The 72,089-nt window shown below is 38.1% G+C and overlaps 1 protein-coding gene across 2 annotated transcripts; it reads left to right on the top strand.

The window, feature by feature from the left end:
• Positions 1-21,203: 21,203 nt before the first annotated feature.
• Positions 21,204-63,392, top strand: LOC111153584 (protein prenyltransferase alpha subunit repeat containing 1). Of its 2 annotated transcripts, XM_022512710.1 has the most exons (8): positions 21,224-21,309; positions 30,602-30,771; positions 40,966-41,032; positions 50,740-50,844; positions 52,653-52,866; positions 59,387-59,685; positions 62,488-62,522; positions 62,604-63,392. In XM_022512710.1, the coding sequence occupies exons 1-8, from the start codon at positions 21,224-21,226 to the stop codon at positions 62,828-62,830; spliced, it is 1,203 nt and encodes a 400-aa protein (XP_022368418.1). In that variant the 3' UTR covers positions 62,831-63,392. The 2 variants fall into 2 exon arrangements, with proteins under 2 accessions (XP_022368417.1, XP_022368418.1); XM_022512709.1 differs by having other exon boundaries at positions 21,204-21,309; positions 62,488-63,392.
• Positions 63,393-72,089: the final 8,697 nt, after the last annotated feature.

Below are 72,089 nucleotides of genomic sequence, written 5' to 3'. Positions count from 1 at the left end.
AGGGGACGATAGTCACATGATGTTATTTTCCAAATTAAAATAATTTAATGGCATTCTACGACTCTTCGAATAAAATCACAACTCCTTATGTGGCTTACAAGCCTTTACTCATGAGTGGGATCCTGTCTACCTCTCCAACACCATTGGTACAATTTTCTCCAATCCCCAACACACTGCACCGACCACACTGGCATTGTTTCTACTTCCAAAGCATGTTGAGTTCTTTTTCACACTAGAACTGTTGTTTTTGCTGATCTACCCCTTGATCACTCTTCTCATTTTTTGGCATGGGCAGCATTTTTCATCCATCATGTCCCACTTCAGAAAGAGCCACCCCGACTACCTTCCTAATGTTGGCTTCAATCATCAAGCCATTTACTGCCCATCACACAATCCTGGTTTTCACCCTTTGTTAGAAAACCAAAACAACTTTGTCTCCTTGATCATTGCCTTCTCTAAAGGTAATCTCTGTGAGTCCAATAACTTATTTTGCACTGACCCACTGTACCTCTAGCACCTAGCAGAATGCCTAGCACATTGTTGACCCTCAAAACACTATTTCATGAATAAATAAATGGAAGATATATTCATAATCAACTAAAATATTTTCTTTGTGGTAACAGATTTTCTCATATGCACATTTACAGTAAGCCAAGGAGTTACTTGATTTTTAAATATTTTTTAATTTGATGAAAAAGGAGTATGGCATTGTTTAGTCTAAAATCTATTTAATTGTTATGTCACTGGAAATTCAGTTTCTACCATTTTTCATTATTATAAACAGTATTACCATATATAAACTTGAAACTGATATATAATCATTTAACTTCTTACTAAAGTGGCTTTTTTAGATCAAAATCTTTTTATATGTTTCATGAAATTTTCCTGTGAAAATATTAAATGAATTGATTCTCCATCAGCAGTGAACTGAAGTTCTTATGTTCATATGGTATATATATCAGATTTCATTCTGTCAAGAGGAAAAGAAAGCCTAATGGAAACTAGTTAATATGGGAAAATATCTCATTTAACAAAGGACCAATGGTAGAGCAGTTTTCAGGATTATTGATGAAATGTCTTAATAATGTCATTCTTCGAATTTGCCCTCAGGCTGACTCCCTTCAGGATTACAAAACATCTGAAGCAGTTCTAGGATAAACATCCCAGCAAGACCATAACCAGAGGCAGAAATGAGTCATATTCCCTGGTGTCCCCCTCCTCAAATGAGGAAATCTCTCCCAGAAGCCTATAGGAGGCTGCCTTCAGGTCTCATTGGCTGGGAAATGGGTGACATGCCCTCTCCTAAACTAGTCACTGATAAGGAGCATGGAACTGCCAGGAAGAGTAATAGTGACAGCTAAGTCTTAAACCAGTCTGGATTTTACCCTAGAGTAAGCATGAGCTTTCTGCCAGTAAGGAAGAAGTTGAAGTGGGGTGGCTCTTCGTAGGCAATCAATAGTATCCGAGAATACTGAATATTAAAATTAAAAAACTCTTTGACAATTTGATGAAAAGCTATTAATTAACAATGCATTTATTTGACTACTAAGCTGCATTAACATTTTCTCTTATGTTCTGCTACCTTTTTAACTCCTTTGGGAAGTCTCAACCCTTCTTGGTGGCAGGGGAAAAAAAGGAAAAGAAGAAGAAAGAAGAAGAAAGGAAAAGGAAAGGCTGATAGGCTGACATCATTACATCTCAAATTAGGTTACAAAACCCACCTCTTTAGGAGAATTCACTCTATGATACCAACTCCATAAGTTTCATCCAAGCACAGTGAATACTCAGCAGGACGGGGGACAATATGAATCCACAAAACACTCATTATTTGCACTAACCACAGCAACATTAGCAGGAGAATCCATAGGGCTGCAGCTCCCAAGAAGATTCTTATATTTTACTGACAACCCAAGACCACCCTGTTGTAATTTCATATTATAATCTGTGCTCCAGATCTCCCAAACTTGTCTCCAGACCTTCCGTTAAGGTAGAACAAGTTGGATTACACCTAGTTTCAGTTCCAGTTACTCTCTGACTTGTTTTCTTATAGGTTTTCTATACCATTAATTTAAGGAATATCTGATGCCACTGAGCATGGTACTTACACAGTTTATTCTGGTTGGGCCATCAGATTCATTAATTTGAACTCCAACAATAAGCGTGCTTCAACCTCTCCCCATCTTTACTCACTTTCCAACATTTCAATTTTAGTTACTAATTAAATATATTTTATTACACTAACGGAGCAATACTTTTCCTTCATTTAAAAAAATATTTCCCTTTGAACAATAACACCTAACATGTTCATTGGACAATTATTGGGTTGTTCAACATCTGTTTATTGATATATGAGCTATTTATATACTAAAAATATTGATTATGTGTCATATAAATTCCCAAGTCTTTTCCTTTGTTTTTCAAACTTAATGTAGTAATTATAGATCTATAATCTAGTCAGTCTTATTTCTTTATGTTTTCTGTTTTGGGTGACATGATTAGAAAGACTTCCCAATCTGAGATCAGGTATGTCCACTCATTTTTTCCGAGGATCTAAGCCTTTTGATTTTATAGTAACTGTCAGACTTCATTTATGTATATAATTATATATTTAGCTAATAAAAATCTTTAAATACCAACAAGACAATTACTGGCGCAGTGCATTAAAGTTGACAAGATAAATGAGGTCTTCCGTGCAGGACATTGTCCTACTGATGGCGTTCTTTTCTCTCACATTTGCTCCCGGTGGATGATATCATGCTCACTCACAGGTACTACATCCAAAGCAATAACCACCAAATCAAGATTTCAGGCCAACATGTAAAGAAATTCTCCCAGCCCATGAGAAGTAGGAGAAAATCAAAATCAGGAAGAAAAAATTGAGGCGTAGGGCAAAAGTACTTACCAGGAAAGGTGAACGTTGTGTTGGTTTGATCATTCAGAAGCAAGGGGTCAGCTCCATTTCACTAATTTTCTGCTTGCTCTCGTCAAGTTCAAAGTGATTCTAGGTATAATCTGTCATGGCAAGAAACATGGATACTATTCAGAACTGAATAAAGAACTGTGGGGGAGACTGAAGAAGGAAAATATTCATGGCTTTTTCTCAAAATGTGTATTGGTACTGAAATCAGGAACCAAGGCTCTCATAACAGCGAAAGAGTATACACTTACTTAACAGTCACAATTACAATTCATAGACTGAAAGGAAGGGAAAGATGTTCAAGAATCATTTCCCTAAGTATGTCTTAAATATCCACTTTTTATATAAAGAGATTGGTACATTGCTGCTATTTAAAGAAAAACTATCCTCTATTTGAAATCAAAACCTGAAAATCAAAAATCAATTAGGCTTAATTTTCCAGAGACAAACCAATGAAGTTCTTAAAATATTCTTACACATTACTCTGAGGGTTTTCTTAGAAATTAATTTAAAAGTGAGAGAATTCAGGACACAGGTGTTTAGGGCTTATTGGTTTTTACTGAATTATTGACTTAGACTGGTTTAATCTTCCATGTGTTCTGTAAGGGGAGGCACACAGGACATTGTCACTGACTACTGAACGTTAACAGATACCTCAAATCAGTTGAAAAGGCTTGACCAAGCAAAGGTAGCTAGAAAGGGGCAGGATTAGAACTGGAAATCAGATTTTCAGATTTTTATTTTGGCATTGTTTCTACTCTGCTGCTCTTTTTACAATAAAGTCATTTCCTAGGATTTTATACTAAAGCTAAATGATAACAGATTTAAAACAATTTCAGTAGATTGCTAATATTTGAGTGCAAAGAATATAAGGTTGAGGAAATGAGGAGAATCACAGAAGAAACAAGTTGTCATCATACTGTTTCATTTAATCAGTATGGCTTTGAGCCAAAAAGAGAAGAGGAGGGCTGCTGTAAAAAACTGACGTGTGACATCCAAAATCCTAGAAATGGCTATCCCAGACTAAAAAAACTGACTTCTAACCATTTTGTTAGACGAAGGCATGCAGTGGGTTGTGAAGCTCAACAGAAGAACATGGGCTCTGTCAAGAAGCTGACCTGGGTTCAGGTTCGGCTCTGCCACTAACTCATTGTGCGGCTTTGGGTTAAGCCACTCAGCTAAGCCATACTTTTCTCATTCAGATAATGGAGAAAAATAAAGCAGCCATTTCATAGGGTTGCCAAGATTAAATGTAGCAATATATGTAAAGCATTTAGCACAGTGTTAGGTACAAGGTAAACACAGTAACAATCCCTTGCTGTGGTTTTGTCATAATAAGGAGCACAGATAGTTCCAAGAGGCTGCTTCATGGTGGCCCAGGAAAGACCCAGTTCTAGAACCTGGAATCTTTCTTTTATCTACTTCCTTGATCTTGGATCAGAGAGTAAAACCTTGAGGTTCTATCCATGGTGATCACAGAATTCGGAGGCAGAGTGAGGTCTGACTCAAATATGCTGTGTAATCTTGAAGCAGCAATTTCATTTCTTTGAGTTTCATTCCTTACATGTGAGTTGAAGATACCAGTAAGATTTGAGCAAGCAGTTTTGAGGGCTAAGTAAAATAGATGGGTAAGAGACGGTATTTTTGCATAAAAGCCTGTGTAGACTCAAAAACCCCACACGATCTGAGTTACAATTATTCATCATACCACCTGCAGATGTAGAAGTGGTATTACTACCAGCAGAGTCTCCTCTTCTTATTTTCCTAACAGTTATCACCTCTTCCCAGGGCAACTGAAGGCTTCCCTATTTTGACCAAATCATGTTTGTTCACTGGACATAATTACTTGGGATTCTGAAATGCCATGGTGGTTCTGGCTTTATGCACTAACCAGACCATTAACAGCCACTAAGCTAAGCACCAGTTCACAATCCATGAACACCTCAAGGTTATAAGATCCACTTCTCAATCCTCTTTGCAATCCTGGCCCAGTCTAACGTTGGGAATTAAGTCCAGAAATGGCAGGTTGCATCAGGCTACAGGAAGCCTTCAGTCATGAGCAAGAATCTGGATTTTTCTTAAGTGGGTGATGAAGTGTGACTGAAAGCTGTTAAGCATAGAATTGCCAGCCGTTTTGGGGTACTAGAAAATCACTTTGGAAGCTCTGTACAGGTTAGCAGGAGGCTTGGCCTGGAGGTATGACCTGTGTAATCAACATCATCGAGAAAAGGGGAAATATGCTAAGAATTCTGCCCAATACGGAAGGCAAGTATTGAAAATAACCTTTCAAATGTTTCCATCAATATCCTTGACATTTCAATGTAATTATGTTTATTATTATTATATAATACCTAAACATTATTGAAATATTAGAGAACACAGAGAAAAGGCAAAAAACTAACTATCTACCCTACAATACCCAGAAATATTTTGGAGTACCTGAATCATTTCAGACCTTTAATGTGTGTTCTATGTATGGAGAGAGAGAAGAGGGAGGAGGAGAAACCTGACATTAAGATATATAAAAACATGGGGTGCCTGTGTGGCTCAGTGGGTTAAGCCTCTGCCTTTGCCTGAGGTCATGATCTCAGGGTCCTGAGATCGAGATCCCCACCAGGCTCTCTGCTCAGCAGGGAGCCTGCTCCCCTGCCCCCGCCTGCCTATCTGCCTACTTGTGATCTCTGTCAAATAAATAAATAAATAATCTTTTTTAAAAAAAAGATGTAAAAACACTATAATATATCAGGAAGAAAAGCCAGAAATAAAGGTGATCTATATGAGGAATCATTCTTGTGGGAGGAGGGTATCAACAGACAGTCTAAAATTGATAATTATAGGGAATAAGCCTGACAATGGAAGTGGAGTATATAGCAGCCTTTGTTTTTGTTTGCTTTGTGTGCTTTTATATATCTTTTTTCTGGTTTTATTGAGACACAATTCACATATAATATTGTGTAAGTTTGAGGTATACAATATAATTATTTGTATATATCATAAAATGATTACCACGATAAAGTTAGTTAACATGTTCATTACCTTATATAGTTACAATTTGTGTGTGTGTGTGTATAATGACTTTTAAAATCTACTCTCAAATTTAACTATAGTCACCATGCATGCTTCATGTTACCTCTCCAGAACTTACGTATCTTAGAACTGAAAGTCTATACCTTTGACTGCCTTCACCCATTTCCCCCACTCCTAGCAACCACCAATCTATTCTGTTTCTAGGATGTTCCATATATATATATATGCCATATTTTATTCATTCATCTGCCAGTGGACATTTAGGTTGTTTCCATGTTTTGACTATTGTAAATAATGCTGCAATAAACATAGGGGTACGGATGTCTCTTTGAGAAAGTGATTTCACTTCCTTTGGATATATACTCAGAAATGGAATTGCTGGGTCATATAGTAGTTTTATTTTTAATTTTTTGAGGAACCTCCATACTGTTTTCATAGTGGCTGTACAAATTTACACTCCTACCAACAGTGTACCCTTTTCTCTATACCCTCTTCACACTTATCGCGTCTTTTTAATAACAGCCATTCTAATAGATGAGAGTGATATCTCATTGTGGTTTTGATTTGCATTTCCCTATTAGTGAAGCTCAGTACCTTTTCATGCACCCATTGAATATCTTCTTTTGGAAAAATATCTATTCAGGTCCTTTGCCCATTTTAAAAATTGTTTTGTTTTGCTATTATATTGTATGAATTCCTTATATTTTTTAGATATTAATCCCTTATCCAATTTGTGGTTTACAAATATTTTCTCCCGTTTTGTAAGTTGTCTTTTCGTTTTGTTCATTGTTTCCTTTTTAGTCCCACTAGTTTATTTTTGCTTTTGTTACTTGTGCTTTGGGTGTCATATTGAGAAAAAGCATTGCCAAGACCAATATCAATGAGCTTTTTTCCTCTATTTTCTTCTAGAAGTTAAAAAAAATAAAGCCCACAGGAAAAAAAAATTAGTAATTCCATAGACTACAAAAGGGCTCATTACAGGTTGTTTTCAGTTCTCCCACAGTATATTTAAGATGTTTCATCATGTAAAAGCTAAGTTAAGTACAACCTTTTCAGAGATACTCTATTACATAAAGCAAGATATTCTAGAATTTGTACACATTTTTTTTTTTTTTTTTAAATGCAATGCTAGGGGCGCCTGGGTGGCTCAGTGGGTTAAGCCTTTGCCTTCGGCTCAGGTCATGATCTCAGGGTCCTGGGATCGAGCCCCGCATCGGGCTCTCTGCTTAGCAGGGAATCTGCTTCCTCCCTCTCTCTCTCTGCCTGCCTCTCTGCCTACTTGTGATCTCTGTCTGTCAAATAAATAAAATCTTTTAAAAAATAAAAAAAATAAATGCAACACTAGAAAGGTAATCTACCTTTTCCTGGCCATAGGGAGAACCATCCTTAGGCACACTATTTCTTAACCCCTCTGAATGGAGGGATATTCACAGATAATAAGAGCTTTATCAGTGTTGCAATATGAAGCCAAAAATGTAAGTCAAAATATTTAGCAGTTATGTGTTTGTGTTCTTTATTAATACATATTGTTCCTATTAAGACTTCCCCTTTGCTAGGACTCTTCCAGACTGAAGACTGAGCTGCTTTTTCATGCATGATTCTCCATATGGCATAAAGAACTATGTTCAAGGGGTAAAATTAAGCCATCTGTGGTGGTGTTCATATTCTTCTTTTAAACTGGTTCTTTTAATGGTAAATCATTAGAATATACAAACATATTTCACCTTCACTGGATTTCTTCACCACAACCAAACTGTGTGTAACCTGCATTGGATGCATAGTCCTTCTTACTTTTTATTTGTTGATGGATTTTGATGACCACATAGTCACTTCTCCTTCAAAAGCAAAATGCAATAATAGTAATTAGTAATATCATCAATTCTACATCTATCTCCTTCAACAGGAAAGCTGAAAATGCCATTGCAGACTTTTACATGTTTTTTCTTCCAAATGGTTTCTGTTAAGTCCTGGAAATGAGCAACGAAAGATGGAATTATTAATTCCCCATTTATCACCAAGGTGATGAAGTTGTCACTGCTGAGAAATACTCAAGGGAACATAATGCATACAAGACCATGACATTAAATAAAGCCACTCAGAGAACTAACATAAAGTAGATAGTCAATAAAAATACATGTTGAATGAATGAAAGAATGAATGGATAAACACAAGAAGTTGAACTGAGGTTCCTGAATCTAGTTTTGATTTCCCTTATTCATGAGAAAAAGTGGTTTTTTTTTTTGACATTTCAAAATGTTGGACTGTTATAGTAGATCTGCAAGACAATTACAAAAGGTATAACATTCACATAATGGGAATATCAGAAAGGGAAGAAAGAGTGAAAGGAACAACAGAAGATAGGTTTGAAGTAATGATGGCCAAAATTTTTTCAAAATTAATGACAGATAGCAAGCCACAGATCCAGGAGGCTCAGAGAACACTAAGCAAGATAAATACCCAAAACAAAACAAACAAACAAACAAACAAACAAAAAAAACTATATCTTGGTATGTCATATTCAAACTGTAGAAAGTCAAAGACAATGACTACGTCCTAAAAGAAGCCAGAGGACAAGGGCACCTGGGTGGCTCAGAGGTTAAGTGTCTGCCTTTGGCTCAGGCCATGATCCCAGCATCCTGGGATTGGGCCCTGCATCAGGCTCCCTGCTCAGCAGGAAGCCTGCTTCTCCCTCTCCCACTCCCCCTGCTTGTGTTCTCTCTCTCTTGCTTTATCTCTCTGTCAAATAAATAAATAAGAATTAAAAAAAAAAAAAAAAAAGGAAGAAGAAGAAGAAGCCAGAGGACAAGACCCACCCTACCTGTAGAGGAGCAAGGATAAGTATTATATCAGACTATTCTTCAGAAACCATACAAGAAAGATAAGAGTAGAGTGAAAGAGGCTCAGTGGGTTAAGCCTCTGCCTTCGGCTCGGGTCATGATCTCAGGGTCCTGGGTTCGAGCCCCGCATCAGGCTCTCTGCTCAGCAGGGAGCCTGCTTTCCCCTCTCCCTCTCTGCCTGCCTCTCTGCCTACTTGTGATCTCTATCTGTCAAATAAATAAATAAAATCTTAAAAAAAAAAAAAGAGTAGAGTGAAATATTTAGTGTTGGCGGGGGTGGGGGAGGACGGGGACAACAATACCAATCTAGAATTCTGTGTTCAGTCAAAGTATCCTTCAAAAGTGAAGGAGAAGTAAAGACTTTCTTAGATAAACATATATTGAGGGGATTTGTCAAGTTAAAAGAAGTTCTTCAGAGAGAAGAAAAATGACACAGGTCAGAAATTCAGATCTACATAAAGTAGCAGACTTGGAAAAGTCATAAATGAGAGTAAAATCTTTTATCTTTCTTATTCCTATTTGATCTAACAGATTAACAGTTTGTTCAATAAAATAATAGCAACAGTATATTAGATGATTATCATGTTTAGGTAAGTGAAATGAATAACAGCAATGGTAAATGGGGCAGGAGGAAAGAATTAGTAATACGCTGTTATGAGGTATTTGAAGCATTATAAAAACAATTTGTCACAAGCAGACCTGCCATACAAGAAATATTAAAGGGAGTCCTTTTAGGTTGAAATGAAAAGACACTAGACAGTAACTCAAATCCACATGAAGAAATAAAGAGCACCAGTAAAGACAACTAAATGTAAAAACAGTATGGGAAAATGTAAAATCAGTATAAATATATTTTAAATTTGGAACTCTTTTTTAAATATCTCCTATCTGATTTTAAAAACAACTGCATAAAGGAATGATTATAATCAGTGTTGATGGGCATACAATATATAGAGATAAAATATGTATGATAGTAACAGCACAAAGAAGGAAGGAGGAGTGAAAATATATAAGAGCAAAGTTTTTGTACCCTACTATAATTGTTTTTACTTTGAATTATATTGTTATAAGGCAAGATTTTAATTGTAATCCCTAAGAAACTCAACAAAAATAAAACTCAAAACACAAATACACTAAAAAAAGATAGCTAATTAAAAGGTAAATCATATGTACTTAATACAAAAGAAGGCAATAATGGAGGAACGGGAATAAAAGGATGTAAGACATAGAAAAAAATAGAAAAATGCAGATACAAATCATTCTTTATCAGTAATTACATTAATGTAAACTGACTATTATCACCAACTAAAAGGTAGAGACTGGAAGAATGGATTTTATTTTAAAAAAACACAACCCAGGGGCTCCTGGATGGCTCAGTGGGTTAAAGCCTCTGCCTTTGGCTCGGGTCATGATCTCAGGGTCCTGGGATCGAGCCCCGCATCGGGCTCTCTGCTTGGTGGGGAGCCTGCTTCCCCCTCTCTTTCTGCCTGCCTCTCTGCCTACTTGTGATGTCTCTCTCTGTCAAATAAATAAATAAAATCTTTTAAAAAAAAAAAACACAACCCAATTCTATACTGTCTATATACAAGAGACACACTCTAGATTCAAAGACATAACTTGAAAGGAAAAGGATGGGAAATGATACATGACACAAATGGTGTGGAAAAGAGAACTAGAGTGGCTATACTAATATCAAGAAAAAACAGACTTTAAGACAAGGTTTGTTACTAGAGACAAAGATGTTTTACAATGATAAAAGGACTGACCCTCAAAAAGATATAACAATTATAAACATATATGCACCTATCAACAAAGCCCCAAAATACACGGGGCAAAAACTGACAGAATTAAAAGAAAATGACAATAATAGTTGAAGAATTCAACATCCCATTTTATTTTTTTTAAAGATTTATTTTATAGAGAGAGTGCATGTGTATGGGGAAGGGGCAGAGGGAAAGGGAGACAGAATCTCAAGCATTCTCTAAGCTAAGCACAGAGTCTGGCACAGGGCTCAATCTCAGGACCCTGAGATCACCAGCTGAGCTGAAACCAAGAGCAGACGCTCAACCGACCGCACCACCCCGGCATCCCCAACATCCCACTTTAAATAATTAAAAGAACAACCAGAGGGGTGCCTGGCTCACTCAGTCGGTGGAGCATGTGATTCATGATCTCAGTGTTATAAGTTTGAGCCCCAGGTTGAGTGTAGAGACTATTTTAAAAAATAAAATCTTTAAAAATTTTAAAAAGAATGACTAGAAAGAGGACCAACAAATAAACAGAACACTTGAATTAACACTACAAATCAACTGGACCCAATAGATACCTATAGAACACTCTACCTAACAGCCACACAATACATATTTTTCTCAAGAGCACAAGGAACATTCTCCATGATAGATCATTATATTACTCCACAAAAGAGGTCTTGATAAAGTTAATAATATGAAAATCATATAAAGCATGTTGTCTGTAACAAGACATCAGTAACAGAATGTTACTGAATGTAATGAGATAAAACATAAGTAGCAGAACATAAGTAGCAGAAACTGGAAAAGTCCACAAATATGAAGAAGTTAAACAACACACTCTTAAATAACCAACAGATCAAAGAAAAGGGAAATTAGAAAATACCCTGAGATGAATGCAAATGAAAACAGAACATGCTGAAAACTTAGGGGATCCAGTTAAAACGGTGCTTAGAGGAAAACATATAGCATAAATACCAATATATATTAAAAAACTCATCAATAACCTAAACTTCCATATTAAAAAATTATAAAAAGTGGAGAAAGTTAAATCAAAATAATCAGAAGGAAGTAAAGATTAGAGCAGAAATAGGTAAAATAACAGCAAAACAATACACAGATTCCCATTCATTTGTCTATTGTCTATGGCTACTTTCAAGCTACAACAGTAATGTTTAATAACTGGAACAAAGACCATACAACCTCACAAAGTCTAAAATACATTCTATTTAGCACTTTAAAAAGAAGTTTGGAAGACTTCTGGTTTCAGTTCCAACAAAAGAGCTTGGAAGTCATCACTCCCATCTTTACAACAAGATGAAAGATGAACAAATTGAAACCAAAAGCCTTTTCTTAGACCCATCAGAGAATTAAGATCACAGGGCAGACTGTCACCCAGAAATCTGATAGACAGTCAAACACAGAGAAGCATAGCTGAGATCAGCTTACCTAGAGCAAAAGATGCTGGAGTCTTAATCTGCTATGAATACTTCAGTGATAAACTTGACAAATGGTTGGAAGCTGAGCGTGACTGAGAAACTCCTTGAGGACCCAATCTTAGGAGAACCCAAATGAATTTTACCTCAAGGAACCCTACCAAATTCTCATGATAATGACCCCCAAAATACCTGCCCATTTTAGTCACAGGGAGGGGTTAAGTAACCATTTTTAAATACATCCAAAGCATTCTCTGTAGTAAAGCCCAGTGCTCCAAGTAAAATGATGTTACTAGACCCCTGTATCACCTAGGGAAGGGCAGTTAGCCAACTCCAGCCCCTCTCCCATTTAACCTAACAGGAAAAAAAGCAAAAAACTAAGGAGTACTTCTGGAAGTCACACCCCAAGGACTTGTATAATTATGAAATAAATAAATACGAAATAATTCCTCTCCCACAACAGCTTAGCACTATATCAACAGGACTCCAGTATGATAACAGTGGGTTATAAATGCAAGAGTGGGAAGACACAGATTCTATTTAAGAAGGAATTCTTAGGGAAACCTAAGACAACAGGGGAGAAGAAAATAAAAGTACACCTGAGGAAACTGAATCCTTGGCAGCTACAGCCGTAACATGACATACAGCCCAGCTCCTAACCATATTAACATGAAACCTCTCATTTAAGGCCTATTTCCCTCTGTTTCAATTATCCCTTGACCATGTCCAGTTTTCAACAAAAGATTACATGGCATGCTAAAAGGAAAGAAAATAAACAAACAAAAACACCCCACAGAATCTGAAGTGAAAACCTAACACCAGAACCTGATTTGGTAGGGGGTGAGGAAAATGTTCTGGATCACACAGTGGTGATGGCTGTATGACCTTGTAACTATATTAACTTTCTGGTATTGGTCAAAAAAAAAAAAAAATCTGGTATCTGTTAAAAATGGGTTTTAGAAAAGCCTTACATATTTATAACTTTTTCCAAAAGTCTTTTCTTTTCAAAAGTCCATCCACACCCACACAATTTGTGAAAATAACATAATAGAATTAAAATAAATCTATTGAAATTACAACAATTGAATGGTAAATTTTAAGAGTTATGATTTTCATCGCATAATTCTTTTGCTACCCATAACATTAACAATAAAAGAGCAAACGTATTTTCTTTTCTCCATTCAATAAATACATACTTAATGCCTACTTCATGTAAGAAACTGCACTATGTTGTTCGGATACAAAAATGAAGTTGACAATCCCATAAAACAAGGCAATATAGAAAAGCAAAGACTACACAGAGTACAATGGAGTTGAGTTTAAGAATAGAGGAGAGCATTTCTGGCTGGGTGATCAAAGAAGGTTTCATAGCAGAAGCAGCACTTTAACTGGGCCTTTAATCATTTAACAAATGTTGAAGGGCTTACTATGGTCAGGTAATATGCCAGGTGCTAGGAAAATAAAATTAAAAATGAAATGGATTCTCTCACTGATGTGTATGTACAAATATGTGTGCTAATTTACATATGTATGGATAAATAAACCAAGTATAAAGTAAGGAAAGCACTCTTGAAGAATGAGTGGATGTCATCAAAGAACCATAAACCCCTTCAATGGCTCCTTGTGGCCTTTCAGAGAAATTTCAACCGCAAAAATATGGCCTCAAGGGGTGCCTGGGTGGCTCAGCGGGTTAAGCCTCTGCCTTTGGCTCAGATCATGATCTCAGGGTCCTGGGATACAGCCCAGCATTAGGCTCTCTGCTCAGCGGGGAGCCTGCTTCCCCCCCCACCCCACCCCCCCCGTCTGCCTCTCTGCCTACTTGTAATCTCTCTCTCTCTGTCAAATAAACAAATAAAATCTTAAAAAAATATATGGCCTCAAATTTTCTCATGAATAAGCCTCTGATTAAATTCCTACATGACTTCCTCCACCACTTTATTGCATCAGTACTCTGTGTTGGCTATTCCATCCTCTCCTATTTTCCCCATCCTTCTATTCATTCATTTAAGTACTGATTTAGAGCCCCACTATATGCAAGGCAACGTACAGGGGTACTGCACCACACAGGATAAACAGTGTTCTAGCCCTTGTGAAGTTGATATTCTGTAGGATAAAGATACTGAACCAATAAGACAGCCGTTAATTACATTTGACATATGCAACAAGAAAAAAAATACAAGAGTCTATGAATATACAATGATAGTCTTAGTCTTTCTTTCCTTTGAGGTATTTGACTTCATGATTAGTGAGTAGTAAATATTCTACAGTCTTTGGTAAAAACATATAAGACAGAGAATGGAAAATAAACCCTTAAAACATTCAGGGGACTGCTATCATAGTGAAGTTGCTAAGATTGCAGCCATCTGGGGCACATCACAAAATTTTTTTCACCAAAGTGAACGCCAAGTTGTTTCACGTTGTATACTCCACCACTGAGAAAGAGACATGGGTCACTTTGGATTCAGGAGGCAACAAATCCTCTATTTGAATGTTCTAGTTTGAGTAATTTATTGAGTAACTCATAGTTTTCAACGGAGCCCAGAGCTTCCAGGCAAGCTGATCTTGGGCCACATGACCAAGAAGACCCAATGGTAGGGGGAAAAATCATGGCAATACCCTTAGAGTTTAGGGAAAAAAGCCTATTCCTCTTCCACTGATGAAGATTACCCTTTTGAGAAATAGTTCTAGGCTTGCCGCTGGGCTCCCAAGACTGAATACCTGAGCCATGGGATCCCAGATAGCCACGAAACAGGAGCTGTCGTGGAACTGCCCAGTGTAGTGCAATAAAAACACAAAGGATATAGAAAGGGAGAAAAACTGGAGCTACGCAATCATACTCATAGTTGACATTCAGGTAACAGCAAGATTGAAATCACTTTACTACCACTGTCAGGTCAATAAAAGTTACTAGCTTGCCTTCCTTCAATTCCTGATACATGCCATGTAGGCTCCTTTCTTAGAACCTTCACACACATTGTTTCCACTGCTGGTGAGGCTCTTTTCCAGCTTTTCATAGGGCTGGTTCCTTCTCATCTTTCATGTCTCAGCTTAAATGTCACCACCCAGAACAGACTTCCTGACCACCCTGTCTAAAGCCCTGCCCTTACCGCCACACTGTTATCATCTATCAAGGTACTTTCCTTTTCCTTTTTGTGCCATGTGTTACAATCTGCTGTTACATATTGTCTGTTTATTTGAATACTGTGTATCTCTTCCATCACACTATAAGTCCCATAAGAAGGCAAGAAATGATATCTGCTTTCTTCACCATTGTATATCCTACAGTTGCACAATGTCTTATACACTGTAACACTAAAGTTCGTGGAATAAATTAGTACAACGCTTGGACTCTCATCTTCTCAAGAGCGGTATTTGGCCTTCTCCTTCTATAAACCCAGTATTCCATCTTTCACATTGTCCTTTTTGCACACCGATGGTGATTTGGGAGACCTACCATAGAAATTAAAGTGCTTAAAGTCAGGACAAATTGGGGAGTTACTGTTGGCATTTTCTTAAAACTTAGACTATGGGAATCTACTTCTCTATAAATGTTGTATTGTAAGTTAGAGCATAGTTCAATATTTAACAAAGAAGGCTCAGCATTTCCTATGGGTGATTTTGACCTAACGTTAATTTTGATGAGTCTCACCACTGCCTTAAAACATGCAAACAGGACAAAAAGGAGAAATAATGTAAATTTTTGTGATAAAATTTCTGAGCTGAAAAATTAACTAAAGTGAGATGAAAGAAAGGGAGGTACAGCTTTGTCTTACTTTTAGGCAATTACTGAAGAAGTCTCAGACTCAACCTCTTCTGTAATCAAAATGAAACTTTTACTAACTTTCTAAATGTTTAGTTATGATTTTTTAACCTAACTCTACGGTTTTTATTGTTGTAATATTTATACTAAAAAATAAATAAAATGTAAAGCAGAAAAGAGCCCTAAGAATGTATTCATAATTGGGAACTTCTTTCATTTCATCATCCAATGGAAGGCATATTACCAAGAAAATTCCTACAACAATTTGACATCTTCAATACATGAGAAACAGTCATCGCAGCATGGAAGCATACCTATCTCCCCAGCTGTTTCCGCATGCAGGTCCTGGACTGGCTCTTTTCTCTGTGTTTCTCTCAGACGTTTTCTTCTGTTCTTTTCTGAAGATTACACCATAGGTCTCTTGGGCCTCTGTGGTAGGAAGGAAGAAGAGGGCAAAGCAAAAGGATGACATTTTCAAACTATCAAATGTCAAGAAAAATATCACTTACTCAGCAACAAAAACCTTATTATTCAACTAGTATCCTCACTTCTGTATCCTCAGGGATTCTAACATCAGCATTAACTGGTCATTTAAAGTCATCTTCATGATTAGCTTCTTGATAACAATTATCAAACTTGTCAGGTTAAAAAAAATTCACGTTTTAACTAGGAGACTACAATTGCAGTATAATAATTTTCTTTAAACTGTTTTAGATTTTAATATTGATAGTATTCAGTTAGTCTTGGTTTACTATTGTTTTACTCATAACGTTTTACTCATTACTCATAATGAGGCTTTCTTTATCCACAGAAATAAGTCATAATTTATATAGTGCTTCATAGTTTAAAGATGAGATCATATGCATCTTCTCCTGTTTATCTCAACAATTAGAATAATGAAGGGCTAGCAATAACAACTAAGTGTAAGAATAGATGGCATTTGTATTCATGGTTTTGTAACTTTTAAAAAAGTAGTATTTGATTGTCTATGAAGTTTTGTTTTGGCGAAAATAAACCCATACACCAAGGCAAAGAGTATACCAAAACTCTCCTAAGTTTAATGCACATGTTATTTAAAATTCATTTATTAATTTCTATTCCATTTTTTGAAGTGGTATTTAATATAATAAAAACTTTAAAAATGATTACTACTTCTGTTAACTTTTAAGAATTCATAAAAACACATTGATAGTGTAGCTTTTTGACAAGCATTATTTCCCTGCTATTTGTTAATAAGTTCTTGGATTTTAAATTTTATGATAGTGATAAAATTGAAGTTTGGCATACTATGACTATATAGTTACAATGGTAATATTACGAAGCATTTAAAATTGAACACTTACTTTTTCTTAGTGGAAAGAAGTTCATTGTTTTTGTAATAATAGCTAGTACTATTTACACTCTATCTTATGTAACATTACCATGGGAAATGGACTTCAAATAAATGGAGTAAATAAACAACACATCATAGTGATCTAAGTAGAATAACAGAGTGAAATTGGAAACATTGTAAGTTTCTCCATGGTTCTTCACAAAAGTAATACTAGGTTTGTCATTAAAATCACCTTGGCAGTGCACCTGGGTGGCTCAGTGGGTTAAAGCCTCTGCCTTCAGTTCAGGTCATGATCCCAGTGTCCTGGGATCGAGCCCGACATCGGGCTCTCTTCTAAGCAGGGAGCCTGCTTCCCCCTCTCTCTCTGCCTGCCTCTCTGCCTACTTGTGATCTCTGTCAAATAAATAAATAAAATCTTTAAAAAAAAAATCATCTTGTCTTCTTTCCTAGCAAGGCCATCAGCATATATATTAGGTTTTTCATTATAGAAAGTTTGGAATACCCAGAAGATAGAGATAATTCTTTATGTAAGAATATACATAGGTCTTAATTATCTCTAGTAATTCTATCATACAGATACAACTATTAACATTTCATTTTATATCCTCCTGGTCTATTATACAGATGTATATGTGATTACATTGATATTACATATAATTTGTTTTATATATATAATTAGGGTTGTCTTGTATGCTGTTTTGGTATTTCTTTTTGTCATTACATATCTACCTTTTCCCCACCATCAAATAGTCTTCTATAATATGAAAAGCATGAGTGGGGAGGAAGGGCAGATTGTCGAAATATTTTCACAGATACATTAGAGGTCACTTAAAGTCACTTAAAAATCAATACATCTCTGGGCGCCTGGGAGGTTCAGACCATTAAGCATCTGCCTTCAGCTCAGTCCATGATCCCAGCGTCCTGGGATTGATTCCCACATCTGGCTCCCTGCTCAACAAGGAGCCTGCTTCTCCTTCTCCCTCTGCCTTCCCCTGCTTGTGCACTCTCTCTGCATAAATTAAATAAATAAAATCTTTTAAAAAATTCAATACATCTCTAAAAAAATATGAGTAAGAAATAGTTAACTAACAAATAGATCTTTGTTTTTATTAACATATACTTAAAAAATTCTTTTTAAATTATGAAAATTGTAATTTGTTCTTTGTGTTAGAAAGTAAAATTCTCCTATAAATAAATCTCCCACTAAGAATTTGGTATATATTCTTCCAGTTTTAATGTGCTTTTAAATGACTAAATAGTATTTCAACTTACAGATTTACTGTAATTTACTAAATTCCCAACATTGGGCACTTAAGCTATTTACAATATTTCATTATTTTGCAGATCCCTGAATGAAAATCTTTGATTCCTTCGACAAATCATGATAAATTTATCATATCCTATTCTTATATACATATCATAAGTAAGTCTCATGAATTTCAATACTGAACTTCTTTGAACCTACTTCCTTATCTGCAAATCTAGGGGGTTAGATCACAGTTCTAATATGCTCCAATTCTAAAAAATTTGAGTTGTAAACATAGTAGCTCCTTAATAATTGAGTAAAAGCATTTGTGAACTCTTAGAAGAAACATGAGATATATAATTCATGTCTTTCAAATGAGCACAAAGAAGGTGTATGTGCATCGAGGTGTGTGTAGGTGGGGAAGGCATAAACAGAACCATACAGAGGAATTATCTTCTTAGATCACCAATTTTATTTCAGGATTGAAGGATAAAGTTTGGGGTTTTTTCCCTGTAAATATATTTTAAGATTTTAAAATCTCACTAATTTTTAAGATTAAGTCTTTGAAAAAAAATTGTATTTTTGAGTATGGTGCCCCCAGAAGTCAGGAATTATTTGCTACCTTTATTAGGAAAGGATGCAAGGCTTTAAATGAAGAGGAAGGCTTATCAGATGTAACCCAAACCATTTAAGAACTGGCATCACATTCTTAAGAGTAACTAGGATATTTGAAGTAATGCTTGACCTTGGACTCTAAAAACACATTCACTCACTTCACTGCCTCATTTGAGAACTTATCAAGAGCTTAAGGTTTGTTCAATTTTACTAATTCAAACCTGTCCCATCTTGCTTTTATACAATTTCGTGAAACTTCTAGCTCATTTCTTTTAAAGCCAGAAGGCTAATGTCCAGACAGCAGGTCTAACTTTTATCAACATACTGATGTTGGAAACAAAGGCAGAAGAAAAATTATTAAATTTTGACAATTCCTTGAAACAGGCAGAGTGACATTCTTTGGGGGACTCAATCGCCTCGATATTAATACTTTGCTAAGGGCAAAGGCAATCCTAGGGGTGCCGGGTGGCTCAGTGGGTTAAGCCTCTGCCTTCGGCTCGGGTCATGGTCTCAGGGTCCTGGGATTGAGCCCCACAGCAGGCGCTCTGCTCAGCGGGGAGCCTGCATCCCCCCCCCCCCGCCTCTCTGCCTGCCTCTCTGCCTACTTGTGATGTCTGTCCCTGTCAAATAAATAAATAAAATCTTAAAAAAAAAAAAAAAAGGCAATCCTAGCCTGACAACCCCCCACCCCCCCACCCCAGGATACTCTACTTTAACATATAAAAATTCCTTTAGAAATTTCCTTTATCTCTAAACCCCCAAAATACGTGTTGGCAATCACCCTCCAAGCATATGACCCACCAACATACATTTGAAGGGTCTCATGACTAAAGTTTTATTAGACAGTAATAAGCGACCATGTCCCAACAATAGCTAGCCCCAACAACATCCTGGAAATCTTGCTTCCAAAATTCCTTAGAGACTTAGGCTATCCCTAACCCCTCTCAACTTGAAAGTATGTAATGGCCACTTCTCCTGACCCCACTGCACCTCTTTCTGTCCATGGGTCCTGTCCCCGTGCTTTAATAGAATCGGCTCAGGAATTCTCCCTTGGCCATTGGCTTCAACCCCTAACGTTCTTTCCTATATCAATACCCACAGGGAGTACTACCCACTAAATGTAGTTCACTTATAGTTTTCATTCAATGCTTTATGAATTTTGCAACAAGTGCATGGTTTTTACATTCACAATCATCTACTGTCCTTCAAACGCTCCACTTTATTTCGCATTAAACAGACCATGAACTTGCTTTTGAAAAGTTTTTAAAAGATGGATCTCAAGGAATAAAGTAAAGATAACTGAACCCAAAGCACCCAGATTTCTCTATCACAGAAGGGTGAAGGGAAATCTGACATAAGGCATTTCAAAATCCAAATGAATTGGAAAGCCAGCTTTTCTTACAAAAAATAGTTGTAGCGAGGTTAACGGCTATCAAGAGCAAACTCTGTCAGGGTCTTGGTTTTCTAACTCCGAAACTGACCCGCAACCTTCAAAGCACATCAAGTGATGGACAAAGTGAAGTACACTCAGAAAATTAATTTTAAAATTTCTGTACGTCTACCATATCCTGGGAAACACCTTTTCTTTCCTTTCTCTTCTTCTTTTAATACATTAAGTTTTTTTTTTTTAATTATTATTTTTTTTAAATGGCCGAGAGGCCGAAACTGGCATGCGGGTACAGAAGGAGGTCGCCGACACGGTCCCACTGGGCTCCCTCGCGACCGGCGTCGGAGGACCGCGCCATCCCTGCACCTGGGCAAAGAGAGCGAAGAGGCTCTCCACACGCCCAGGGACCAACCGCTCAGGGGGACCCGCACGTCAGTTAAACTTTCCTGCAGAAGCCCGGGAAAGTCGGTTCCCACAACACTTGAGAGTGGGCGGCCGGGACGGGGTGGGGGTGGGCTTCACGCCGACTCTGGCTCCTAAGGAGGGACTCTAGGACCCCTCCCTCTTCGGCCCCAAGTGAACCAGAAATTAGAATAAAATGTGTAAAACAGCGACCTCAAGTAACTTTGCAAAGGAATCTGCAGCATCTCCGCGGACGCTTAGAACCTCGGCTACCAGCGAAACGTCGGGGACCAACCAGTCCGCCTCAGCCCGGGTGGGAGGCGGGCGCCACGCCCCAGCCGCCGGCGCGTGACCCGGAAGTGCTCGGCGGCGGCGGCTGCGACGGCCGCGGGGGTGGGGGCGGGGGCGGGGGCGCGGCCAAACCGGCGCACACGCGCGCGCTCCCCCGCGGAACTCCCGCCGGCCGCCCGGCGCTCTCCCGGAGGCGCGCCCGAGCCGCCGCGGCCGCCGCCAACATGGCCGAGACGAGCGAAGAGGTGGCGGTGCTGGTGCAGCGGGTGGTGAAGGACATCACCAACGCCTTCAGGAGGAATCCGCACATGTGAGTCGCGCGCCGGCGGTGTCGCCGCCTCCGCCGCCTGCGGGGGTCGTCGGGGGCGGGCATGGGCGGGGCTGAGCCTCGAGCGGACCTCTGGAGGCATGTCCCGGCCCTCGCGCCCCTCGCCGGAGGGGACCGATCGAGGTCCGGGGCCCGACGGTCTTCGGCCGCCGCAGGGCCCGCTTTCCGCTACCGGAACGCGCCCGCGCGCGAGTCTCCAGAAGTGACCTCGGAAAATCACAACGGAGCGACTTTTTTCGCTCCCCTTCCCTGGGACTTCACGGAACTCGAAGGACTTCACGCGTGTGTCCCCAGCCTACATTCGTGTAAGGTACACGGGCACGCACGTTGTGGTCCTGCAGATGCTTTGTAAACACAACTCTTCTGAGGTTCATCTCGGACCGGTAGTGGGGGGGGGGTCACCGATCATCTTTCCTTCAGTGGGCCAGTGTACTAGCTAGAGCTAGTTTGAGGCTGCTTTTGACTCTCGCCCCACTTGTCCCAAGATCGTGGAGGGACTCCGATGGAACAGTGTGCCTTGAAGGTGAACAGAGCATTCACAGCAGTGTAGCTTCTGTAGGCACAGGATGCGTCTGGTGTAAAGCCCAGGAAACCTTGACACTTTTTAGCATTAGCTGATTCATAGTTACGGGGAACATTTTAACTCTTTTCGTATCCAGATGCTGCCGCCCTCTCTAAGTAGGACACCACAGGACTGACACGCGTCTCGCTCCCTCCTTCCTTTGCATGGTACTAGGAGTACTCCAGGAAGATACCAGAAGAGACTGTATTCTTTTTGACACTTTTGCCTTCATGTAACGGGTGAAAAAGGAAGCTATTAAAAGAAATGTCTACAGTATACAAAAGAGGAGGGAGAAGCAAGAATGTTTAATTTCCCTTCCTTTCTTTTCTCCCTGCTCACCGCAAAAGAAAGATACATGGAATCCAGTTTTACATTATTTTCACTTTCTCTAATTGTTCGTGAGGGTTTTCTTTTTAATATTTTATTTTTTAAACGGGAACACATGAATTATGGTTTTTTATGTATTTTAAACCGTAGGTACCAACCTTACATCTAAATGAAGTGTTCTTTTCCTTCAAAGCGGTGCTTATAAAAATTAAGAAGACCTCAGATGTCTTGCTCCCTGCGGTACACAATTGGAGACCTGTAATAGTGCCTCATTAAAAACAAAACGCTGCTAGCCTCGAAACACACCTGCCTCTGAGAGTGTCCTCTTCTTTTCCCCTTGTCGCTGCTGCCTTTTTTAAAATGAGTGTTTGGAATGTTTTCCTGGCAGTAACTATAGTGGGTACTGGGTCTTGTAAAGAATGCTTTGATGCCTTGTATATCAGGCATCAGTCCCTTTTCGAAAATGAGAGCTTCAGTGTAAGTAAGAGACAACCTCAAAAAAAGAAAAGTTTGTTTAAGGGAATGGCCTATTTTCTCATCACTGATGTTGTTTTTCTTGAAGAAATTGTAGCAGAGATTAGAAGCCTAATAAAAACAGCGATCGCAGTTTCTCTTCTTTAAGGTAGATTGAAAAAGCCCATCAGAGGCGCCTGGGTGGCTCAGTCTGTTAAGTATCTGACTCTTGGTTTCAGCTCAGGTCATGATCTCAGGGACCTGAGATGGAGCCCTGCTCCTGCATCAGGCTCCTTGCTCAGCGGGCAGTCTGCTTACCCCTTCCCCTTATCCCCCCCCTTTCTCTTTCTCAAATAAATAAATCTTTTTTAAAAATCAGTGTTTTATGTTTGAAGAAACAGATTGAGTGTTCACTGGTTTGGTGGGTGAGAGCACAGTTTGGAATACATCTCAGTTTTTCTGGATCATATTTATTCAAACTCATAAAGGACTTTAATGCCCCAATCATATTTTTAATGATGAAAGCTCACATGCTCTCTATCAGTGCATAATTTAATATTATTAATAAACATTTGGGTCATTCAAAGATTTAAAAGTTTGAAATAAGTTGAGCATTTGAAATTTGAAATGATACATAATACAGGTGCAAAGAGTTTAAATAGCTTAACTCATTGTTTAATATTAATTTTCAGCCATTTTGTAGTATATATTTCCTATAATAACGATATCTTCAATAATATTACTACACGGCATCTTTAAAAATGTCTTATGGTTTGGGTTTTTTGGGTTTTTTTTGTTTTTTTTTTTGATTGCCTGTACTTCTTGCCCTAATCTAGCCCTCTTACTTCCAAAATAAATAGGCTGTATTTCTGGTTAAAAGAAAAAAAGAAGACATTATTTATCTCAATAGTTAGTTACCTAATTACACTTTTCAGTATTATAGGAAAAAGTTTTTCATTCTTTTAGTTTTCCTTTTTTCCTCACACACAAGATGGATTGTAATTTTATTAGACATCATCTACTCCATTAAACATATTGACTTTGTTTCTGTAAAAATGCCTACCCAGGAGGAGTCGAACATACATTGGTTAAGATGTGGATTTTATTACTGGTAGATGTGGATAGGTTACCCTCTGTCAACTTCATTCTCCTTTTGAACTAGTGAGGTTGATGAGAATGCAGGAAAATAACCTTGCCCAATGTCTGGCCCTTAGCTGCCACTAGCTAAATATTAGATTTAACCTGAATTTCTGTATTCCTCAGAAAACCATATTAGCCAACTGCATGGTGAATGTGAAATACTTTATAAATTGAAAAATACCATACGAATTTTGTAAGGTTGACTCTTGGAGAATACCACTGGAAAAACAGCTGAAGGCTTGACCCAGGGACTAGCAGTAGCTTTAATGAATAGGCCTATGCTGATGTGGAAGACAGCTGTTTACGGTGTAATTAGGGTCCTATCAAAAGTCTCTTGCCCACCAAGTTATTTTTTTATTACTGTTTAAAATATTTATTGAACTCTCACTGTTGATGAGATGTTATAGGTACTATCCTCACAGTGTGGAATGAGAAGTATAAAACATAGTTCTTATACTCAAGGCACAGAAGTATCTGTGGTGCTGGCATTGTCCTGTCTGTGCTGTTTAGTATGCTTGCGTACTTGAAATGTGGCTAATGTGAATGGGGAACTGAATTTTATATTTTATTTAATGTTAATTCTACATAGTGGCCATATGTGCCTAGTGACTACTGTATTGCACAGTGTAGCTCTGGATGGAGACGTTAGACCCACCTGCACGCACAGTGAATTAACCCTGCAAAGCAGCTGGTGATAAAGGCTGGACTGGAAGCATGGTGAGCAAGTGCTGTGAGAGTGTACGAGGCGTAGGAGGAAGGCTTTTTGTGTCTAGGCCAGGGCCCTTAAGGGAGGCGGGTTTTGAGCTGAACATTGAAGGCTGGATAGGATTTACAGTCTCAGAGACAGAGCCAAGGACCTCCACGCGAAACTGTGAATTAACCCAAAGTAGCAAAATGTGATTGAAAAGATAATAGTAGAGTCAGGTTATGGAAGTCCTTGACTATGTGGCTTAATTTCTTTCATTCCATGTGTGCATTCAGCAAAAGAGCACCTTTTTGTATATGACAGATACAATTCTAGACCCTGGATGTGCAGGTCTCGGAGTGGGGTGCACAGATCACACATCGTCCTTGGCCCCGTAGAACAAACCAACACACAGAATATGAAAGGAGCCTGAAAGAGTTAGAAGGATACTTTGAAGGAATAATAACAGAGGGGCCTAACTTAAACGAGAACCTCAAAATAAATCTTTTAAGGAAATAGCAACTAAATTGGGACATAAGGGATGGATGAGTTGGCTCAGACAAAACAGCCTTCCCAAGCAGTGCATAGGCCCCAGTGATAACTTTGGAGTAAAGGAGTAGTAAGGAAAAGCACATCTTTAAATTGAATTTGAAAAGTAGGAAACCACAAGTCTGAATTGTCTTCTTATACTTCATTTTTTATCTATATATTTAAATAATAGCATAGTTGTAAAAATTTGGATTTGGAATCTGGCAGTCCTGGATTTGAATCTTAGCTTATTGATCAGTAACTGGTAGACTTAGACCAGACTCTTTCTTCATCTATAAAATGCGTTAAAATTCCTACCTTAAATTCCTTGTGTGAAATAAATGAAACACAGAGCCCTGCACACTACACTCAATAGACAGTAGCAGTTTTTGTAGCTGTTTTTAAAATATGTCCAGTCATACCATTCCAGCTATACATGGAGTTGTACTTTTTAGAATTGAGAAAGCCTTTGAGGTTTCTGAAATATCTGGATCACCAGCAAAGTTTTAATTATCAATATGAAAGGGTCAGTTCCTTTAGATATTTTGCTAACTTTACTTTTTAGTCATTTTGGAAAGAATTCCAGTTTGAAGGTGACAAAACCCCCCTTTTTTTTAAAGATTTTATTTATCTGAGAGAGAGAACACGAGGAGGGGGAAGGGTAGAGAGAGAAGGAGAAAGAGAATCTCAAGCAGACCCTGCTCTGAGCACAGAATCAGACTCAGGGTTCTGTTTCACGACCCTGAGATCATGACATGAACTGAAATCAAGAGTGGGACACTTAACTGACTGAGCTACCCAGGTGCCCCCCAAATAACTATTAGACTAAGAAGATTTGGCCATTTCCTGAATCCTTGGGCTGAGTTTTCTGTATGGTCACTCCACATTACTGGGTTCAGTTTAGTATATTTGAGGACCGTTCTTCCCTCCCAAAGGGGAGACTGGGTGATACTACTTTTGAAAATAATATGCAAGCCTACTCTTAATTGATGATGTTTCTGAAAGTGCAGACAAGAAAAGCTGTCTAAATAGGAGGAGTAAAGTCAATGTCTGTGTTACCTGAACTTTGAACTTCTTTTGGAAGTCAGTGGGTCTCCATTGTGAAGTGAAGCACTCAGAAAGCTGTTGGTGCTTTGTATGATCTTTTTAAGTAAAGGTGTTGGTTCATTCCATTGTGCTGTTTTTTTTGGAGCAACCCTTAAAAGTAACCTAGTAAGTAAGGTTCGTGGTATCTGAGGATATTAGAACTTTTCCACCATCCCAAACCTTCAGGTCTTTAACAATCCTATGACATTGGTAATGTAGGTAACTATTTGAGTGTCCTTGTTAAATATAAGGGATCTAATTCTCAGAAACCTAAAAATATAAAAGACTGTAATTTAGTGGTAGCAAAAGAATCAGAAATTTCTCTTTTAACATTATTTCACAAGGAAAAAACTGGAGATATATCTGGTATTTATAGTACATTTCTTACAGCCATTAAAAATACAAAAATTAATTATGGAGGAAGATGTTTAATATAAATTGTTAAATTCTAAAAACGCATTGTAGGATTGTAACAACGTGGACAGAACTACAGTGTATCATGCTAAGCGAAATAAGTCAGAGAAATGCAAATGATTTTCACTCACATTTCAAGAAAGAAAACAGATGAACATAGGGGAAGGGAAGGAAAAATAAGATAAAAACAGAGGGTGGCAAACCATAAGAGACTCAAATGTAGAGAACAAACTGAGGGTTGCTGGAGGGGAGGTCGGTGGGAGGATAGGCTAAATGGGAGATGGCATTAAGGGGATTCTTGATGTAATGAGTCCTGCGTGTTATATATCAGTGATGAGTCACCAAATTCTACTTCTGAAACTGATATGACACTGTATGTTAATTAACTTGAATTTAAATAAAAATGAACAAAAAGAAAAAAAAAACACTGTAGGAGAGCATGTCCACTATAATACCACTTCTATAAAAACACTTAGAAAAAAAGGGTGCATACCCAAACAGTAGTGTAGACAGATAGACAAAGAGACTTTTAGTTTTGTACCCCCCACCTTGAGTTTTCTAACTTTTCTTGCATATAAAATTAAAATTTAAATAGAAATCTAGAAGGAATTTATCTAAATCCTGCTTGCTTTCACTGATGTTTTTTATCTTCAGTGTCTTGGGTTTGGGGCTGACTATTAAGAGATCCAGATTTTTAACTTCGCATTAGCGGTGTGACGGTGTGACCTTGGGTAATCATCTTAACCTCAGTGGACCTCAGTTTTCTTGTCTGACAAAATGAGATACTGGGGGGAATGAGGTCCCTCCCAATTTTAAAATGATTCTAGAATCCTATTCTAAATTGTGTGAAATAAAAGTGGACTACGACCTGAGGGACTGAGCATCGGAGAACTCTGAAGTCAAATACGCTGTGAAGTTGGAAGCTTATTGACCTACCTATCTTTATCAAGTACAGATTATATTTTTAGGAAGCAGCAAAGCACTGTATTTTAGGGTCAAATCACTTGACAAAGGCTTAATGTTTTTGCTTCACCTTGCCGTCTGTTAATCAAATAACTTTTCTGGTTGGCCTCAGGCTCTTGACTGAATTAAAGATAATACACTGCATCTTTGCCTGTTACTTCACAGCTTACCACATGCTTTACCTTGTAGTATTTGTTCTTCCTAAGAGGCATTATTATTCCTCAGATAAGGATCCCGATGACAAGTGGCTTGCCACATTCCCATTTGACTCTCAGTGGTAGAACGGAGGCTAGCTAGAACCCTGGACCTTGGAAGATGGACCACTTTTGTCTACATCCTACTACCTCTCTCTGATGTTTTCCGTAGTGCTTTACATTCCGTGATATGGCCACTTCCATGAAAATAACTGTCAGGTTTCGCAGTCAGAATTTGGAAGCTGGAGGAGACCTAGCAGTCCATTTCCCTTATTTAGAGATGTAATGCAGTTCCACCATTTTACAAATGAGGAAATTAAGGTCTGTAGAAGCCAAATGATAATAAGGCCAATGTAGATGAAATCCTGACGGAGCTAGCTAGCTAGGACTTAGATCCATTGCATTAGAAGGAAGTCAGAGATAATGTTCTTTTGGAGAGTCAAGAAGGGATATTCTTTGAAAACCATTTATTTGAATATTTTCACTGAAGTGCATGATAATTAACCTTTCAGGAGCAGTTACTGAGCATCTGCTGTATTAAGACAGTATTGTTTTTTTAAAAATTAGTTCTTGAAAGAATGGTACCCAACTAAAGAAGTGTGTTTTTTATTTGTGCAGATGGCTCTGTCCTTTTCATTTAGGTACTGAATTAATAACTGGACATTTTATTTTTGGCGTTAATAATGAGCAAGGCAGGTTTTTACGTTGTGAATTTCAGTAACTGCTCCTCCCTCGCAAATGGACTGTACCAAAAGGTAGGATCTTTTATTCTTGTTTATTCTTGTTACTCTAGCATTCATATTGTTGACTTAGGCAGTTCTTTGAAGTGTTTTAAGTGGTTATTAGATCTCAGAGAATAGACTTTCTTAAAATAATTATGCTGTTTTCTTTAATTCTAGCTTAATTTTTTAATGTTCTATTTTATATAGTAAGACCTGAATATCAGAAAATACCAGAGATACAGGCAAATGCTGTGGACATGGCTAGGTGTCCTAATGGTGAATTAGATAGATGTCACATTAACCAAATACAAATGCAAAACATTTTGAAATACCACATGTTGAGCTCAGATGTGCACAACATTGTTTCATGCTTCCTACAAAACTTTGTACTACTGGAATGGCAAAGTGTTAACATTTTATTATAGATATTGATACAGTTTGCATCAATACTATCAGCACTTCAGAGGCTGGAACCACCTTGTTTTATTTTTGTATTTTCGGGACTTAACATAGTACTCAGTACCTTCTGGTACTCAGAGAATGTACTGATGTGATAATTAGAACACCTCTGAATCAGGTGAGCCAGTTGTCGAGACCAAAAGCCTTAGGTCTCAAAATCTACTTCAAGTGAAAGCAGCTTGAACGAATGGTTAGTGATTTAACCCATAGAGTACCCTTGTTTATCGATGAGTCCCTGTATCATTAATGAAGTGATCAGTAGAAAGTAGGTTACGTCTGAGCTATCTAGTGTGGAGTTTCCAGGAGAAATTCTATTGTAGTTCCACAGCTTCCCACCAATTTGTGATGGTGGCCTAACAAAGAGGGCTTTTCTTATAACCTGTAATTGTACCTGTTTTCCCCTCTTGTATCTACCAAACTACTGTGTTCTCGGCTGGAGAATTCCAGGGACGTAATAGAAAATGTCATACATAAGCTCTGAAAACCGGTTTTTTATTTCTTTAATGTAGGCAGTTATAACATCTTTGTAATTGAAAGGCGTGTGCAGTTTTTGCAAAACCATCTTTATGTTTGCTGGTTCATTTACTGTGTACGTCAGCTGCTGTACGTTTATTAAATTTTTGCCTCAAATATAAATTTTCAATTTAAGGGGAGGCAGATTGAAGGACATAGGTGCCACCTTAAATGAAAATGACCTAAATTCTGAAATGTATTTTGTGTTTTAGCAGCATTTATCAGTGTGTTTTTTTAAATTCAATGACTTATGAAAGATTATAAAGAAGAAAAAATGGCCCCCAATCTTATTGAAAAGATAACTTTTATTGATAATTTGTTTCTCCTTTGCATAGATTACTAGGCAAGTGTAAGTACATTTGTTGACATATTTTTAAAATGGAAATAATACATACAAATGATTAGAAAATTTAAACTGTATAAAAATAAAATACTTTGTCTCCCCCCAAATTTCTTGGGCTCCTTCTTCAAAAGAAATACAAAATGCTTTACACTATATACTTAGTATTTTGCTCTTTTTCTGGTTTTATACGTCTTGACAGCCTTTCCATACCAGCATATACGAATCTGTCTCTACCACCTCTACCTTGTACACCTCTACCACATGGATTACCCTATTTATTCTACCCCTCTTATACTGATACATAGTTAGATTGTTTCCAGTTTCGTTGCACGGTTGCAGTAAACATCCTGTTGGCGTATTTTGGCGTTGGATAATTTCTGAGCAGTGGAATCACTGGGGCTCAGAGTATATGCAATTTAAAATTTGGAAGACATTTTCAAAATTCCATCCAAAGACAAGTTTTCGTTTTTATCAGAAAGTCAGCATACTAATTTTTCTGCACTCTTATCTATATTAAAAAACACTTTTTAAATTTCTACTTATCTAGCAGGTAAACTAAATAATATTTTTAAGAAAGGGAAATATGGGGGCGCCTGGGTGGCTCAGTCAGTTAAGTGACTCTTGATTTCAGCTCAAGTCATGATCTCAGAGTCCTGCGATTGAGCCCACAACAGGCTCTCTGCTCAGCAGGGAGTCTGCTTGGAGGGTCTCTCCCTCTTCCTCTGCCTTTCCTCTCTCTCCCTCTTCCCCCACAAAAAATAAATCTTTAAAAAAAAGAGAAAGAGAAATATGTTACTTTTCTTTTTAATAGTCTGTAGGATTTGAAAAATGTTGAAAAAACAAATAGTCTTATCTTTAATTCTTCTTTTTGTTTTACATATTAAGAGATGAAATTGGCCTGATCCCATGCCCTGAAGCTAGGTATAACCGGAGTCCCATAGTCCTGGTTGAAAACAAACTTGGTGTGGAGAGCTGGTGTGTCAAGTTCCTCTTACCATATGTCCACAACAAGCTCCTTTTGTACAGAACAAGAAAGCAATGGCTGAACAAAGATGGTGAGTATGAACTCTGTCCTCCTCCTCTGTTTTTTAGAAACAGCATGGAATACAGGGGGAGGAACCTTCTCTGGGTGTTGGCATTCCTAGATTTGGGTTCTGGCTCTTTCATTCGCTGCCTGGGTGGCAGCTTAACCTCTCTGTCAAATGAGGAGTTTGAATCTGTCAGTAGTTTCTCGTTTTGCCTCCATAGCGATACAGGATTCCAGGCTACCTACTGCACCTGGACAGTACATCAGAGCAGTTCTGATTTTACCTTGTTATGTATCATGGTTATTTATAAAATTTTATTTGAAGAAGACATCCTATGGCTGTAAAAGAAAGTTGGAAAAATACTGAAGAGGACTCCAGTTCCTTCAAGCTCAGATTTCTGGTTTCTAATCCGTTAGGAACTCTAAAAGCTACAGAACTCATTTTGGTGGCAGAGCAAATGGGATAACAGAGGGATGATGGTGTTAGTTACGCTGTGACCCAGCTCAGTGATTTATGGAGGTGCTGTTGTGCTGTGAATCCCCACTGGGCTTTGGGCCCTCTGTGTCTTCTTTCTACGCTGATATAAGCAAAAGAAAACCATCCCAGCTTCCACTTCTTTTCTCCTCTGAGACAGCTCTCGCTGCACGGGACAATCTCTGTTCATCCTACCTGGTCTCTTTTCTTAGCTTCCCCCCCCCCCATATGAGATATTAAGCACCCATGTGCATGAATTACCTTTGCTTTTTAGGTTAAGAAAAAAAAAAGTAGAATATTCATTCATGTTCTTAACTGTTTTTGTAAAGCCGCCTGCTCCCATATACAGCCATACCTTCCAAAGTGCTCAGTATGCCTGGAGACTCATTTTGAATAAGAACTTTGCTTCCTAGAGAATTTTAATTACCAGTTTGGTAGCCATTACTGTGAGCCTACTCCTACAGAAGCTGTTCTAAGTACTGTGGGGATAAAAAGATGAATAATACGTGTTCCTTTTACTCAAGAAGCTTACAGTTGGGTGAAAAACAATCTCTTTGTGGAGTGTTGCCAAAGGCATGACATACTGATTTCCTTGTATTCCTCTTAGCATTGTCCTTAACATACTATCATAATAGCATTTTTCTCTGTTTAGACCAGTAGAAAATGAATCTGACTTGAAGATTTAATGTGACATAGTTTCTGTTTTCTGTGGGTTTCACTTAGTCCTCTGATACATATTTCTTGTAAGACTCTGCCTACGGGGGCACCTGGGTGGCTCAGTGGGTTAAAGCCTATGCTTTTGGCTCAGGTCATGATCGCAGGGTCCTGGGATCAAGTCCCACATCAGGCTCTCTTCTCTGCGGGGAGCCTGCTTCCTCCTCTTTCTCTGCCTGCCTCCCTGCCTACTTGTGATCTCTGTCTGTCAAATAAATAAATAAAATCTTAAAAAAAAAAAAGACTCTGCCTATGTTTATGGCATAGCTTAAGTTAGTGGCATAAACTTAAAGGAATAAGTTTAGCCGTAAATTTAAAAGTAGGGACATTTATGCCTTGTTAGGCCCTCTCTCATTCTCCCTTCCATCACCCTAAAGTGGATAGTTTGTTTATGAAACCTATAGTAAGTTTCAGTAACATTAAGGTATAAAGTAATACCATCCGGATCCATCAAGGTTTTTTTTGTTTTGGAATTTTTTTGTTTGTTTTGTTTTTGTTTTTGTTTTTCCAAATACAGCTGTATTGTGTGTGTTCATGCACACAAAAATGTATAATTGAGCCAATACATAACTAGCTTGGGGAAGTGGGGAGACAGATAATGCTCTTATAGTAGAGAAGAAACAGTATAAATTTTTAAAATGTCAAAGTCTACTGTTAATGTTGTATCAGATCATCATTTTTTGCCCATTCATGTATGCTAGCCTAGCCTGCCCTCTCCCTGCAGCCCTCCGGGTCCTTCTCTCCATTTTCCTATATCTTATCTCTCTGGACACTGCCCTGCAGACTTTGCTGAGTCTCCTCATCGTGAAGTTTTAGTCTTGGTAGGCCCAAGAAGACCCACGCAGAAGATCAAATGGTTAAGCTCACTCACACAAATAACTAGCACCTAAATTTTGAATTCTGGCACAACTGTGTATGAGTACAGAAGCAATTTGATGTTATTTTAACTTATATCTTCATGGAAACAGTTTTTAATTTCCCATTTTTGGTGCATGGCGACAGCGTAGTTTAGTGTAGTATCACATACTACTCAGGTTGTGTATTAACAGTAAAAACATGGAAGTGAATTTCTAATGTGACAGAAAAGATACCTGAAAATGCTGATTAACAGAAGAGAATTCTGCCAAACTTGTTAACTGAAGCAGTTATTACACAGAAGTGAATATTGCTAAGGAAAAAAGGGGAAGGTATTAGAAAAAAGCAGTTATTTTGTGAAAATGCTATACCTTTAAAGCTGTTTTTGTGGAAAACATATATAAGAAGAGTCAAGTGAACAAAGCTCTCAGTTTAAGCATTTCGGAAACATCAGTGTCTGTGTTTGATCATGCCCAAATCCTAGGCATCACCTAGGAATGTATTCTATTACTGAAGGTGACCTTTATTCTTGGGATAGATTTCTTTCTTTTTAACCAGACTGAATTCATGCTCTCATTAATGTGCTGAATTCCTGAGATGTTTGGAAAGCATCTGTACTAGTTAGAGTTCTCCAGAGAAACAATCAGAAGATTTTATATATAGAGAGATTTCTTGTAACAAATAGACTAACATGATTATGGAGGCTGAAAAGTTCCATAGTCTGCTTGCTTCAAGCTGGAGACCCAAGAAAGCCAATGATAAAATTTAGCTTGAGTCTGAAGGCCTCAGACCCCAGGGGAGCCAAAGTTTTGAATCCCAGCCCAAAGGCCAGAGATTAGGTGAGCTGTCCAAACTCAAGCAGACAGACAGGAAACAAAGAGGGGCAAAGACCTCTTGGTTCCTCCTCTTGTTGCAGATGGGCCCTCTACAGGCTAGATGATGCGCACCCCCATTGGGGAGGGCAGCCTGCTTCATGGAGTCTACTCAATGCTAATCTCACAGACACACTCGGAAATAATGTTTACTAATGTTTCATCTGGACACCCTGTAGCCAGTCAAGTTTAACGGTAGAACCAAAGTTAACCATCACAGCATCCCTCTTCATCACTTAGAGACTGATGTTTTTTAAGTCTGCTGCCGTGGTAGCCATATTTGGGTTGAGAGGGGAATGATACTGTAATTCTGATTTTTGAGAAATCCACGACAGAAATGAAACGAGAGAAGTCCACAGCATTGGAGTCCTCCCTGAGTAGAGGAGCCCTGTCCCACACTTGGACTGTCTCCAAGTGTGTCCTCCCATCATTTGCGCTTGCTGCTCCCTCTTTCTCACAGCCTCTGCCAACTATGCTCTCTCTTTAATGGCCATCTTCTGCTCTTTGTGTCTTCTTTCTCACCTGGGCAATTGTGATGACCCCATCGCTGGTCTACCCTGTTTTCATTATCTTCTGTAGCCTGTGTTCATCATGCCACTAGCCAATCATTTCAAATGTCCTTCTCAGCAACACTTCTTAGAAACACAGTTTGAGGGATGCTTTTCTGAAATACGCATCTGTGCATCTTATTTCATGATGCCTACAGGGTCAGGTTGGGGTTCAAACTCCTTGGTATGGTATTCGAGGACCTTCACAGTCTGTCCTCAGCCTTCATTACCAGCTTTTCCTCTGCCTTACATTCAGCATCAGAGCTCATATATTCTCAGCTTCTGGTGGCAGCTCACAGACAGATTTCGTTTTGGCTTATAAAATGTTTCTTAAACTGTTTTTAATATGTTCGGTAAACATTGAAAGACAGGATGAACTTTGAAAGTTCAGATGGAAATCTGGATTTGTCTTCACTTGAAAAATCGAAAAAACTGGATCATAAATTTCTGCACGGCAACAGTTGGCTGGGGCTCCCAGCCTCTGCTTTTCTTGGCGGGGTAAGCCTGTTGCAGTTGGCCACAACCTCCTCATGTCCTTCAGACACTAAGGCAGAGTGTCAGTTGCTACTTACTATCAGGTTTGCTTTGCTACTTTTTTGATGTTCATTTGAATATAGAAGCATTAGAGTCTGCAGCATTTGACATACTTCCCAGCCACAACACACTCTGTGCCATCCTTGGACTTTACTGTGTCCTCCTGCTTTACTTCCATGCCTTCGCTGAGGCTAGGTTCACATCTTATGCTGTCACATTGTTGTGATTGGCAGTGCTGTGCACACACGCAAAGGCTGTTTGACTACTTCGGGAAGCCAGGATTATGTCTCTTCATCCCTACAGGAGTCCTTTATTCAGGCTCCTTGCAAAGTAGCACTTACCACGCGTCATCGTAGTTGATTATTTAAACATTTTCCCCGGGTAGATTGCGAGTTTGTTAGAAAGGGGGATTGTGGCTTGTCTGTCTTTATGTCCTCGGCTCCTTTATGTTTTCAATAGACGTTTGCCAAATAAGTAGTGAGAGTTTGGTAAAGCAAGAGGATTTAGCTTAGTCTGGCTATCGATTCAGTGAATCTATTCTATAATGAAAGGACCTTTCTTGTGTTTCTCACATAGCTTTATCTCAGACCTCTCTTCTTGTGGTCACCAGAATGTATTTTGGAAAAGGAGGTTAACCAATCCACACGATCTTGGACTTATTTCTAGAGGCATAGAAACATATCTCTGTCAGGAACAGTTGGCAAATGCAATGACCATTACCAGGTGACTGCTGGCTTTGGGCCATTTCTGGAATCCCATTGTGGCTAAGAAGAAATTGATTTTTCTTCGACTTTTCCTTAGCATCCTTTTGTCCTCTCCTTGTCACAGTTGGAATTTAGCTACTTTCCTTGATTCATTTTCTCCTTGTGATGTGATAATGAATTAGTCATATATCGGAGTGGTTTAACAAAGGAACATTTGTTTGCTGGTATATGTTCTGGTATTTGTAGAGAGATCTGTTTAATTTCAAGAGACCATAGGTATATCGGTACCTCACATCTTCTGGGTAAAGAATATGGTGTATGGTTGATAAAATGTAAAAGTAAAATAGTTTAAAAAAAGTAAAAAGTAAAAAAAGTTAAAGTAAAATAGTTACCGTCAGCTGTTGATCATACATGTTTATCTTTTGATCTTGGTTCCGCCCTGACTTGAAGAGGACAAAGTAATTGTAGACAGTGTGCTGGAGTGGAAAGAACATCTGCTTTGAAGGAAAACATCTAGTTGTAGATTCGGTTGGTCAGCATGCTGAAGTCACTTAGCAGTAACTTAAGGCAAACTATTTAACCTCTTCCTGTTTCTTCACCAAAAGAAGGAATTGTAAAAGGTTTCAGAGGGTTTTTGAGAGGATCACACGAGTTAGTGTGTATAAAGCACCCAGTGAGGAGTGTCGCACATACTAGGCTCTCAGAAAACACGATTTCCTTTCTCTGATTTAATCGGAACCAGTGGGGAAGAAAAAAAGAAAATAACATGTAATTCAGGAATGATTCTTTAATTATCCAATATTTCTAAACCGGTTGCTTCTCTTTCTTTGGCCCTTTCCTGTCTCTGACATTTCACTTCACCCCCACCTCTTGGATCTGACTGGAATGCTTCCTGAAGGAGGTCCTGTCTGAACTTGAGTCCTGAGTGGGGAGGACTTGGCAGTTTGTCAAACAGGACAGGAAAAAGGCTTGTGGCTGCAGGTGTTTTATACACAACCCGTGAGGCCGTCGATGTCGTAAATCCTGAGATTCTTAGAAGCTGAGGAATAAGGGGCCGAGCAGTCACTGCTTAGCCTGCTCAGGCGATTGTTTTCCGCCCTCTGGTGGCATCCAGTCCTAGTATATGGCAGAGCTGGGCTAGGAGATTCAGGCTCGGAAACTGGAATTATCGTTGCGTGCTTAATGTGTGTCAGGTATTGTCCTAACACTTCGTGAGTGTGAATCATGTAAGACTCATGAGGTAGTGCTATTATTAGCTCCATTTTACATATGAGGAAGACACAGAGGCACAGAGAGGTTAAGTGCCTTGCCCAGGTGCTTCCTGGAAAGTTGGAGCTGGGCTTTGAATCCAGCCGTTGCTGGTATCCTAGAGGTAGGATGAGCCCTGCTGGTAGAAGAAGCCTTCTTTTGATTAGCTTTTCTTTCCACACAGCCACAAAATGAAAAGTGGCAACTTAGGTATTTTCTGTGTTTACTGGTTTCTGCCTTGTCCTGCCTCACAGAAGTATCTCTGTGATGGAGGAGGAACTTGCCTTCACTTCTGAGTGGGGAAGGAGAGTTGTGTTAGAAGTGTAGTTGACTCTTCTGCAATGCAGGGATTACAGCACTGGACTCACCCCACGTAGTGCATTCAAAAATCTGCATATAACTTCTGACTCCCCAAAAACTTAACTAGTAACAGCCTACTGTTGATAGAAGACTTACTGATAACATAGTCAACACAAATTTTGTATGTTACATATATTATTTACTGTATTCTTACAATAAAGTAAGCTAGAGAAAAGAAAATCATAAAGGAGAGAAAATATATTTACAGTACTGTACTGTATTTATTGAAAAAAATTCGCAAATGGACCTATGTGGCACAAACCCATGTTGTTCGAGGGTCAGCCGTACAAACAAATGGCAACTACCTTTAGTTACACACATTTTTTTTTTTAAGATTTTATTTATTTATTTATTTGACAGAGAAAGAGTGAGAGAGAGCATGAGAGGGGTGAGGATCAGAGGGAGAAGCAGACTTCCTGCTGAGCAGGGAGCCCGATGCAGGACGCGATCCCAGGACTCCAGGATCATGATCTGGGCCAAAGTTAGTCGCTTAACCAGCTGAGCTATCCTGGTGCCCCCACACATTTCTTTTTAATGCCAAATAAAGAGAGTCCAGTAAGTACCAGGTTACCTAGGTAGTGTAATGGATTTTGAAAAGTTGTAGACTTGAAAAGAAATTCTAGAAGTCTTCCCATAATACAGAAGGATTTCCATTAGCTACTTAATACATGGGTTTTTCTCATTCCTTATTTTAAAAGTTTAGAAGTTTACATAGTTTCACTGTAAAAACAACGGCCTTATTTCTGATTTCTTTGATTAATGTTGAAAGTATTCATTTTTTGGTTGGTAAGTAGCAATGGTATTTCATTGGACAAATCTTTGGTTTGGTTAAGCATTTACTATATGTCAAATAACTGGAGAATTGGAATGAATCTCACTTGGCTCACAACAGAGATTGACCTTCTCATCATTCTTGTTTCACAGATAAGGAAACTGATGTTCGAAAACGTTAAGTTACATAGGCAATTAAGTGGAGAAGCTGGGATTCAAACCTACGTGCCATGGCTTACAATTCCTCTATGCTGTGGGTACACATGGAACTTTTTGGACAGGGGCCATATTTTTCTCATCTTTGTTGAGTGAATGAGTAATCTGAAGATGTATTAGAGAGGACCTGCCTCCAAAGAGTGTAGTCTCATCAAGAAGAGATTATTTATACAGTATCAGTAATAAAGTAAGATACATACGAACATAGAAATGAAGATTGCTCCAGGTAGGTAGGTCAGGAGAGACTTTATGGAAAAAAGAAAATTTTGTTTAATATTCAAATAAAGGAGGACATTTCTGGCAGAGAGAGGAGCAAACAGGTAAAGCTGGTTATCCAAAGAAGGTAGTCAGATAGGAGTTGTGTTTAGAGAATAGTGGGGTTTGGCTCAGGTGGAGTATAGCACATGAAGGGCAAGTAGTAGAAGGGAGGCTGAGAAGGAGATTGTGGGTTCTTGTTTTTGACCAGGTTCTAGTTTTCTGGTACAGTTCTCCAGTATCCCGTGCTCTAGTCAAGTTCTGATACCCACCGTCTCTTGGAGAGCACCCTGTGTGACCTTCTGTGCCTCTATCCTTGCTCATACTTTTTTCCAGTCTGCAGTGCTCTTTACCACTTTATTCACTTATAGCCTTCCCTTACTCCAGTAAGAATTAATTTCAACTGCTTTGGTGGTTCCCAAAATATGGTACATGTTTCCAGTTCATCATTATTTCATTTTGTCTTATATAATTCTTTGTATGTTTTCTCCAACTAAAGGGTAACCTTCTAGAAGGCAAGATCGGGTCTTATTTATCATTATATCTCTTCTGCCAGTCCTAAGGGCCCAGTTTAATATTTGCACATAATCAGTACTTGGGATATTATGGAATTAAACAAGTTATGGTATAGAAAATTACAGTTATTTTTCTTAGTAAATATTAAATTAGTGCCAAAAGCTTATAAAAGTAAAAGAATGAAGAGGTTAATAATTAGGTTATTCTTTATAGACATATTGTATTTGTGCATATAATGACTTGTAATGAGGAAGATAAAGGTCAAAAATGTATGCTAGGGGCACCTGGGTGGCTCAGTGGGTTAAAGCCTCTGCTCTCGGCTCAGGTCATGGTCCCAGGGTCCTGGGATCGAGCCCCACATCCTGCTCTCTGCTCAGCAGGGAGCCTGCTTCCCCCTCTCTCTGCCTGCCTCTCTGTCTACTTGTGATCTCTGTCAAATAAATAAATAAAATCTTTTAAAAAAAAGGTATGCTAATCTTATTTCTCATTTATTGAATGTTACAGTAATGAAATGATAGGCTGACAATACATGTTAATTTCATAAGATGGTTGAGAATTAAATAATTGATTTTTTCACTTAGAATATTTTAAAAAGAATACAGAGATATATTTATGCATGCTCTTGTGTTTTAAAAAGTTTATTAAACACTGAGATGTCCCAACTATTTATTATAGACAGGTATTTTAATTACCATGTAATTAAATTATTAAAAACAGTCAGATGCTGACTTTGCCATATACATATTGGGTGCCCACGAGCAAATTATTTAAACTTTCTATATGTCAGTTTCCTTTCTGTGAAGCGAAACAAGAATATCTTGAACCATAATCATGAGAACTCAATGAAATAATGTAAATAAAAGACCTCCAGTGGTGCCTGGTATACACTAATGCTAAATAGTTATAATTATTTTTATTATTTTATTTTACTTGGTGTTTGGTTGGTTAATATGAGCTTGGTAGAAGTTACTTTAATTTCATGGTCCTACATTGATCATCTTAATCCTAAAATTCTCTTTTCAGTTTTAGTAAAATGAAGACAATATTCTAATTATATTACTGATTTTGCCCTATTAAACAAGCTTATGGAGCTTATTTGAATGTATGGAATTCCGACAGTACCATGATTGTCAAATAGCTAATGAATACTGAATAGGCTGTTTAAAAACGAAAATAGAAAATACTGAACAAAAATGAAAAAGTATTTATATTAATGATTATAAATTAAAGTTGTAAAATAAAGCAAAGTATAATTTTTTATCTGCTACATTCATTTTTTAAAATACCATTATATAGGTTAGAGTTACAGGGACATAAGTGCACTCCTGTTATCTTGGCAATATGAGTAGATGCTGTTCATTTGAAGGACAGTTTGGAAATGCTTAGTAGGAGCCATACTGGTATTTGTATTGTTTGACATAGTAGTTCAACTCCTGGGAATATGTACTGAGAAAATAATCTATGAGACAAAAAGTGTGTTTACAGTAATATTATCTATAATAGTAAAAACAAACAGGAAAAAACATAAAGAATGATAAAGATAAATGATAGTGTATTACACTAAGGGTTGTTTTGCAGCTGTTAAAAATGCATAACTGTAGCAATACTGGAGAATGCATGTCAAATAATATTGAATGGAAAAGAGAACAAAGTGGTGCATTTATCATTGCTATGACTATGTAAAAATGTGGGTAAGAAAGGGTAATCTTTGCAGGCGAATGTAAATGAATTGTGTTAAATGATTATGAGTGGGTCTTTTTTCCCTTTCTGAAAATTTGCAGATAGTCAGTTATTGAGATATTTGTGGAATTAAAAGAATAATGGTACAGAAATTGTATTTCTTTTCCTTGGTCAATATTAAATTAGAGCCAAAAACTATTAAAAGAATGAATGAATAGTCTTTGTAGCCATAAAGTGTTGTAAAATTATTTCAGTGTCAACTTTTAAGAGTAACTTTTATCATAAAGTAGAAAAAATCTTGAGAGTAATCTTCATATTTCTGACAGCTTAGAACAGGGTATCTGCCATTAAAGTTATTATGACATAGTATATATATTAGTATAACATCAGGTACAGATACACAAGATATAACTTAAAGAAAAGCCAGGCTTCAAAGGGTAGGACTATTTTTAATGTGATTTCTCTTTATTTTAGAACTGATAGATGTCACATGCACCCTGCTGCTTCTAAACCCAGACTTCACCACTGCGTGGAACGTAAGGTACGTCATTCTCATCAGTGATAACATGAAATTTTATCCAAATTTCTGAACACCTATAAATCCCATGAGTTGTTAGCTTTTTGAAAAACGAAATATAAACCATGTATCTATGGCATTTTATGCTTATTTCTTCTACCTGTCTTTATAATATCTCCATGACAATTCTTACACTTCGCTCGTTTGTGCATGTTTCTGTCTTTTCTCCATAAACTTTCCTGTCTGAAGTAGAAATTATCATTGCAAATTACAGTACTCCATTTGCTTTTATTTTTCTTCCTTTTTAAAGGAGCAGGGGCAGCCAGCATAATTGGTTGGTGTGTAAGGCATTGGTTTATGTATTAGTGAAGTGTAGTAGCAAGTGTGTAAGAGGAGGATTCAAGGCCATGACCTTTTAGTCTCAGTTTAGTCACCAACATTGTGATCTCTGTGGGCCAGTCACTTGAAGTCTCTGGCACTCAGTGTTTTGGAAAGGGGGTCACATTTTATTAATATCTTAGTTCCTTAATCTATTTATTTTAGCTTTAAACACAAAATAATTTTATAGGAATACCAAAGTTCAGACTAGGTTCATTTTTTTTTTCATTGAAGTTTTTTCAGTTAAGCAATATGTATGGTTGGGTTTGTTTTGTTTTGTTTTTGTTTTTGTTCATGTTTTTTTTAAAGAAAATGATGATCTCTTAGACTAAAACAAATTCCCTTAGAGGAAAGCAGGATACAAGTTCTGGATGAATAAAAGTGAAGTCCTGTTGAACACTGTGAATCCATTTTAAATTTTCTTAAAGGAGAGAGCCATAGATTATGGTTTTTTATCTTTAAAGATGACTTAAACAGGGCACCTGGGTGGCTCAGTGGGTTAAGCCTCTGCCTTCGGCTCAGGTCGTGATCTCAGGGTCCTGGGATCGAGCCCTGCATCAGGCTCTCTGCTCAGTGGGGAGCCTGCTTCCCCCTCTCTGTGCCTGCCTCTCTGCCTACTTGTGATCTCTCTGTCAAATAAATAAAATTTTTAAAAAAATGATTTAAACAGCACTTTATTTAATTTTCTCCGTATTTTAAGGGAGATTACATTCTGAGTTAGTGTTCTATGATACCTACTGAATTTTATATCTACCTACTGATTTTTAAAAATTAGGTAATTTCTATTATATGTCTTTTTAAATTGTCTCTTGAACAATTAATGATCAGATATTTAGAGTAAGGAGTAAGAAAAGTATAGAATGAGATATAAGGCTTTAGAATTTACGTAATTTTAGAGTTTTGATTTTTCTTTTATGGAAAGCACCACCACAAGTAAGAAAAAGGCAAATGTTCATGAGTGGCTGCTGTATTATAGGGACACACTACAGCTTTATTTATGATCTCATTTAATCCATACAATACTTGACAGCATTTGTTCATTTACCAAATATTTATTGATGGGGCGCCTAGGTGGCTCAGTGGGTTAAGCCTCTGCCTTTGGCTCAGGTCATGATCCTAGGATTCTGGGATCAAGCCCCACATCGGGCTCTCTGCTCAGCAGGGAGCCTGCTTCCCCCTCTCTCTTCCTGCCTCTCTGCCTACTTGTGATCTCTCTTTATGTCAAATATGTAAAATCTTTTAAAAAAAATATATTGATTGCTGTATGCTGAGTTCTAGGCACCGGGAATAGAACTGTGAACAAAACAAACAAAACCCTGTCCTGGTGGAATTTTATTCTCATAGGGGAAGAAAAGAAAGACATTACTAAATGAAATATACATTATCAAGTGGTGGTTAAATCCTCTGGAGAAAAAGTGGGACAAGAAAGGGAAGACGAGACAGAGGATGTGAAGAATAGTATTGCAGTTCTAAATAGGGGACATTTGAGCAAAGACTGGCATGATTTGGGGATCAATCTGTGGGTTCTGGGTAAAAGCATTCCAAGCAGGGGGAACAGTAGCAAGTGGGAAGGCTCTCAGTGGTGCTGAAAGTGCTCTTGGTGCTCTGGGACAGCAAGGCGGCCAGTGTAGCTGGAGTAGCTTGCATGAGGGAGAGAGTGATGGACTAGACCTCACAGGGCTTTGTCGATCTTCACATGCTGCTGGAGGAACTTGGAGTTTTACTTGGGGTGAAATAGGAAGGCATTAAAGCTGAGGAGGGACAGTATCTCACTTGGGTTTAGAAACTGTGGCTCCTGTGGAAAGTGGACTGTAAGAGTGCAGGGAGCCGTGAGAAGTGGAAGGTAGGCAGTTGTTGTGGTGATTTAGGTGAGAGATGCTTGTGACCTGAAGTAGAACTTAGCAGTGGAACAGGTGAGAAGTAGTGATTCTCCCTGTATTTTATGAACTGTATAAGCTTTGACTGTATTTAATAAACAATTTTAAAGACAGATGATGAACTGGATGCAGGAAGGAGAAAGAAGAGGGTCAAGCTTGACTCTGGTTTTTGGCCTGAGCAACTGAAGGGATGGAGTTGCCCTTCACAGAGAGGAAGAGGAAGCAGATTTAGGTGGAGAGAGCCAGGTGGAAGTCAGGAGTTCAGTGTAGCACATGTTAGGTTTGTGTGCAGGGAGTTGTGTAGGAATCTAAAGTTGAGGTGGGAGTCTAAGCCTGATATAAATTGGGAGTCACTAGAAAATGGGTGGTATTTAAGGCCATGAGATTGTTGGAGGGATGTGTGTAATGTGGAAATTACGTAATGTGTGGAAATTACGTAATATTCATGGCTCACTGGTGATTCACATTGTATTTCTGTTGGAGCACTCTTCTAGAGTTTGTGTGATAAGGAAGAATCAGCACGGGAGACATTTAGGAGGGTGCTATGAATTTAAAATTGAGAGCTTTCTTAAGGGTAGGGACCATGTCTTTGTTCTCCAAGCATCCAGCCCTCTAGTGCCTGGCACATACTTAGCTTGTAGACTGGGCACTGAAAAAAATTAAGTTCAGTGAAAATGAATTGAGGGTAATAGAGTAGGAGTACCATTTTTATACTTGTTCTCCAGTTCCTTGTTATTACAGACGGTTTGAAAATCCTTCAACAAGAAAAGAATCTTACTAGCATAATACATACGTATATAGTTGTATATACATAAATATACACACACACATATATATATAATTTATTGTATATTTTATAGGGCAGTACAGTATAGGAGAAAGAACCTAGTCTTAAGATATGTGGCTGTTAGTCCTTTTTCATTAATTAACTAGCAGTGAACTTTAGGCAAAACCTTTAGCTTCACAATACTTTAGTTTCTATAAGAGGTTTGAACTAGGTAATGTTTTTGGTTTTTTTTAGATTTTTATTTTTTATTTATTTGACAGACAGAGATCACAAGTAGGCAGAGAGGTAGGCAGAGAGAGAGGGGGAAGCAGACTCCCTGCTTAGCAGAGAGCCCGATGTGGGGCTCGATCCCAGGACCCCGAGATCATGACCTGAGCCGAAGGCAGAGGCTTTAATCCACTGAGCCACCCAGGTGCCCCAGAACTAGGTAATTTTTTATGATTCCTTTCAAACTGGTTTTTCTTTTTTATTTTTTTTGTGGTTTGGTTGTGGAAAGGGAAAATTGCTCCATAAATCTAACTTCAGTGATATTCACAGCAGTTGATTTTGAAAATTATTCTAATAAGATGATTAATAAAGTTTTGTGCTAGATGAATAAATAGGAAACCTTGATTTTAAAAGGATCCATTGTGGCTAGGTATTCTAGTAAGTTTTAATTTGTATTAGTAAAACTAATTAACATGAAGACATAGAATCAGGAGTACATTTTATGCAAAAACCACCAGCTTTGGAAGTAAATCGGTCTAATCTTATAAGGTCTCTTGCAAATCAAATACTCAACACTTTATGTTTAATTTTTGGTATTTTTCTTCTGCAGTAACTGGGAAACATTCAGTTATCTTGACTGTATTTTTATAAACTGCTAAAGATAGTATTAATACATCAGTTGTTCATTTTATAGGTATTTTGGTCTTAGGGGAAAAAACAGTTGCAAGAATGGGTTTTTGAACTGATTTCCTGTAATTATAGTGAGTGATGGATATACTTTTAAAAATCTACGTGGCTATAGAAAAAAAATCGTCTTTTTTGGGACGCCTGGGTGGCTCCGTGAGTTAAGCCACTGCCTTCGACTTGGGTCATGATCCCAGGGTCCTGGGATTGAGTCCTGCATCGGGCTCCTTGCTCAGCAGGGAACCTGCTTCTCTCTCTGCCTCTGCCTGCCACTCTGCCTGCTTGTGCTCTCTCTCTCTCTCTCACAAATAAATAAATAAAATCTTTAAAAAAAAAAAAAGAAAGAAAAAAATGGTCCTTTTTTTACTTTGAAATTCAATGTATTATTCCATGAAAGGGCTGGACTACATAACAGTGTCCTATTTTTTCCATCAGTCTATGAACATAGAGTAAGCAAAACCTCTTTGAGTAACTAAAATAGCTAACACCAAGCTTCAGTGATCATGTCCTTTACTCATAGCCTGTTAAAATTGGTGACTTTATTTTATGCGGATTTGATGTCTGGTTCTGGCACTTTGAATCCATAGATCTTCAGTATAAGTTACTAATTCTCCTCCAGCTTCAGTTTTCTCATCGGTAAAACTGAGGTAATACTATGTTGTGCCATGTGAAATTGTTTTTTTATAAAACAAAAATAGTTCAACCTAAGCATCCAGATCCCGGTGTCTTACACCATTCTTTAATAAAAGGAAACAGGCTTTGTGAAGAAATGTCTGATTCTAGGACCAAGGCAGGAAATCTCTAAGGTTTGTCTGGAACATCTCGAAGAGCCAGACAGTAAGGAAGTGCTCAAAAAACAAAATGATGGAAATATGTCAAAGGCTTCTAGTGGCCAAAGCTGGAACAATTTGAGCAATAAAATAACATAAAATTGGGTTGTACCCTAAAGTATAAAATGGATGTTCATACTGACATAACTGACAAATAGTAGACAACAGACAAATCTCTCATATAGAAGGATTCCAAATAATTTATCTAGGCAGCCGCCTTCGAGGACCTTCCTCCTTAAGTGTAACTTCTTCCAAAAAGTACAGTGGAGAAACCGGACACGGACCATCTTAGCCAGGTAATCAAGGTCACTGTCAGCCGTGACAAGTCATGCTGGTATTTTGTGCCCCTGACTGTGATGTGATAAAGATGGCACTTACCTTTTGTGATCTCTTCCTCCTCAAAATAGTTATCTAACCATAAGAAAAACATAATAAAATACCTCGTTAGTACTCATAAAAACTGGCTCTGAGGAGTCTATGGAGACATAACCAAATATAATGTGATATTCCAGATAGGATGCTGGACTAGAAGAAAGACATGTGGTAAAAAGTAAGGAATTCTGAATAAAGTATGGACTTCCAATAGTAATTTACAGGTATGATTCATCAGTTGTGACAAATGTACCATAATAATGTATTACTAATAAGGGAAGCTGGGTACAACATATGCAAGAGTTCTCTGTACTATCCTTACAACCTTTGTGTGAATTTAAAACAATTCCCAGATTAAAACTTTAAGATTTTGTTTATTTTCTTAAGTAGTCTCGATACCCAACGTGGAGCTCAAACTTACATGAGATCAAGAGTCTCGTGCTCTATCAACTGAGCCAGCCAGATACCCCAAAAGTTTATTTAAAGAAACAAACAAAAAACAAAAAAAAATCGAGTATTGGCAATTTCCTATATTTCAACTTAATACAGGATTGTTTTGAGGATTAATTTAGATAATGTATGTAGATCACTTAACACAGTGCCTGATTCAGAAGTGTTCAGTAAGTGGTGATTTTTAGGAGTATGACTCTTACTATTATCATTACTGTTATTTCAGACAGAATAACTAAAGATGCATGGGGAAAAGATGGCATTTGTTTATTCCGTTATACTGTGTGCCAAGTACTGAGCTAGCCAGTGGAGATTTTGCCATGGACAGATACACATAACCACTGGTTTCCTATAGGTTTTAAATCAAGTGACAGCAGAGGGAAACCATAATTAATACCTCGAGATAGAGAGAAGACACAAAAACTTTAAAAAATAAGATAAACCAGGGATGCCTGGGTGGTTCAGTTGGTTAAGCATCTACCTTTGGCTCAGGTCATGATCCCATGAGCCCCACGTGGGGCTCCTTGCTCGGCGGGGAGCCTGCTTCTACCTCCTCCTGCCGCTCCCCCTGCTCATGTGCTCTCTCTCTCTGACAAATGAATAAAATCTTTAAAAAAAAAATAGTAAGAAGAACTTTGTAGAGCTAGAAAACCCCTCCCGTAATATCGCACAGGATTGCACATACAGCGTTGCCTGTTCCTTACCAACCCCTCCTCTTTACAACACAACACACGTGGCCTTTTCCTTACCTGTATACTTCTCGCCCACATTTATTTGACCTTTGTTTTATTCCTTCCTCCTGTTTACAGTGGATCACCTAAGGCTTTAAGGATGAATCTCAAAGCCCAGCTTAGTCAATATGCCTGAAAATAAAGCCACCTCAAATTGAAGGCAGTACTCCATTTCCTCAGTAAAGAAAGTCCAAAAAAATTATTTTAGGCTAATATCAATATGTAAACTTAAAGATATGTGCATGAAATAAGCAAATATCTTAATATGTTATTTACTTCTTAAATTTAGTTAGATACCTTTAAAATAACTCGCTAAATGAAGTATTTGAATTTATTAATTTGTCATTTTCCTACTCAAATTTCATTAAACAATTTAATTCCGATGTCTCACATGGCTTATTGACATCAGTGACTTTGTCATCACAAGAGTTATTTTTTTTCCAACTTATCCAGACATTTTCCAGAGCACATAATGTTTACATGTATAGCTTGTTTGAGATACGTAGAGCACTTTTTGAACCCATGTGGGACTGAAATTTTTCTCAAGATAGATCCCTACTGAATGTATTCGAGCACTTGATTTTCTTTTATTATATCTCTTGGTTAAGTGCTGGCTATAATGTAATCATTTACTATATTCCTTTTTTAAGTCATCTTTAAAAATTTTGTTTATGGGACGCCTGGGTGGCTCAATTGGTTAAATGTCTGCCTTCAACTCAGGTCACGATTCCAGAGCCCCTGGGATTGAGCCCAGCATCTGGCTCCCTGCTCAGCAGGAAGTCTGCTTCTCCCTCTGCGCCCTCATTCCTCTTGTGCTTGTTCTCTCTCTCTCTCTCAAAGAAATAGATAAACTCTTTAAAAAAAAAAAAAAGATGGGACGCCTGGGTGGCTCAGTTGGTTAAGCAGCTGCCTTCGGCTCAGGTCATGATCCCAGCGTCCTGGGATCGAGTCCCACATCGGGCTCCTTGCTCATCAGGGAGCCTGCTTCTCCCTCTGCCTCTGCCTGCCATTCTGTCTGCCTGTGCTTGCTCTCTCTCCCTCTCTCTCTCTCTCTGACAAATAAATAAATAAAATCTTTGAAAAAAAAAAAAAGATTATTTTTAAGAATTTTTTGATAATATTCAATGCCTACAGTGTTGAGTCCTGTGGCCAGGAATGTTTATTGAATTGATATTTAAATTCTGCTTCCTTTTTTATTATTCTATCAGGTGATCTTTTTAAGCATCCACATATACCATTGATTGGCGTTCTTTTAGGCTAAGATATCTTCCCAAATATTTTGTGCAAAATAAATTAATAGAGCACCCACAGGGGCATCTGGGTGACTCAGTGGGTTGAGTGTCTGACTCTTCATTTCGGCTCTGGTCATGGGCTCAGGATTCTGAGATGGAGCCCTACGTCAGTCTCCGCGCACAGCATGGAGTCCGGTTGAGATTCTCTCTGTCCCTCTGCTCCTCCCCTGCTGGCTTTCTTTCTGTCTCTCAAAATGAATAAATAAAATCTTCTTTTTATTTTTTTTTTTTAAGGAACCCTAATTTAAGAAACTTTTTAAAGATTCAGGTATAAAGTGACTCGTCTTTACTGAAGAAAATTTGGACTATTTCCCCATACATATAGATGGGAGTATAGATAGTTGTAATAAGGAGAGGTTTTTAATTTAATAAATGGAAATTAGGCTTAATGTGGCAAATTCCACACCATAGCGGTTTTTAAACTTTGGTGTGCATCACCTGGAGTGCTTGTTCAAACACCTTGCTTTGTCACTAGTTTCTGATTCACCGGGTCTGGGCTGCGGCCTGAGATACGTATTTCTTACAAGTCCCAAGTGATGGTGATGTTGCAGTTAAGGACCTACTTTGAGAAACACTGAAGTACAAAGAATTATAAATACAATTATATAGAATAATATTTTCCCCCTTTTTACACTATAGGTATCCTGACTTACTGTATAATGAGACCTTACTGATTTCAGAAGAAAAAGGTTGCAGAACTGCAAAAGTAACTGGCTGCTGCATTAAATACCCTTTCAATGCCACACAGACTTCCTGTACATTGAAAGAAAAATAGTCAATAAACCCATTTGTTAAAGTATCCATAAACCTTCTTAGTATCACTTGAAATTATATCCTGGAGTGAAGTGCCTAACCTAAAATGATTGTAAAATAAAAACATTTGTCATCACTGTTCAGTATTTTCACTAAGAAGGAAGTTATTTTCCTTATCAAATAAATGTTAGAAATAGCACATTGCTGTTGGAAAGAAAATGTATAGTGGTCATTAGGAGCTAAGTTCATCTAAGTAGGTGAGGTATGTGATCTGGGCTCTCGTCTTCTTGGGATTAAAGTTCTCTAAAATAAATGAATTATCAACCCTACCACAGGTAGGACTTTTTAAGATGAACAAATTCTAGTAAATGATCTAATTTCATTATAATAGATACACTGAAAATTAATTAGGAGTATAATCAGTAATATCAGAGCTTATTATCAACTTATTTGAGAAGTTAAATCAAAACTTAAATTGTATTTACTTGAGAAATAACAGGTGGAGAGCTCTTGCATGACATTCTTTATAACTGCATGGGAGCTTTGAACACTTTTAAAATGACAACAAAAACCTCACATTGCTCTTACTTGTATTTGTATTTCAAAAAGGAATGGTCTCGTGTATCAAGGGCCGTGCAGGCAGTTTACCTGGTAATAATATCTTTGGGAACGTACCCTAAGTAGTAGCAGAAATGAAAGACATCTTAAGCACAAATTTCTATTTCAGGAAAGTAAAAACTTAGAAGCAACCTAAATGTCTATAACCAAAGAGGAAAAATAGCATAGCCACTCAATGAAAACTATTTGATTTAAATGTTTGCTTTAAAGATTATGTAGAACCATGGAATAATTCTTTAAGCTATAAAGCAGAATAGAAAATTATATGGTAAAATGTATATGTATATGAGGAAAGACAGAGGGAAAATTAAAAAATAAAAATAGTAATTTTGTTAAGATAGTGATTAATGAATGATTTTTTCCTTACACCTTAATCATGCTGTGTGTTGCTCTTTATGTATTTTTGGTAATGAACTTAGCTTAGGAAGCTAGAACAATTCTTGACCAGTGTTGGATCTGCCTTACAGATACTGATGTCCAGCCTTGTAAGTTTTGGAAATGAAATAGCCAGAAAACCTCTTTGCCCTTTCCCAAATAGGTTAACTAAAGTTCCGCTGTCGATTTAAGAGCTTCTGTTTCTGCTTATGAATCCTGTTACTGTGAGATTACAAAAATATATTCTGATTACTGTGTGTGATACTTAATGAGTTTCTTGTTTTCTTATTTTCTTCCCAGTGAGGTTATGTTAATAGCCATGCAGTATGTTTGGATGGAAAGGTAGAGTAATGGTTCTTTTCATTTTTCTTTTACAGAAAAGAGCTCATCCTCTCTGGCACTTTAAATCCAATTAAGGACTTGCATCTGGGAAAACTGGCCTTAACTAAATTTCCAAAGAGTCCAGAAACATGGATTCACAGGTGTGGTTACTTTACACCGTAGGTCTCGAGGGTTCAGAATTGCTGGAGAAACACGTGTCAAGCAGAGTCACATACGGGTTCAGAGTGTGAATTCTAAACTCAAGTTAACTCCTTTCCAGCTCCAGATGCCATCACGTGCTCCCTGTGTGACTGTCAGAAATGATTTAAGCTCTTCAAGCCTCAGTTTTCTCATTCATAAAGTGGAAATAATAATTACACCTATTTCAGAGTTAATGGTTGGCTTTCCATGAAATAATGTATATTAACACTACCACAGTGCCGGGCACATACTAAATGCTCAGCGAATTTTAGCTGTTACTGTTCATTATGAACTATCTGAGCAGTCATAGAAATGGCATTGAGATGGTCAACTATAATGAGGAACTTGGGTTTTATAATTCATGCAGATATGTTTCTGGTATGGATGGTTGTGGTGATGGCTGTGGTTATTAAAATTAACAAAATAAGGAAAATAAGGGCGGCTGAGGTGAGTGGTGTAGAGGCAGCGCTGAAGTTGCTAAGACTGTAAATGCAGAGAATATTTTTAGCGTAAAGGCCTGAGTCAGCCCCAGTGCACGTGAAAAGTCTCCTCGCCACCCTGGCTCTCTGGAGCGCATTCCTCTTGGACTCTGTGGAACTACTCAGTTTTGACTAAATGAGATGGTGTGGGCTGGCTTCCTGGGGTCAGCGGGGAAATTCTTCAAAGAAATCTGTTTTCGGTTTACTAAGCCGCTTACAACTTTTCTTAAATCCTGAGCATTTTTAGGATTTTAGTCAGTTTGAGGTATCTTCACTATGATCTTGCCTTTGGCTAGCACTGCAGATCAGCTGCTTCCATGCTGGTTGTTTTTTCTTAGTAGGAATTGGGATAGCACTTCAAAGAGGCCTGTGGTTGTGTGTGTGGAGGTCTGGAAAGGAGCGGTGGCTGGGGAGGGCAGTGTTGAATATGCATTCACCAATTTCTAGGCTTGTCTAATATTTTATATAAAGCAAGCTTTTGTTTTATAAGTTAAGTAAAAAAAACTTCTATTTGAAAATGACAAAATGAGTTTTCTTACTCAATTTCTAGTAACTTCCGGGTTGGAAATTTTTAATCTAAAAGAATGCTCGAGAAAATACTTGTAAAAACTAAGCACGTTAAGTGGCCAGAGATGCTTTTTTAATGCTTTTCATTTAAATAAGTGTGCTAATGAAAATCTTAGACAAGGGAATATTTGTGGATAAAGACATTTTAAAACCTCCTCATAGTTGTAACTAATTATATTGTATCTGTGTCCTCCCAGATTCTATGCTGTAACATAGAAATCCTGCTTAATGAAAGCAGTCACAATGCAGCTTCTTGTTTGCGGCAAATACACATAGGGTGAGGCGTGCAAGTGTAATTAAAGATGTGAACTGTGACTCCTCCTCTGGTATTTACCAGCCATTACTTAATATCCCCTCCACCACGCAGTCCCCCTCCACATTCGCACCTTGTCTTTGCATTTTCTGGCCACGTGGAGTTCTATTTGAACTCCAGTTCAACTCAAACTGAGTTGTTATATTGGAGTTGAGGCATTCTCTTTCTGACAAATTTTAATGTTCTAGAAAGGTTTCTCTTTCCTCTTTGTCCTTTCTTCCCCCTCCTCCCCGTCCATGCTGCCGAAGTTAATTACATCTTTAAAAACAAAAACAACAGAATAATCCCACTCCCCCAAAATTGGGCTCATGGACAGGGATTGTTTTGCACTGTTTTGCATTTTGCATTGTTTTGCACCTCTCCGGTTTATGTTCTTTCCTCATTTTCATTCCCACATGTACCTTCACAGGCGATGGGTGCTACAACAGCTCATTCAGGAAACCTCCTTGCCTTCCTTTGTGACGAAAGGAAACTTGGGAACAGTTCCTGCAGAAAGGACACAGAGACTGATCCAAGAAGAGATGGAAGTCTGTGGCGAAGCAGCAGGCAGATACCCGAGCAACTACAATGCCTGGTCCCATCGCATCTGGGTTCTCCAGCACCTGGCCAAGCTAGACGTGAAGGTAAGGCTGTTCTTCATCTCCCGAGCCACATTCCCTGTGTGCCCTTTAAATATTCTGATAGTAGTTCCTCCTCAGAAGAGCTTTTAAGGAGGAAAGTAGAGGAACTAATGACCTAGCAGCGTGGGAAGGATCTAGCAACTGATCCCTCCAAGGAAACCCCGGCAATTTAAAAAGTTTGCATTTCTTACCAGTGCAGTTTCTGGCACTCTTGGGGTTAGTATATTGGTAGAATGAGGACAAGTTTAAGCAGTAAGAAGACTGAGCATAATTCCTTTTGCTCTGAAACAGGAAGGGATTATTAGGCCTTATAGCGCTGGAATTGCTCTTTCTTAGTGGTCTCTGCTTGTGTGACTTAATGTGCTGAATCAGCTGGCTGCCTTCTCACCATCTCCTCTCCTGGGGAGGGAAGAGACCTCACCTGCTGTTCCCAAACTTGCCCAAGTCTATAAATTCCATTAGGATTTCTGAGTCCCACCCCAGGCCTACTAAATTGGGGAGAGGGTAGGATTTAAGATCAGTATTTTTCACGGGGCTCAGGGGGTTATCTGGAGACAGAGCTGAGTTGGAAGCTATCATAGCCTAGACCCTTCAGTTTAGAAATGAGGAGATCAAAGTTTCCAGAGAATGTTAATGGCTTAGACTTAGCCACAGTTGCGTCACTTACTATTCATCAGGACAAGAACCAGGTATCCTTTTCTCCTTCTTACGTACTATAGCTTCTCTATATTTTTCTTCACTTCTTACGTTTCAGTGCCGTAAGAATGTAGGGCCCTGCTCTGAGAGCTTCTCAGGCTTGAGACGACTTAAAGGGGCCAGAATACCTCAAGTGGTACTTTCAGATTAACTAGGAAACATTCTCTCCTTTCGTTCACCAGCCCCTTCCTTCATCCCCCTCTCCCCACTCTGTGTCCTAGCCAGAGATTCCTCCAGTGTAAATAAGAGTTTTCATTTCTGGGGAATTTTAAGCCAACGGTTCTGGAAGAGTAGCCCTTCCCCCCAGTTGTGTGTTTCAGGAGGGGAGGCCCCTTAAAGGAGTGGAAAGAGCAAAGACAGAATCCTACTGACCTGGCTTCACATTTTGGCCTTACTAGCTATGTGTGAAAAGTAAGGCTTTCATGTTTCATCTGTGAAATACCAGCTCCACTGCCTGCCTCAGTGGATTATTCTGACAATTTGAGTTCATGTGTGTAAAGTACTGGGCACCTAATAGAGGCTTACTGTATTTTAGTTCCTTTCTCTGTTCCTCACAGATAGAAGGTTTAGGTGAAACTGACTCCCAGTTTGCTTGATCAACTCAATGTAATTTATTCATGAAAAAGTACTGAAACTCTTTCATTCCCAGACAATGCCTTATATGCTGGGTGTGGCATAATGACAGCGAGATTGCTCTCAACAAATTGAAAATCTAGTTGAGGAAGTGGATACCAGCACTCACAAAGCAGTTTGACCCTCGCAGGAGCTGAGGGAAGCACGGGGGACAGTGGGAGCACAGAAATGGCTTCTCATCTAGGCTGGGCTCATTGGAAACAGCTGCCAGAAGGAAGGCTGCTACATTGTCAGGAGTCCGGAGGAACAAGTTCAAGTCATCTGGCGGGATGTGGGAGATAGGGGAGTTCTTACGGAGTCTGGTCATCTCAACTCCACAACTTGATAGTGTGTAGGGGCTGGGAAGGTGCATGGGGACTGAGTATAAAGAGAAAGGCAGAGTCCAGGTGAGCTGAACGGTCTTTGGAGACCTGCCTGCCTTGATGTGGACCCTTTAAAGTGGCATTCCCTTAAAATCAAGAACACGGGGGTAAAGTGAAATTCTTGTTTTTTTGAGGCTATCTGATATTGAAGATGACAACTCATTAGTGGTGTGTTGATTCAGCGGCCTGAGTCCACTGCTAGGCTCACATGTTGTCCACCGGCTATGCCCTGCCCTTGGTTGAGCTCCATACTCTTCCTTTCCCCCTGCCACTGCAGCTGTCTCAGTGAAGAATGCTGAATTTGCACAATCCTCTTTCTGTTCTTAGAAGCCACTGGGCCCCGCTAGGAGATCATGCCCTCCTGTGCTTTGTCTGTTAGAGGCAGTCATCACAGAAGTACCACTGGTCTAAAGCAGCTTAAAAGTACATATAAAGGGGCGCCTGGGTGGCTCAGTGGGTTAAGCCGCTGCCTTCAGCTCAGGTCATGATCTCAGGGTCCTGGGATCGAGTCCCGCATCGGGCTCTCTGCTCGGCAGGGAGCCTGCTTCCCTCTCTCTCTCTCTCTCTCTCTCTCTGCCTGCCTCTCTGTCTACTTGTGATCTCTCTCTGTCAAATAAATAAATAAAATCTTTAAAAAAAAAAAGTACATATAAAATGAGCTGTCATCTTTTTACTTGGGAAATTTTAAACGATTTTTTTTTTTTAAGATTTTATTTATTTGAGAAAGAGACAGCACAAGCTGGGGGAAGGGGCAGAGAGAGGGGGAGAAGCAGACTCCCCACTGAGCAGAGAGCATGATGTGGGGCTCAATCCCAGGACCCCAAGGTCATGACCTTAGCCTAAGGCAGATATTGAACTGACTGAGCCACCCAGGCACCCCCCAAGAAAATTTTTTTTAAAGTGCTGGTATACAGCATTGATAAGGCTATGAAAGCAAGCATCATAGAAATTGGTGGGATCTTACTGAAGGACAGAATGGCAGCATTTATCTGACTCTACAAAAAAAGTTGTGTTCTTTCTCATCTAGGATTTCTGCTTATGGGAATTCATCCTAAAGAAATACCGGTGTATGGTGGTGTAGTAATTAAAGGCTCCACTCATTGGTCAGACAGACCTAATTTGAATCCTGACTATACCACCATTTTGGTTTGTGGCCTTGGAGAAATTTCTTAACCTCACTAACTTTAGTTTCTTCATCAGTAAAATGGGACAGGTGAAAATTCCTACCTTACTGAGTGATGTGAATTAAATGGGAAATCCACGTAAAGTGGCCACCAGAAGTGCTCGTACTAAGTGTTCAATAAACACAGGCTATTAAATATGAAAGTTTGATATATAGAAATGCTAGTTATAATAGTGGAAAGGTAGAACCAGTCTAACCCTCCAATAATAACAGATCAGTTACATTGCAGTTCACCACATATTGGAATATTTTATTATTACTAAAAATTATATTTTGGAAGAGTATTTAAAGAAAAAGTTCAGGGGCGCCTGGGTGGCTCAGTGAGTTAAAGCCTCTGCCTTCGGCTCAGGTCATGATCTCAGGGTCCTGGGATCGAGCCCCGAATCGGGCTCTCTGCTCAGTAGGGAGCCTACTTCCTCCTTTCTCTCTGCCTGCCTCTCTGCCTACTTGTGATCTCTGTCTGTCAAATAAATAAATAAAATTTTAAAAAAATAAAATAATGAAAAAGTTCAGTATAGGATAAGAATCTTTAAAACTAAATATGAGATGGCCCTAATATAATTTTTTAATATATTATTAGCTTTGAATGAGATCTTAGTGTTTGGAGCAGTGCTTGGCATATTGTAACTGCTTAACATATATACACACACACAGTGCTATTACAGATATATTGGCTTGTGTTTCCATAATACATACACGTATTCATTTTCTAGTAAAAAAAAAAGAGAGAGAGAGAGAGAATAAAGAATTGTGAACAGTGCTAGAGGATGAAATTACGAGTTTTTTATTTTCTGTGGTGAGTGTGTGTTTTAGGTAGATATTTATTTAAGTAAATTTTAAAATAGCCTCATTTGTGAGGGTGGGGTGAGAGGAAAAACTCAAAAGTTGAACAGAATTTATTACTACTAGCCAATTAAAAGTTGATAATGGTATGTCACCTGAGAAAGCACATAGGGCCATTTCTGTAAAAAAAGACATACAGATGGCCAGTAAAGACATGAAAAGATGTTCAGCATCATTAGCCATCAGGGAAATGCAAATCAGAACCACAGTGAGATATCATTTCATACCAAGTAGGATGGCTGAAACAAAAACAAGTTAAAAGTGCTGACAAGGTTGTGGAGAAACTGGGACCCTTATACATGCTGGTAGGAATGTGAAATGATGCAGCCGCTGTGGAAAGCGGTTTGGCATTTCCTCAAAAAATTAAAACTAGAATTACCACCTATGACCTTGCAGTTCTACTCTCAGGTATATATCCCACAGAATGGAAAACTCGTTACAGCAGTGTTTGTAGCAGCATAATTTATAATAGCCAAAACAAGTAACAACTCAAACGTCCAATATCTGAGGAGTAGATAAATGCAGTGTGGTATATCCTTACAATGGGATGTTATTCAGTCATAAAAAGGAACAAAGTCCTGATATGTGGATGAACCTTAAAAACATGCTGATGGCAAGAAGCCAGGTTCAGAATGCCCATCTTCTATAATTTCATTTATATGACATTCAGAATAGGCAGAGCACATTAGTGGCTGAAGGGAATGGAGATTTAGAGGACCCTTAATAGGAATAGGACCCTCCTAATAGGAATTTGGGAGGTGATGAAAATGTTCTGAAAAGAGACAGCAGTGATGGCTGCACAAGTCTGTATATATACTGAAAACCACCAGTTTATTTTTCAACTTCAAAAACTGGTTCTAAAGTACATTAGGAAGAATAAAACTTCAAGAATAGCTAAGAAAATGTTGGGAAAAAATATTGTTTATATCTCTGCGCCTTTTGATTTTAGTAAAAAAAATGCCCCAAAATTCCTGTTGAAGTTTCTTTTCTCATTTAGTATGCCTCTTAAATATAGGAAGGGCAAAGAATATAGTGAATTTTTCTCTTAAAAAGTCTGAGAAAAATTTTTAAAGGAATTACATTTATATTGTTGAAAATTTATCATATATGTGCTATTATTTTGTCTCGAAATTAAAATAATTGAAAATTTTACATATAGAAACGCGCAATAAGAAATAATCTAAAAGTTTTTCATGTTACGTAAATTCCTTTGAAACAGTTTTGTACTCTTTTCAATCTGTATTAAGAAACCCTACCAAACCAGAATTAAAAAGCTGATGTATTACTGCCTAAATATCCTGCAGGTTAATTCTTCAAAGATGTAATAACCTCAGGGTTAGTATATATTTTTCTAAGGTGGAAGTTTATCTGGTGCTGTTTTGCTCACCAGATGAACAGTCTTGTTTGCCATTTCTCAGAGATTCACCAGCTCTGGAACAAACCTATTTGGCTTTGAATAAACTCATTAGAATTTAAAGGAGAGGCTTAAAGCATTTCCCTGATATATATCAACTGTCCTTTGCTGGGAGTAATCTTGTTCCTCTCTACTAGTCACTTAATTCATCAAATTGTTCAGTTCAATCGTTGATTCATTCATAAAATACTTATGTGTTCACTCTGATGCCATTGAGTATAGAATGTTGGAAGCATTAATTAGGAATGAATAAATATCTTCAACAACTTACAGAATTTAGTGGGGATGAAAAGATGTGCAGACATTCTATATGTATAGTAGAGCACACAGGAACCATGGAGGTTCAGGAGAGGGAGAGATTTCTTCTAGGGAAGAAAGGAACCGTGAGGAATGGAGAGGACTCTCGGTATGAGAGAAGGCATTTGCGTGGGACCCTTGAAAAGCAGATAGAGGAGGAGCACTTGGGCTTTGTGCTGTCTGTATTATTCACTGCTGGCAAGTATATGTCTTTTTTACTTAACTGGTCTGAAAGTCCTCTAATGGCATGTGGGAGGCCCTCAATATAGCTTTTGCTGATCAGAATCCATTTGCATTTGCTGCTTGTCCAAGACACTGCCAGATAATTTATTTTTTCATAACTGCTGCTTTTCTTTTTAATTATTCCATTTGAAGTTGCTTAGTTTGCAGGATTGATAATACAAAGACTTAATTCACTGCTGAATTTTGTCTCCTCTACTTAAAAAAAAAAAATCATTTATCATTGATGTTAATTGAGTTTGAGATGAATAGTGAAAATCATGCGCTCTTGAAAATTCCTGTTACTAATGCATCATATTTTTTGTACTAAGCCCTTAGAGTTAATAGTGAACAAAACTGACCGTCTCTGCCCTCATGGCACTTACAGTGAAGAACAAATAATACAATGAATCAGTTGTTTGACAAATAATAAGTTAGATATTGTAATGTTCATTAAATATTAAAGTTCATCAAAGTAACCTTTGAGTTTATATTTTCTCTCAACATCAGCATTCTTGTAAATAAACACCCTAATGTTCATCATTATTTTAGAATAGTTTTTCTATGTATGTGCCAATCAGAATGTGATTGATCAAGGTCCAGAGAAAGAATGAAAAATAAGTCCTTAAATTGTGTATGTCTGTGTGTGTGTGTATATACACGCACACGTCTTACAACTTTATTAGGGAAAGGGGAAACTAGCCTTTACTGAGCTTACACTGACTGATACCACTGTGTTGGACATTGTATACAAAGTATTGATAGAAACAATGTTACCAAAAAATACAAGGAACAAATCAAAGAGAAATGGGAAGCATTAATGGAGAAATTCCTTTAGCAGTTCCTCTTCTCACTTCCCTTTTTTCTTCCTACAAGATTCTTCTTGATGAACTCTCTTCTACTAAACACTGGGCATCCATGCATGTTTCAGACCACAGTGGATTTCACTACCGCCAGTTTTTGTTAAAGTCTTTGATTAGCCAAACTGTGATAGATGGTACTGTATTGGAGCAAAACCCTTTGAGAAGTGAGCCAGCTCTTCTAAAAGATGAAGAAGCAGCAGCTTCAACAGAGGAAGCGAGGATAAATCTTCCCCGTCTTCTAGAAGAAGAAGTTGAATTTAGCACTGATCTTATTGATTCCTACCCAGGACATGAAACCCTTTGGTGTCACAGGTAAGAGGACAGAAAATCTATTTTCTGCATGGAACTGCTTGAGTTCATGAGAGCTGTAGAAGGTCTTCTGTCTTCCGCCTGCCTGCTCAGGTGGTAGGTAACTGATCGTGGAGCTTTGCGTGAATTCAGAGGAGTTTATGCTACCATCCTTCTTCCTCGTGATCTTCAATATGAGGTTCCTCATGCAGATCTCTGCCTAATGTTTAGGTTGGGGGTATTCAAGCTTGACTGTCCAACAGAGTAGCCTCTGTTACTTCCAAACTGTGAACAGAAGTTTCTCAACTCTCTCCTTGGAGATTCTGATATATATATAGAGAGAGAGATAGATATCTGTATCTATCTATCTATCTATCTATCTGGGATGGAACACTGCCATCTAGTCTTTAAAAAAACAAAAACCAAAAAAACTTAACAGGTAAATTTGATGCAGAGTCGGATGTAGACCATTGATTAGGCCTTGAGAATAGTTAAGCTTATTGATAGTCTGCAAATTAAGTTTCCTTAAGTATAAGCTCTTGACACACAGGGCAGGATTATTAGGAAGCAGTAAAAGAAATGAACAACCTCAGAATGTGGGTTCTGAGTACATTTGACCTCAAAATAACTGTCATACTGGGATGAAGTCCAGGTGTGGGAACCCCCGATTGATTCTTTTTTGAGGCATCTCCATCTCTATAAATATGGATTCTATTTCAGACTAGAGGATTCTGTTTATAAACAAAGGACTTGCTGTGCCAGGCAGGAGGTAGGCATTTTAAATATTTGTATGTTTTTATATTTTTAAAGTTGCTGAGATTTGCCCCCCTTTTGCCAGTCTAGTCTCTCTTGTAGGCTATTTGAGGAGATGCGTTCAGCTGCTGCTCGTATTTAGAAGATGGAAGACTCCCCTCTTTGGCACCTTCATGAAAAAAATTTTTCTCGTAAAAATAAGACACTCTTGGGGCGCCTGGGTGGCTCAGTGGGTTAAGCCGCTGCCTTCGGCTCAGGTCATGATCCCAGGTCCTGGGTTTGAGCCCCACATCGGGCTTTCAGCTCAGCAGGGAGCCTGCTTCCTCCTCTCTCTCTGCCTGCCTCTCTGCTTACTTGTGATTTCTCTCTGTCAAATAAATAAATAAAATCTTAAAAAAAAATAAAAATAAAAAAAAAAAATAAGACACTCTTCCTCTACATTTTCTAGAGAGAAGATCTTAACTTCCATATTGTTTTGGCGTTAATAGATTTCTGTTGCTATTCTATATTTAGGTGCATCAGTAGCAAGGCTGAGAAAATTTAAAAATTATATTTGTGTTAAGAGATAGCTATTAGCAGGGGCGCCTGGGTGGCCGGTTAAGCCACTGCCTTCGGCTCGGGTCATGATCCCAGGGTCCTGGGATTGAGTCCCGCATCGGGCTCTCTGCTCAGCAGGGAGCCTGCTTCCCTCTCTCTCTCTCTCTCTGCCTGCCTCTGTCTACTGTGATCTCTCTCTGTCAAATAAATAAATAAAATCTTTAAAAAAAAAAAAAAAAGATAGCTATTAGCAGAAGCCTTCTATAAAGATTAATTGAAATTTGGGGTGAGGCATGGGGAGAAGTGACAGTTTAGATGACCTCTATATTATACAGGCCAGTTTCTGGCTCTTCATTCATTGCACTGAGGCACCTTATCTGTTCTTTAAGTTTTATCCTCTATAAAATGGATAAATCATATGCCCCCTGTCTACTCCAGAATATGCTGGGAAAATGAACAGAATTCTCTTTCAAGGGCTTAGAGTTGCTAATATAAATAATGAGATAGAACAACCTAGAATCTATGTAGTTTACCAGTTGTGAACAGCAGATGTGCACCCCCACTGAGTCAGAATTTTTGCAGATTAGACACATAGATCTTCACTGTTAACAAATAACTCCTCAGTTGTTAAGCATCTGCCCTCGGCTCAGGTCATGATCTCAGGGTCCTAGGATGGAGCCCCTCATCAGTCTCCCTGCTCAGGGGGAGTTTGTTCCCGCTCCCCCTGCTTGTATTCCCTCTCTCGCTGTCTCTCTCTCTGTCAAATAAATAAAATCTTCAAGCAAACAAACAAAATCAAATAATTCTGGATGAGCCTAAGGGCAGGAGAACTGCTCTCCTTAGAGGAAGTGCAAGAGCTGTGCCTTTTACATGCTTTGCTCAGAGCCCAGCACATCCCTAATAAATAAATAAATCTCATTCATTTATTTAATGAGACTGTAGTGGTGGGTTTTAGGAAAAGTTCAGTTGGTTTTTAGATAATACATGTTCTTACTAAAGAAAATACAGAACATAGAGGCCATGGACTAAAAGCCTTTGGATGAGCTATTTAATCCCCTTGTTCCTAAATCACTTCTGTTTTAGGATATCAGTGAAGTTAATTTTTGCTTCTGTTTTGTTTTTTAATAGCAGAAATTGGGCTAAGACCTATTTCTCATTTTGTATTGTGGTTACAAAGAGTAACAATTCCAAGTGATTAGCATCATCTCAGTCAATGGTGTAAAAATCCTTTGGGGTCAAAAAAAAAAAAAAAAAACCCAAAACCCTTTGGGGTCATATGTAGGATTCTTTCTCACAAACAGTCCAGTAATCTGGGCTTGTAAGACTCTGGTCTAAATATGCAGAGACTTAGGTAATTGTTCCTCCTCCCTGCCTCCAGGTAACTCTGGTCGCTAAGGGGGGGCAGCAAACTGAGCACTATATGTTTTGAAATTATCAACTTATTACTATTGTGTTTTTTTTCTCCCCTGAACATCTTGACTTCACGATAATGATTTTTCTTCTCGGTGTTCCCTTTCTCCCCCTCCTCTTTCCCAGGCGGCACATTTTCTACCTTCAGCATCACTTAAGTGGTAGGTTTCCTCACAGTGTGACCCAGTTGTCACCTGCAGACAGCCCTGGGGGGACTCTGAGTGACTTGCACCTCCCCCCAGCAGGCCCGCACATGCCTCAGGCCATGGAGGTGGATGGGCTGAATGACTGTGGCAAGCAAGGCTATTCCCAGGAAACCAAACGCCTGAAGCGGACCCCAGCTCCTGACTCCCGGGGCCTGGAAATGGAGCATAGGTTCATCGATCAAGTATTGTCCACCTGCCGGAACGTAGAGCAGGCCAGGTTTGCCAATGCCTACAGGAAATGGCTGGTTACGTTGAGTCAGTGAAAGAGGTGGATTAGTTCTGCAAGGTCACCCTTTTAGTGCAATATTGCTTTCCTTTCTTCCTTACATAGTTGCATGAACTGTTTGCTATGATGTGGTCTTCATCTTTAGGCTAAAAGTCCGTAGTAAATGTTTCATTTATTTATTTTGTTAAGAACTGGCATTCCTTTGGGGATAAAATAACTGTGTAGTTTCTTCCTGCTAAACAGTGAGTCTTAATTTTTTTTTTCTTAACTTCTCATCCTTTATATTTCTATACGTGTAGCTTCTTCTCATTTGGTTCTCCTGACTGGTTCACAGACACGTCTACCCCACTCGGTGCAATTGCTGCATAGGCTGGTTTTTTTGTTTGTTTGTTTGTTTTTAATTAAAAATTTATGTTGTTCAGCTTTAGAATAATACAAGCTCAAAATTACTCATATCTAATTATTGTTTTGAAAATCAAGTGGCCAGATAGATGGATTCGTGAAAATATAAATCATTTCTCTTTCTCTATTCAAGTTATTGACCAATGTAACCAAAGTCAGAAGTATTGGAATTTATATAAAAACATGCTTCTAATGTGTAATCCATTTTAAAATGGTTATTTTAAAAGAAAAATGAATTATAAGAGTTTATGTAATTACAGGACTGGGAAATTATTTTTATTACTAGTTTTGATAGATTCTTTTTACCTCGAATTTGGTACAGGCCAAAAACACTCAAGTTAGCCCATATAAACATCATTTGTTGTTTAAACCTGAAATGTCATTTTTAGTTCCTAATACTTATTTCCCTTTTAAATTCGCCATGAAAAGTGGGGAAAATATGCATGGAAATGTATCCATAAAAATCTTTCTTTTTAAAAATTTAAGTTCCTAAGGATATACTTAAACTACAAAATTTTTATGAAGTAATTGTTAAAAGTTTGCTGGTAAATGCCAGAGGAGAGAATAGCTTTTGAAGATTAGTTCTTCAACCTTTGTTTTAAAAAAAAAAAACAAAAAAAAAAAAACAACTTAAAGACTTTGATATTAAACTTATCAGGGATGAGGTACCAAAGTAGCCACCTCACAGCTATATCTTATCTTTTCAATAATAAGGGCTGGGTTTTTCAGGTCTGTGAGGCAGGGTGGGAAAAGGGCCTGGTAATGTTTACTTTCTTAATATATTTTCCCCCATGTAAATGGTCTGTGTTTGTTATTTCCTCTCCACATATCCTTTTCTTTATTTTCCCAATCCATTCCATATGTTTTGACACTTTCACTTTTGTATGTTTTTCCTTAATTGTCTTATTTTGAGGATGTGTACTGAAGATACTCTCTGTCCTCTTTCCAGTGAGTTTCATACCCCATTAAACACACATAGACACACACACACACACACACACACACACACACACACACAAAAAAAATACTAAAATGAACTGCCCCTCTAAAAGTTCCCCTAATGACAGAAACTGCCTATTGTCCTATATGTGTGCGGAATGTACTAGTGGCCTAAGTAAGTGTGACCGCCGTACTTTGCTTGCTCTCCTTTTTCCTCACTAGGTCACCTGTAGGGTGAGGGGACAGACCTAGGGAAAGGCAGACCTCTCCTGTCTTCTATTATGGAAACCCTGGGCTTGAGAGAGGCACACTGCCTTAAGTTTAGGAGAAGAATGAGTTCTTTTTGTGCATCATGATTTTGATGAGTAGCAAACTGTCCGGTAAGACTTAAGAACACCAGAAAAATTGTTCAGCCTGCGTCTTGGTAGACAGAACCTGCTTTTCTCTCTTGGGGCAAAATTAACCTTTTATAGTTTTCATAATATTTAGGTAAGAAAATAACTATCATTTTGAACATAATTCTGTGGCCCTTTGTGGACAAAGCATATTTTGAATCAAATACCTCAAGGTCTACCTAGACCTCTGTGGATAAAACCATTAGTTTGTGATTTTCAGCACCTGCAGGGCATGGTGGGGAGACCACACAGAGAGGGCATGAGAGTCAGCCCATTCCCCTAAATACATGCTGTCAAATCCTGGCCTCACTCAGTTTACCTTTTTTCCACACATCAGTCTGAGTATCCCAAGTACTAGGGCTTCTTATGCTTTGATGTGAGAGTGTCAGGACAGGAGTAGAGACAAGACCCTATAAAACATCAGCTCAGTTTGATCGCGGCCCCACCTTTTTATAGCCTCCACCTTTGATGTGATCTGTCTTCATGTGTTTTAAGGCCCTTAATCCACCCCTTTATGAAGCCATGCAATCCTATAAGATACCTTGGTCTCTTGTCTTCCTAATAACGTTTTGAGTAGGGAGTAAAAGTACAAATATCTAAAGGATATTTACTGTTTGTGACTTTTATGTGCTACTTTATTTCTAAAATTTGCATTTTTCAAGTGTTCATTCACAGAAGAACCTAGTATTGCCCTATCTGGTTGTGTTTTTCTCTAAATGGTTGACATCTACACTCATTAGCTGGAGTGTGGTAACATCTCTTTGGATGAGTTTATGCAGTGGAAAGGTGTGTCTATTTTCAGGGACTTGTCAGTCTTTTTTTTTTTTTTTTCTTATAAATAAGTCATTGTCAAAAAGATAGTTTGGATTGACACACATTTCATCAAACTTCCATTGGGAGAATAGTAGGCTATGGTACCTTCCTGTGGATCAAGAATACTACCGACAAGCCAAAAGCAATAAGATCTGTAAATACCTTCACCACCACCTTCCTCCCTCATCCCACCTTTTTTTAAGTACACCTATTTTGTTAATATGGTGTTCCCACATTATACTGTGTGCCTTGCACATTGTGAGGACTCATTAAATATTTATCAAATTAATAAATGATTAACTGTTTGACGAAGGGAAAGATTGATCATGAGTAATGCATAGAATGAGTTATGATTGAGAAATTAACAGATTAGAGCAATGGATTGTGAATGAATGATAGATTCTCGATTCATGATACTTCAGGTGAGCTTTTACATACACAGTAAGGTAGTTTAGATTTTTTTCTTCATTTAACTACCTTGTTTAAGCTCATTAAATCCCAGCCAAGAAATGCAGCTCTATAATTATGAAATAACTGTACTTTAAATATATATTAAAAATTCACAGAACGAAGCTCGTTTGCATCAAGAACACTACTTTCTGTTCATTTATAATATTAGAGGACAGATCTTGCCAACAGAGCCAGAGACACTGGGGCATTTGAAGAAATTCTTTGATTTCAAAGACTTGGTGATCTGTATTTGTGCCTGGATAGTCATTTTATGCTTCTCCTTTTCTCCTCCCCAGCTTGAATTGTGGAACTTTTAGGTATTTCTTAAACCTATATAAGTCATTTTTTTAAAATTTTAGGATTAGTTACCTGTTAATATCCCTTTTTTCTTTTCTAGGTTTTAGCATTTTCTATTCCCTCTTTGGAAACCCTGGGCTCAGACTCTAAATCATATCCCTTACTCCTGTGGTACGGTTCTAATTAAATTCAGGACTTCATTGTTAATAGGATAAAACCTATACAAGTTGTCACCCAGAGCTATTTAAATCTTCAGATGAGGGCTTATGTGACACAAGATAGGAAAACAAAAGTTCCTGGACTTTTCTGTGGCAGTTGATAGGAAAGCGTATATGGTGGTAGACTTTGTGTGATTTCCACGTATTCAGGTAGTGTCAATTCATGCTTAGTATATAAGGAGAACTTTTAATATTGTTGAGAACAAATTAAAAGTAATAATTTTCTGTAGCACAATATGGTATCTGGCATGGGCTAAATATAATTTAGGAGTACAACTGCCTCTTGCTGTACAACAGTGTAATCTCTTAGTCCCTCTTAATTATAGAAGATACTAAAGATTTAGTTAAAAAAAGGAATAACATATATTCTTTTTTTTGCAGAAAGTTTTTTGTAAGCTTACAGTTATTTTGTTACTAGAAAATTATATTTTAGAACTTTAAAGTATTTAAAATATTCTAGAAAATTTGAACAGCATTATTAACTTGTGTCTTCTGAGTAAATGTCTCAAACAGAACCATGCAGACCCTGGTACTTGGCGTGCTGCCACCTCCCCGTGCCTACATGTACTCTCAGTGTGCTCCTATTGAATGGAGGTGTACGTGGAGGCACAAGAAGGCATAGATAAATTCAGGGGCATGAAGGTAGTAGAAAGTAGTAGTAGTAGTAGTAGACAAGAAAATTCTTGTCACACTATGTCTTTTAAAAAATAGCTAAACATACTGTGTTAATTTGAGTGCCTTTCTTCTTTCTAGAGGGAACAAGATTATATTTAATGTTCAGGTAGAAAACAAAGGATGGAAGTTTTATCAAACAGTTGATTGTAATTCGTTACATTGATTCCAGTTGTTAGGTCTGGTCCCTTGGAGTTTGTGTCCTTTCATGAGATACTAATATGAGCAGGTAGGATGCTTTGGTTTGTATTTCTTAGTTAGCATTTTTAAGCACCCTACCAAGAAGAATTCATTCTTTTCCTATAGCAACTAACTTTTTGGGGGTCGGAGGCATTGTATTTAGAGGTAAGCATGTGTGTAATTAAAGATAAGCATGAAGCCTGGGCAGCCCAGGGTCAAGGGAAGGAGTGGCACTGTGCCCTACAAGAAGGCCAAATGATTGTTCTAAATGAATCTTTTGCCTCGATTTAAGGACTTTAAGTATTCCCTTCCAAATTCCATGTTGAAGGAAAAAAAGTAAATACTAAGATGAAATTTAAAATGTGGCATGTTGTATTTGGGTATGGAGAGGGGAGAAATAGAAATTCCCGATTTCAAGATAGCAAATAACTTGTAATTTCATAAAAATATACAGGTAAAGATTCCAAAGTGCTTTTCCGAGGACTGTTGAATAATATATTCCTAAATGGCAGCAATATGTCATAGTTTATAGTGGAGACAGAAAAACATTGTGTCAGTTGTAGATCTGGGGTGTGTGTGTGTGTGTGTGTGTGTGTGTGTGTGGCAGGGTGTGCCTCTGGCTCTCAATTTGGACATCTGTATTCTTGTTAGGCCATGTTAACACTTAAAACCAAACTCTTTGCTCAAAAAAAAATAGAGAGCATTAGCTTAGTCTGGAGATGAAACTTCGTGCTTCCAAGAATATTAGCTCTTTATAGGTTGTGCTTTTTGGACAATAATATGGTTCACAAAGCTAACCCTGGCATTTCTTTCATTAATCTGTTATTCCTCAGGGTGTAGAAGATTTAGTAAATTTAGGACAAAATTTTATATTCAGTGTCAAAAAAAGAAAAGGCAAAAATACGCTAAATATATTAATAGCTCTTAAAACTTTAGTATAGATAGTATTTTTTATAAACCACTACCAGTGCAGTAGCTCCTAGACGCTCTGTGACTGCCTCATTGTTCGTCTCGCTGCTTCAGTCCCTGTGGCCCTATGAATGTTCTCTTACACGTCTTCTATGGAAACGATTTCTGTAATCTATTGTTTTCCACGTTGGGCAGAAGTTGGGGGTGTTTTAGGTGACATCATTCTGTTTTTGGAAATACTGTTCAGAAAATTACTCTTGGTTTTCAACCTGACAACTGTTTTGGTTCTTAAAACTTCAGCTTCCCTGAAAGAAACCCTGCTCATGTCCAGTACATCGTATCGTGCCTGGTACCTTGCAGGGATCCAACAGGTCAGAATTGCTGAAGGCTAGAAAGTAGCTTACCTCTGTGTCCTCACATTGCCCACATTCTCAGCTTCAGGAGAAACACAGTATTGTGCTGAAGATACACAATTCGGCTCAAACATAAAAGGCAAGGTATACAGCTGCACAAAACACCGTAAGTGAAATTCAGATACTTTGAAGGCATGTATGTGTGCGTATTCACATACATGTATGTATGGACATGTAAATGAGATTTGGAACTTGAACTTATATAGTGATTTTATAGAGAATTTTATTTAAAGGGTTTTTATTTTTGTATTTGCTTAAAGTGCTCCTATTTAAAGGTAGTTTTCTTTATTAAACCAGCCCCCTCAAGCAAAGTTAGAAACCTAACACAAGTGCCATTTGCCTGAATTAAGCAGAGATATTTGTGTAGACTACTATTCTGTCTTTGGATGATTATCAACCATGACATTCTGGCTTTTCTTCCATATCTTTAGGGAATCGGCCTTAATTTCATGTATGGGCATCGCTTCCTCAAAGTACTATATGGCGTTCTTCAAATGTTAATTTATCCCTGTAAAGTGATTAGTAATAAATCTGAGGTTTTTTCATGCCCTAGGGATGAACAATTTCACATGTTCAGATAGTGACTCACACGGCTTTCTATTAGAAATGCTCATATAGGGACGCCTGGGTGGCTCAGTGGGTTAAGCCGCTGCCTTCGGCTCAGGTCATGATCCCAGCGTCCTGGGATCGAGTCCCACATCGGGCTCCTTGCTCAGCAGGGAGCCTGCTTCTCCCTCTGCCTCTGCCTGCCACTCTATCTGCTTGTGCTCACTCTCGCGCTCTCTCTCTCTCTCTGACAAATAAATAAATAAAATCTTTAAAAAAAAAAAAAAAAAAGAAATGCTCATATAGTATCTTCCCTCACTGGTGTTTGAAGCAGGTGTTTTTTTCTTACTGGTTAAAGAATGAGTATAGACTGCAGTCATAGTAGGTGCTCAATAAATAGTCAATTATTCATCTGCCATCAAACTAACAGTTATCTTTTCATGGAGGAGTATATTTTTAGAGTAATATATGCTTGGAACTGAAAAACTGTATCATTTGACATGAATTACTAGGCTTATTTAGGCTGGAGTTAGTAACATGCGATACAAATACTTTTGTGTAGAACATGGTCTGAAGGTAGGAGATGGGAAAAGTTTAAGCAGTATCTTTTTGTGCAAGACATTAGTAAATGTGAGTAAATGTCCTAATAGGCTGCTGAACTCGAGAGGGAATGGCTGTAGACTTCTGCAGTCAGCTTCTGCATTGGTATACCTAGTATGACCTAGTATTACCTGTCTTAGGTACTGCTCATTTCTCCCCAGATCTCAGTTGCTTTCCAGTGTCTTAAAAGTGGTAGTGGTGAAATGTGAAGTTATTTTCAATAACCTGTACTTCCTTGTTTTCTCAGAGCATCTTTAATATGAGGGAGAAATTTTTATGAATGATATTTGTTTCAGAATCTCTTAATTTGTGGCTTTCAGAGCGTTTTTGACAGAGCTTGCCCAATGTGAACACATTTAAACAGTTTAAAAACAAACATTCCAACCTGAGCTGGGAAGAACAGAGTGTAGCACCAGTGTAACTGGGCATTGCCTCCTGGCGAGGTTCTTGATGCCTGACTGTGATGCTGGCTTCTGACTGTGGTGACCACTGTCAGTGTTCTAGTTTGATGTGTGTTGTTCCTAGGAGAAGGACTAAATGGGTTCTAGATTAACTTGTACTTGAGATGGACAGAATAAAAACGATGTGGTATAAATATGCCCGATATTTATGCACACTACTACAAAAACAAAAAAACAGAGGAGGGGAAGAAAATGATAAAAGGTCAGTGATTTTTTTTTTATAGCCTCTAAAAAATTTTTTTTAATCCAAGTCTCTTGGACACTAAGCGGTTGCTTACTTTATTTAACCCTGCGGGACTTTAATTTACGGGATGGCTCTCAGATACCATGTGTACTCTGCTATTAGAATGGACCATGTGTATGAACTTTACATTGTTGAAGAGTTTCCAGAAATGGAGTATTTAGGTTGCAGTTGATGTTGTTTTAAGATCTTCCTGTAGGTTATGGTTAAATGGACAAGTTACATATCTGATCTGTGGTGCAAAGGCAGATCCTGGGCATTAAAGATAAGTGTGGCTAACTTATTTTACTGAAGATAGTAATTGTCTTCCCTCTGATTGCATTGCTGTTTCTCTTAAACTACTTTTCTCAATGTAACAGTCTGCATTAGACGTTCTTTTAGCTCTCACAGTGTACTAATTCACATATTTTAAGGATTAAATATTTTGTGAATTCTTTTTATACTTAAAATGTATACCTTGCAGAGGGATAAAAATAGATTTTGCAGTAAATATGTGCAGAGGGTGCTTATGGTGTTCTGGGACTTAGTTCTCCAGAGTGCTTAAATTATGATGCTAAATTCGAAGGCTAATATGATGAGTATATGAGTATAGATTATTTGTATTAGCACTGTCCAATAGAAATAAATGGGAGCCACATACATAATTTTTAATTTTCTAGCAGGTGTATTAAAAAAGGTACCAGTGACATTACCTTATATTTTAATTAACCCGGTATATTAAAATATCATTTCAGTATATAAGCAGTATACAAAATTATGGAGATATTTTGCCGTTTTTTCCCCCATCATAAGTTCTTAAAATTCATTGTGTATTTTGCACTTACATTGCATGTCAGTTCTGACTAGCTACATTTCAAGTGCTCTAATAGCCATGTGGCTAAGGGCTGCTATATTGGACAGTGCAGGTTCATAGGGTACAAAGTACGACTTTATTTTGAATTGGGAGGTGGTGAGGTAGGCATGAAATCATGGTACTTTAAAAATTATTTAGTATACTTAGAAAATATCTAACAGTTATCCATATTGTCTTCATTTTAAATTTGCTGTAGAACTAGCTCAATCTGTTCCAATTTGCCAAGCATTATTTAAGGAGGAAGAAATTCCATGCCATGTAAAATACCATGATATGCTCACTATAACAACACATTATTAACACATTTTTCAATGTGTTCACTAAATTCTGTCCTGTTTCTTCAAAATAATAGCTTAAATTGCATGTTAATTGTATATCTGACTTGTTTTTATATTATTCTTATAATAATATGTATTAACAAACAGCCCTAGGATTCTAATCTTCCTCTGCATCTGTCTTCCAGTACTTACTGGTACACTTATTAAGTTGTTACAAGTGGCAGAAGAGTAGAACGAACCATTGGTTTTTTCCATTAGATTGTTTTATCATGTGATCATGTACCAAACCAGCTATAAATTACTGTATTTCTGTAGACGATGGAAAATAGTGTTTATGTCTTATCTTTGCTAAATGTTTGCAATTTCTAAGTAAACTTTTCATCTCCTAAGATGAGTGTAAAGTGTGATTTTATTTTTGCTTGTTTCAGTGTTTCAACCTCAGCCCCAGCTGCCAAGCGGTCCTGTTTAATTGCTGTAATGGTGGTGGTGGGGTGGATGTGTGAGCTGTTGTCTCAGCAAATTGATCACTTACAGTTGTAGAAAGAATTAAAAATGTCATTTGTATCCAGGACATTAAAAAAATGTCAAAAACAAATTAAAGAAATTGTCACACTTGTCTTTAGAGTGCA

The sequence above is a fragment of the Enhydra lutris genome, unplaced genomic scaffold (assembly GCF_002288905.1).
Source record: "Enhydra lutris kenyoni isolate GAN:26980312 unplaced genomic scaffold, ASM228890v2 scaffoldscaffold33, whole genome shotgun sequence".
Classification (NCBI taxonomy): Eukaryota; Metazoa; Chordata; class Mammalia; order Carnivora; family Mustelidae; genus Enhydra; species Enhydra lutris.
The sequence above is the reverse complement of the archived record's forward strand: the minus strand, read 5'-3'. Positions and strand labels throughout refer to the sequence as shown.

Bases quoted from the DNA above. Each gene is read 5' to 3' on its own strand.
- LOC111153584 (XM_022512709.1), top strand. From the start codon at position 21,224: ATGGCCGAGACGAGCGAAGAGGTGGCGGTGCTGGTGCAGCGGGTGGTG. The intron at 21,310-30,601 runs GTGAGTCGCGCG...TTACATATTAAG, and splicing joins TTCAGGAGGAATCCGCACAT to AGATGAAATTGGCCTGATCC. The intron at 59,686-62,487 runs GTAAGAGGACAG...CCTCTTTCCCAG, and splicing joins GAAACCCTTTGGTGTCACAG to GCGGCACATTTTCTACCTTC.